The sequence below is a fragment of the Pseudorca crassidens genome, chromosome 1, assembly GCF_039906515.1.
Source record: "Pseudorca crassidens isolate mPseCra1 chromosome 1, mPseCra1.hap1, whole genome shotgun sequence".
Classification (NCBI taxonomy): domain Eukaryota; kingdom Metazoa; phylum Chordata; class Mammalia; order Artiodactyla; family Delphinidae; genus Pseudorca; species Pseudorca crassidens.
Window position 1 is genome coordinate 80,699,702 of NC_090296.1, and position 72,089 is coordinate 80,771,790.

Below are 72,089 nucleotides of genomic sequence, written 5' to 3' on the forward strand. Positions count from 1 at the left end.
AACAGATGCCAATGACAAACCTTAGTAGTTTTTCTAGCTTTGTAAAATTATCCTAGAGTTTCAAAGTTTGAAATTTCAGTTTGTTTCCAATGACAGTCAAAAACCTATCTTTTTTTTTTTTTTGGAGTATGTTGTTGTGGCTATTGTTATAATTTGCTTGGTTTAGTTTGATTTTTACTCTTGACTCTCCACTGAGAATTAAAAGCAAAATTCACCAACACCATTTCTCTTCTACTATTGTATTCTGCTTTATTAACCTGACTGGGTTATTTGGTTATGCCATAAGGATATTTTCTGTGTAAATCAAGTGCCAAAATACCTGTAAATGTGGTGAGGGACACATTACCAAACCAAAGCAGGTTGGGATCTACCAGTAGGGTCCAAGCCTGCTCAACGTATGTTTCATTTGCAAAGCACTGCTAACAAATCTCATTCTCTGAAGTTCTCCAAGTTTCCAAAAGTAAGAGAAGTAAGAGAATAAGCACTCCCACTATAACTGAGACTCATAAAAATGTCTTCCTCACTTCACGTCCTCCAAATTCGGGGACTTAACTGCCAACACTACATCCAACCACTTCAGTGATAATAGAAAGATGACCACTGAAAAATTAAAACTAGCTTCATCTTACAAAATTGTTGATAAATCTTCACCAAGAAAATCATTCTTGTTCTGTATTTACCTACAACAGGTAATGGTTTTCAATTAACAGATTTATCAGAGAAAGGAGACTTGATTCTGATACGTAAGATACTGGCTTACGGGAACCACTAAAATACTGAATTAGCCAAAATAATTTATTTCTTTTGACTCATAAATTAAGCATATCATTTAACTTATTTCTGCCTCCATTCCCCATATTATAAAGCGGTTAGAAAAACTAGTGGTCTTCACCATGCTACAGAAGACTAAAAAAACATTAGATAACAAGCAAGGTATCTTTATAAAATGTGACAGTAAATCAGTCAAGCTAATAACTTTCTATATCAATTAATTTCTAAAGATAGGTTTTGAGGAATTTTAATTGAAGATATCTATTTCTCTAGTCTTTTCCTATACTTAATGTGCATTTTGTTATTATGATCTTGCTAAGAGTTCTGAGTACATTCATCTCTTTAGACTCTCAATTACAAACCAGATTTATTGCATATTTTTATTTTGTTATATTCTACATCTTGACCACAGTTGGGCACTGGGTTGGGAATAAAAGGAAATTGAGAGAAGCAAAGGAATGGGGATGGGTTTTATAGGACATTAAAGGGATATCCAGGATGAATTGATTTCCTTACAGGGAATGTGTGTAAATAAACTGAAATGACACCATTTCACAGAATTAAAAGTAAAACTTGATTTACTGAAAAAGAGTAAGAATATAAACAATATGGGGTATTATATAACATAAGCCTGTTACATGAGTAACTTATTACCCATATATTGTATTCATAAGATTGCACATTTCATAGGATAATCAGAAGCAGCTCTTGAATAAGGAAGTGTCCTCTTTCTCTCATTTAAAATGAGGGTATAATCTTCAGGCACCCTGCAACATTATCAGAATATTCTGTCTGACCATTTCCTAGGCTCTCCCTCTCTAACTGATTAGAGCCCATGTCTTTAATGCAGTAAAGCTATCTACCAAGTTCTTAATTGGAAACGACACAAAAACCCTTTCTGATGGGAAACCCTGGTTCCAGTTTGTACATAGCCTGCCTTATGTAGCTTGTCTGTTTGAATGGTGGTGTCTTCCCTTAACTGCAAGGAAACAAATAAGGTTCATGCACAGGTTTCATCTGGCATAGAGCTCCCACTTAGTCCCTTGTGCTTGTTTATTGCACATCTGCAGCTGTTACTCTTTTTCCTCCCCTGTCTGCTGCTTTCCTCCACAACCTGTGGGCTGTTACTCCTCTTGGTTTTCCCCTTCAGTGTGTGTGCCCCATTTTCACTGATGACCTTATCCTTGCTCTGCAGAGTAACTGAAAAATATTTTCTTCATAATATATTTTTGAATAACATGTTCAAAGAGAGTATCTGAGATTTCTTTTTAATGAATGAAAGAAAAACCAAATCAAATGCCAGTATGTCTCGTGTTGCAAAGTTAATGAGATTTTTTTACTTAACTTTTTCTCCTTTAGTTCTTCTTTTTGCTATGGCCCAAGACTCCCAACAAAATACTAAATGTTGACTAATTCTCATAATGGTCTCTCTGGAAAAACAGCAATGAGCTTCTAAATTCTGGGGTGTCAGATTGCTCAAACTGTACAAACTAAGAAGATTAGGAACAAAATCTTTAAAACACTTCATCAGGTCTCAGCAGAGTCTCTTGGGATAGCAGGCAAATCAAGTGGTACCATTCTTTCTTAATTCTGGAATTCTCAAATGATCATCTGTGATTTTTCCACTCCAACAATGATTCTTCCCATCTTCCTTCAAACTCCAATTTGATTGTTCTTGATTTTATTCCTGAAATCTCACTCCCTTATGTATTCATCAATTCATTTATTCATTCCACAGTTATTTGATAGATATTTAGTGGGACCCTGGGGCCAGACTCAGAACTTCAAAGGAAAAAGAGTGGGGACTGGGGAGAAAAGAGCACTGGATCTAGACTTAGAAGATCAGAGTTCACTGAGAAGCAGGTACCAGGTTACCTGACCATCCTCACGCCACTCTGTAGATCATCCTGGCATGCATAATAAGAACAAATATACGTTCATTACCTTGGGCTATCTGACCATGTAAAGAAACAGATTCCATAAATGGCACAACAGGTAAGCATGTGCCCAGAGTACCTGGGTTCAAGTCTCAATTTTGCAGCTTTTAGCCATATGACCTCAAAAACACTCCATGACTCTTTGCCCATAAAATGAGATAATAATAGTAACTACCTCATAAGTTCTCATTAAATGAATCAATTGTTGTAAAGTACTTAGAACAGTGCCTGGTACAGAGTAACTGCTATATATAATACTTATAAATGTTTACATAAATTTATATTTATATAAAGTTTCTTATATTTGGTTTTATTTATATAAATAAATAAAAACAAATTATGTAAGTTATGAACATTGAACAAGTTAGTACATATGTAAAATGCTCAGATCTGTGCCGCATGTTCTAACTAGACGTTAGCTATAAATACAACAGTCCCCTTCTGGGAAGCCCAGGCCCCTTCTGCGGGAATTCCTACATACATTTCACCATGATACCTGCCATCCAGTCATGACTGGCTTGACTACAGAGAAAGCACCTGGCCAAAGGCTGATGATCCACTATGAGTAACTGGACCAATCTGATTGACCCTCTCTGGAATTTCCATTGAGGATATAGGAGAGAGTCAGTGAGTTGGTAATAAGAGCTAGAGTGAAAAGTCACACAGAGAAATAGCAGGGATTGGGAAAGTAGCTGAGTCGTATTCACAGCACAAAATGAGAAGGGATCCCTGGACCCCTGCTGATCACTCGGCTACACAGCTTAACCCTGAATCACCTTCCTATCTGTGAACTTCAATCCAGTCACCCGAGCAACCAAGCATGCTCTCTGGCCCATACTGCCTACTACTGCCCAGCTGTCGTTGGTTTCCCTGAGCCACAACCAAGTGTCATGATTCCTCTCTTTCTTATTTCCACTTATGTCTTAACAGTAAACCACCATAATGTATGGAAATTTCTTGCAACTTAAATAGCCTCCTCACTAAATCATAAGGAGCTATTGGGTAAAGAGCAAGTTCAAAAGGAAGTTTTCAATCCTGTCTGGACATCAGAATCACCAGGAATGATTTTTTGAACGCATGGCCTGAGCCTTACCAACCAGATGCTAACTTTATAGTCTGGAGAAAAACTTAGACATTAATATATTTCTAAAGTTTCATAGAAGATTATCAATGTACACCTCAGACTGAGAATTACATAAAGAATGACATAGGCCAGGACCAGGAAAAGGGAGAAAACAAAATTAAGATCGTGATCTCATCACTGATCATGTACCAATGGACACTTTTCCAACCCACTGTAATAGGGTGTAGGATAATCTTTCTAGAATACGTAAAACTCTTTCAAAACCTTCACTGACTCCCTACTGGGTGTAAAATAAAGCCCAAATCTGTAGCCCAGCATTCAGGCCCTCCTTGAAGGACTCCAAGTACTTCTTTCCACACCTTTTATTCCAGTCACACCAGTGTTCTGGTCATTTCCCGAACACTCTGTGTCATTATACTTCCATGCCTTTAATTCATGCTTGTCTCTCAGCCTAAATGGCCCTCCCATCCTTTCTGTCCACCTCAAAGTAGTAATTGTAAGAGAAATAACAATTTTCAGATCACATTATGCTTTCCTCAAACACTGTTACATTTCTTCCTCACAGCAGCAACCAGGAAAAATAGGCTTTTCATCTCAACTTTCTGATCCAGAGACTGAGGCTCACACAGGGTAAATGACATACCCAGTGTTTCACATATAGGAGAAAGTCAATAAAAATTGACCAGAAATAGGAGACTGAACCAAGTATCTTAACAAAGTCCAACTTTTTTATATTTTTCACTTTATTTTAATTAACTATACCGCACTACTTCCCAAGGTTGAAATCTTAATTTTTCAAAAATCAGATCCAATGACACACCATTAAATCTTACATAATATCCCTAATCATAGTACTTATAATGATTAATAATGATAGCCACCATTTTGAATACTCTATATATGCCCGGCATTATGATAAGGGCTGCAGATATATTACAGCATAGCAGCTTAGGGGCTGCTTTACCAAGGTGGAGATAGGTGTAGAGAGCTGAAAAAACTTGCAGCTAATAAGTGGAAGAGCCAGGCCATTGATTACAGAGCTCATGTGCTCAACCCTTATGCAATCCTCCCTCTCTACCTGGCTGTTACTTTGTTTTGCTTGCTTTAAGGTTAATTATTAACATACCTTTCTTCTCCCCACTCTCAAACTCTTTGGGTTTAGGAAACTTCTCTCATCACATCCCACCACCATGGTGCTTCAAACATTTAATAACTATCTAGAAAACTTGTTAATGTGAGTCTGCCAAAGATGAGACGAGAATTTTTGAGAACCAAACACTCAGAAGAGATTCAATTTAATTTCATTCGATCTCTAGTTACCTTTATTTTCATGGTGGCTCAAAAATTCACCTTGGACGAAACACTTCATGAAAACATTTTGCTGGTAAACCTTCTTTCACCATGCCTGCCAAATGAGGGTAAAATGAGGTAAGGTTTGGGAATTCCTAGGCAAGTATGAAACAGCTGACAAATCTGTGCACCCCGAACCCCTGCAACATGTCATGCTCCAACAAGAGTCAAGTATCTGTTCCAAGATGCTCTTCACCTCAAAAGTTGGGTACTCTCTTTCTCAATACCGTACAGATTTTCTGAAGCTGTGGAGTCTCCTGACCACTTAATGCCCAGCTTAATTAGTGTAATATGAACAGTGAATGAATCCAGGAATCCCAATCTTCCAGACTGCTATGCAGTGACTCATAATCTCATCCCTTGGAAACACACTCCTGCCATGCTTCTGACGAAGTCACACCTGTTTCTGCATTCTTTGTTCTTATGTTTTCATCACCATGTGACTCATTGTTATTTTACCCATCTTATTTACATTATTTTGACCTGGATCCCTGATGATTTTCACCACTCCCAAACCTGTCTGGCTTACAGGTGGTTCTCATTGCAACCCGTTTAAGTGCATCAACTGTGGTTTAGCAACAGGGACGCTGTTCTCCCGAACAGCTTGTGACAGTTCCACGTGCAGATTTTTATCTCTTTACATAAAACTCCAGCAATGTTGCAGGCTCAGACACAGAACTTTAAAACCATATGTTTCTGATATTTGAGGTTTTCCCCCCTTAGGCTTTGTGAGTGGAAGAGAGATATGACATCCTTCTTGTTCTTTCACTGACAAAGGGTTCATTCACACAACCTAAAGGCGTTTGAGAATGAGTCTTCATGACGCCTTATTTTCAAGTATTGTTATCAATTCTGTCAAATTTATAAAGATTGCAATCCATGCTCACGTAAGAGGAACACTCAGTGAATCACTCTTGTCCCAGAATAGTCAGTATTTTATATTTGTCCACTTTTAATAATAACGTTTCAGCTTCCACTCTTCGAAAGCATTTAAAATGTCTCCCCGCTGCAATGTTTTCACAGGTGATGAAAATAAGAATGAATCCAAGTTATTTTTTTTAACCCAATGTGCTACCACTAGGGTGTTTCAGTTATATGAAGCCAACTCTGATTTTCTGGACTGCATGTTTACCATGATCATATCAGCTTCCATGTATTAGCTTCTCTTGTGACTAATTATCGAAACTGTATCGTGCACGTGCTAAGTGCCAGGACCTCTCTGCTAAGCAGATTCCCCCACAGAATCTCATTTGTAGGAGAGGTTTACCATTATTGAATTCATTTTACAGGAGAAGAAATTGAACATAAAGAGATTTAGTAAATTTTTCAGGCACCCAGCTAGTAACTGTGGAGCTAGGATTTGAACCTAGGTGTGTCTGCCTCCAAAGCTCAAGCTTTTAACCACATGAACTAATTACAAAGATGCTGACTCAATATATAAGATGAGCATTCTGTCCCAGTCAGGGTTCAGTGGGCACTACTGACTGGTTTTTCCTCGTGCACAATCCATGTAATAGTCACACCAACTACACTGGCCATTTAGCAACAGCTGTGTCTGACCTTCTTGCTCCTCAGGCCTTCCATTGTAATTGGAAAGAAACGGAGATCAGTGATGTTCTCCTCCAAATTGTATTGAAAGGGATATTCCAGAACCTATTCTCTGTTGCCATCAGTTCAGTCTCTCTACTGCCTTTCTTCAAATTATTTTAGCCAGTATGTGGGTTATGCAGTAAAAACTGCCCAGGTTTTAGTATGCTTAAAAATAAATTTCCTGGACTTCCCTGGTGGTGCAGTGGTTAAGAATCCCCCTGCCAATGCAGGGGATACAGGTTCAATCCCTGATCCGGGAAGGTCCCACTTGCCACAGAGACACTAAGTCTGTGCACCACAACTACTGAGCCTGCGCCCTAGAACCCACGTGCCACAACTACTGAGCCCACGTGTCACAACTACTGAAGCCCGTGGACCTAGAGCCCGTGCACTGCAACGGAGACCCAACGAAGCCAAAAATAAAAAATAAAGTAAATAAATTTAAAAAAAAATAAATTTCCATGTCAATTTTTACCCCCTCTTTCCTCTACCCAACATAAAAAACCTCCCAAATTCCTAATTTCCCTGGCCAGAGGAATAGGGAATTGCATAACAATTTGCAATATATCTTCCCAAGTACCCTTTCAGGGGTCTCTGACATTATGTGGAGTGACTATGTAAGAGCAAAATCAAGTCTCTGGAACCATTCTCTGCTACAGAGTGACAGGTTATTTAAGATTTTAAAAAACTTTTACCCTAGATAATACTTGAAAATCCAGCCACATATAAAGAGTTGCTTTCTCTTCTTTAAATCTGTTCCAGGGCCTCAATTCCTTGTTTCCCAGCCTACATATGCCATCATATATAATGTCTGTGGAAACATATTGATTTAAAGATCAAGTCAGCAGTGGAACTGGGCTCTTTGCAAGTTACCTTGGTTTAACTACTGAAAACCTCTGTAACTGCCTCTGAGACTTGAGTCACTGGAACTTTAATTCACTTGTGCTCTCACATGGAAGAACATAACCGCTCACTCTGGGCTTCTGCTCCTCCTAAGTACCTCTGGAAGGGAATGACAAACCAAGCAAACTGCCTATTTGTGGGCATGAGGGGCAACTCCAGTAAAACCTTAGCCACAAATAGCATTCTGGATATTACCCATCTGTAAGACTGGTTATTTGCCACAGCTGTCTTGGGAATCATACATCCTATGACAGTCATGAATTTTAAAAAGTACCCATTGACTTCTGACCTGTTGATTTTGAGAAGGTGAGTAAGCAAACAGTAGAGACTGTGACTCAAAGTTAAACATATTTCAAGGGAAACCTGAAGGAGAGGTCAGAGCAGTGAAACTAGAAAGCAGAGCAATGGCTTCTCCAGAAGGAACTTTCAGTTTCCCAGTGGGGCACACACTTTCCATGTCTCCTATGAAACCATGTAAATTACATACTTAATATTTGTGTGAACATTTCCTTGAATTTAAAGGGTACTTTTCCATAAAAGTCCAAAGCATTTTCTTGTTTCAAGATATACTGAGGCACTAAAAAATTATGTGTAGGATACCTCTAGAATTAATTTATTGGATTCTCCCCTTTCTCAATCGACTGTATTTTGTATATACATGCATAAATGTGTGTATAAGATGTTAACATTGTTTAAGGCCACGTGGTAATGAGCTTTTTAACGTTTTCATGTGTATGTACGTATGTTTCTTGTCGAGACAGGTGAGTTATCTCTGTCAGTTCATCAGTAAGAAACAATATTGAAAATAATTTCCTTTTCCTATTATTTGCATTGAAAACTAAAAGTCATTGTGTAGAAAGATAAAAGAAATACCAGTCACTCCTGATTTTTTCATACTAATGTACTTTTTTTTTCTCAATTTAAACCTCATGAATTAATCAGCATTCTTCAGAGAAACAGAACCAACAGGATGTACATATATAGAAAGAGATTTATTATAAGGAATTGGCTCATGTGATTATGGAAGCTGAGAAGTTCCAGGATCTGCATTTGAAAGCTGAAGAGCCAGGGTGGCCAATGGTATAGTTCCAGTCTGAGTTCAAAGGCCTGAGAACCAGGAGAGGTGATAGTATAAGAGTCAACGTTTCAGTTTGAGTCTGAAGTCAGAAAAAGACCAAAATCCCATATCAAGCAGTCAGGCAGGAGGAGTTCTCTCTTACTTAGGGGAGGGTCAGACTTCTTGTTCCATTCAGGCCTTCGACGGATTAGATGAGGCCCACCCATATTAGGAAGAGAAATCTGCTTTACTCAGTCTACTGATTCAAATGTTAATCTCATCCAAAAACAACCTTACAAACACACCCAGAATAATGTTTGAAAAATCTGGGCACCCTGTGGCCCCATCAAGTTGACATCTAAAATTAACTGTCACACCCCATACTATAACCTTTCTAGTTCACTACTTGGATCAGACCTAATTTTACTCTACTTGACATCTTACTGAGGTTTAGTAAGTTAGTCAAAGATATTCACTAAGTTTAATAGCAATATTTTTTAAATATTTAAGAGGTAAAAGTGCTTTGAGAGTTAATATACTATGAAGTAGGCAAAACACTTTATTTCCCAAGCCATTTATTTATCTTTCTCTATAGTAATGCATATAAAACAAAATAGGAATGATCCTCTTGCTGAATGGATCTTAATGTTAACAAAGGAAGGTTTCAATAAAATATGATGTGTTATTCTGTATAGCGTGGTCAGGTCAATACGTCTGAGATTTTCTGTATCAGGAAGGTGGCTCCTTCCAATGTACCCACAAACACTTCAGCCTCAGAAGCTTCGTGGTGGAAAACAAAGCTAGAAAGTTTCTAAAACTACCGTGGACCTTCTTAAATGAAATTCCAAAATGGCAGAGCCAATATTCACAAGTTCCCTAGCTTAGCAAGCAGACAAGCAAATGTTTCAGAGTTCCTGTTTTCCATAAATACAGAAATCTTGTAATTATCTCAAGAACCATACATTATTTATCTAGTTTCATGCCTTAATGAAGGAAGACTCAGGGTTTATCACATTAAAATGAGAGGGTGGGGTGATAAATGTGGCTGGGGAGGAGAAAAGCATGGTTCTTTTCTTAATGAATCTCGCCTTATGTTTCTTCAATTTTTTTATCAGCAATTTTATGCTCTGCAGGTAGTAAACAAAAATGGTGACAGCCAAACATGCATTTTGCATCATAACAAACCTGTTGGATCTGCAAACAGTTGTTTAAGGTGCACCTTTTCCATCAGGAAAAACAATAGCATTTATTAGCAGTATTTCACTCCACTCCCATGATTTGTGTGTTCTTCACTCTCAAAGTGTCAGCTGTCAAACGAAATGATGGGGACTGACAGTTCAGAATTTTAAAAGTTCAGCTCCTTTCAAATGCACTAAATGAATAAGAGCTGCCTAATTTGGACTGAAGAAAAAGCAACAAAAATCCCCTGTAAGTATGCAAGGTTTTATTCTACTTTTGCATGCTTAGTATGCACAGAGAATGTTAAACACTTTTCAGCTGGAGCTGGATACACTGTTAATTCTATGAGTGAGAAAGATTTCATTAGGTGAGCTTCAGGCAAGAGTGAGCTACAAATGGAATTCTCTTTTATTTTCTGAAATTCACAGTATATGACCCATATCCAATGATAAATGGTCTATAAACTCTCTTGCTGTATTTAATTGCATAAACTTCCATTATATTCTACTATTAACAGGGGAACACTTTGACACAAGATGTCAGAAGGGAGAGAAAAACGAGCAAAGAAAAAAAATAAAACTTTCACTCTTAACAAAACCAACATAACCTTAGTATCCCTCAGAATCACATTCAACATGTAAGTTCCAAGCACACTATTTTAAATATTTTTTTCAACCAATTAGTTACTTTTAATTTTGGTAGCACAAAAATCTATTAATCACTATTTAATTATCTGGAGTTCTTGCTTGCCTAATTAGTGCTTTCCGTATTGCATCTTCAACTAAACTGGGGACCCTATCGACTCATTTATCTGATACCTATTTGGTGCACTGGTGACTTAATTAATGAAAAAAGAAAAAAAACTCATTTAAATGGTCATTCAAAAAAAAACCTTATTAAATACTTTGAACATTAAATAAGCTGACCGATTTTATTGGGTTTTCATTGCCCTAAAAAGCATTATAGAGATGCAAAATCCCATGTGACATTTCTGGGTAAATATACATTATAGAAGGAATCAGAAGCTGCAGTCATCAGCTGAGTAACAATCCCTCCTAAGTACACTGCCTGAGGTAGCGGGCTTTTGAAATCTTTTATACAAAAATGGGGACAGTGATTAGACATAGGATTTTATTTGGAATTTTCTGGTGTTAGGAACACTAAGCATGATGGTAAATGAAATTATGTTGTTATATTCCAGGGAATATACTGTAAAATGGTCTATAACTATGCTTATACTACTGAAGAAAACAAAGAGTAATTTCCAGAATGCAACTCATCCCTTCACCACATCTCCATTTGACTCTGCCTTGCCAAGGTCTGTGAGCTTGTCCGCCAGCATTCTAGCTCACACAACACCCTGAGACAGCTTTCCTCTGGCACCCCAGTCTAGGTTAGAGGCCTCCCTGGATGCTCTCACAGCACTTGGGCATAAACCTTTGTCTTCTCACTTACTGTGAGGAAGCAGCACGGTACAGAACATGGCTTTGGCCTGAGAAGGTCTAGATTCAGCCACCAACTAGGTTGTTAGGATCAAATAAAATGGTCTAAGTAAAGCATCTGGTGCAGTGCCTGACACATCGTAAATGTATCATAACCATTAGATATTTTTTTAAATCATACTGTACTATACTTGTCTCTTCAGAAGTTTCTCCTACTAGATCCTGAGCTCCTTGTATAAAGAGACACATGATCCATCTTTGTAGCTCCAAAGCCCGGCACAGTGTCTGACAGACAGTAAGCATTATATATGCTTGTGTAATAGATGGACAGAGCAACAAATCTTCAGTAAAAGAATCTAAGGGATTTAAGAGTAAAATAAGCAAACAGAAGTCAAATTACCCCTCCTTCTTACAGAGGGCAGTAAGAATTCTGAGGCACAAATCCATACATGCTAAGTGCTTATATCACAGTTCACATTTTTAAAAAATATTAGTTACCTAGCTGTTATTAACACCTACATTGTTTTCTCTGGATCTCCAATAACTTGTGAAATAGACACAGGTATCTAATTCCTAATCTGACTATTCATTTTGTGAGTCTCAACAGTTAAAATATTATCCACTGGAAATCAAAAGTTGTCATTACATGAAAATTATCAGCAGTGAACTGACGACTTTTAAGATTAAGTCAAACTCCCTCTACATTTAACATCCCACCTATTCTAATCCATAGAATCAACATCTTGATCCTGCTGAAAATATGATGTCTACAATTTCCTATGCAAATAGAATAAAAATTTTAAAGTTAAACTGAATATCTTTTCAAAATGCAGGATTTCATAAAGTTTATTAAAGTGATATTGGAGATGTGCTCAAGTCACAGGCAAAGACTGTGGACATATCAAGGTCAAACTGAAAAAAGGAAAATAAAGCAGATGAGATTCAAAAAAGACCAATTTGAAAACCAAATGATTTCGGAAAACCCATTTGAAACTTAATAAAGCCATAGCATATTTTTGCAAAATTGATCCTTTTTTGTGGGAAAAGATTATTCAAAGATCTAAGACTTGGTTAATTCTTCATTTGTTCTAAAGATTACAGAATAGTTTTTATATAACCTAAATTTTGTTTTTAAAATGTTTTCATTATTTTTAATTTTATATATCTAGATAAAGTCCTAACCAAACATTTCCCACCACTGTCTATAAAATATTGGTTTCAATTTTAAGTAAATTCACAAGTTGTCTTTTCTGGTACCATCTAGACACTGGTTTGAGAGAGAGAATTGTTCTTTGATGTTGCAACCAGCAGTACTCTTGTTTCCGCATCCCACCATCTTCTAATAACTTCCAGGGGAGCCTAGGATGCTAATGTGGGGCATTCTTCAATTCAAGTTCACAGACAATGCACTTTTTAAAGGGAAAACAAATGGAGTTCTGCAGAGATCGTATGAGGCAACTCTCACCTCAAGAAAAGTCCCTTTTCACGGAGTAGTGCCCATTTTGCAGAAACTCTTTGTTCCAGAGAAATAAGGTGATGGAAAGATCCTAGCTCTACTGCACTAGGAAATGGGTACTTAATCCACAGGGGCCTCATAACCAAATCACATTCACTGCCAGACACTGCAGTGCTCCAAACAGTCAATAATGACCATGTGTTGCTGAATACATTATGTACAATATTCCAGAATGTTTTTAATCCTCTCCCACCTTGTTTTGCTTTGCTTTTTCTTTCCTGGTATAACCATTGGTTGAGTAAGAAAAAGAGAGAATCTATAAAATAATATTTTATCTAATTTCTGATGTTGAAATTACTGAAAGGAAAAATACATAATACTAAACTATTTGTACTTTTTATATAATACTTCTAAAAACATATTATAGTTCAACATTCTTTAAAACTATTCTATGGTCTGTGAATACCATTTGCCCAAGGATATTTACTTTATATTATTGGTGATTATGTATTATACATCCTGTGTTTTTCAAATATGACAAGGTATTTTTGTTTCCATTTGAGTGATATCTTTAAAGAAAAATTGAAACATATTCATCAGAATTCGAAAGATAATTTTTTTTCCTCGATCTCTCTGTCAAGTCAATTCAGCTCTAATTCAGTTAAATTCTGGACAGATATCAGAGTTCTATTTACTGATTATTCTTCTTCCCTTTGGGATCATAAGACTTTAAGTGAAAAAAAAACTAAAAGATTTATTGCTAATGGGATTCTACAAATGTTATCTTTGTTCAGAGAAAAAGTAATATATGATCCTGGCTTTGCACAGAATCTTTACTGTTCTTTTTTTGAATATGTATAACTCATTTAAAGACCAAGGATAACTCATCATTTTTGCTACCTGCCTTAGAATATCTGCATTTTATGTTTGAAAATAATATAAACTTGTGATTTAATTTATGTCATAACTTCGATTCATCACCACATTCATTGTAAACAAAGAGGCTCTGAATAATGAACAAAATGCTTATTGTTTACAAGAAAGGTCATAACATGTTATATTTACATTTATGTCATGTCTTATTATTAAATCTGTATAAACCATCTTCCTTCATTATTTCTGAATGGGAGACTGATGATAAGTGCTATTTTGAAGATTTTTTTAATCATTTTTATTTGTCTAGCTAATTTGTGTGCTGACGTATTTCAAGGCTGACTCTATGTTTTGCTTGTTAAGTTATTAGGGATTTGTATCTCCTGAAAATCAAGAACAAGTTCCTAAATTTAACACCTGATGGGTCGACAGCTTCATGGGAGAGAGGTCAGCTGCCCGGTGAAAGAAGAAAAAATCTGTCTGTGAGATCCTAATTTGCTTTATATAACTGACATCAGGCTTGGAATTGGGAATGATTTGTTGTTATGTTAAGCAGCAGGGAAGCTTATGGCTTATTATTTTTACTCCTGATACAACTGAAACAATGGGTGAGTAATGAGGGGACCATAGATAATCATAACGATACTAGGCAATGAACTGTGTGCGCCCGGGTGATAGGGCAGGTTTTCTCAGACTGTGATGGCCAGTAAGCTAATACAAACTATAAATACGCAGATTAGTCAAATCTTTATTACATCTGTAAACAGCCACTGGCGTGTTTTTCCTCTCCCACTTTATAATTTTGATGATTCTGACTCCAAGCCCTATCTTACATTCAAGGAAATTTAAATTAAAAGAAAATGTATCACACTGTGACAGGGAAATAAAAATGTACCCAGTAACACCGAACAGTCACACAATTAAAGGACCGACATGAACACTGGTTTTCTATCCCTAGAACACCTAGAAATTGATTCCTTACCCAGTACAAGTCTATCCAATTTCCACCCCTTCTCCATCCCTCCCCACCCATTTCAGTGAACTTAACTAGCGCAAGATTTCTCATTTTCTATGCTCTGTCCCTTGTTTAAACTAAAGAAAATACAGGATCAGTCCTCTTTTTTTCTTACTGTAAAGTCTCTTCAGAATCTAATTCAATGAGATTGTATTTGTTACAATGAATGCAGATTGTTCAATGGGGCAGATTTAAGAAATGCTGAAAAAGAGTTCAGGGGTTTGCAGGGTGGGGGCTTGCTGTATGGTGGGGGTGGAGTTTTATACATCACCCCATGTTCGTTAAGGTCTAAAAGTACTGAAAAGGATTTGTTCTGTTTGTGTGAAGGGCCTCCGTGCTCTGGGTCTCTAAAATGTTATACCAAGCTTTTTAGCACATGCACTCTCTCTTGATCTTGGGCCTGACATGACCAAAACCCAGGGCTCAGGCTCTCCAGGACTGACCCACCTTGTCACTCCAATCCGGCATCCAGGAGTCTGCTACCCAAACAGTTGGCTTCCTGCAATTAACATGTTGTTTATTTTAAAATATGGATTTGGAATATTGTTTCTGAATATCCTATTATTTCAAGGAAGCGTTTTGTATGCTAAATGTTTTCACTTACTAGATTAACTGTTACTAAAAGATCTCTCAGGAAAATGCAGATCTTTAATCACGTAATATGAACTAAACAATCAATTTTTAGAGTCATTGACAATATTGACAGCCCTAGAAAGAGTTCCAAGCCATAGGGTTGCATTCTCCAGTTATAAGTTGCCAGTCATAGACCTGGATGCTATTCTTTGACTCCATCACTGCCCTGTGCTCTATGATTGGGAATTCCATACAACTCCATTTCCCTATTTACCATGATGTATAGACCAAAGGGCTTAGACATATTTCATCAACCTAGAAAGAATGCATCACTGAGAAAATATGTAGATACATATATGTGTGTGCATGTGTGTATATATTAAACAGGCTAGACTTGATGGGGTACAATCAAAAATTAGTTTTCTTCTTCTCTGCTACTATTTTAAGAAATTCTCTGTTAGATCTCCTTTCTGCTCTCTTGGAAAATATCTTGGGCAGTCCCCTGTGGTTTTGTGGTCACTTTGGGTTATCAGAACAGTATTATTTTCAGGTGTGAAAATATCCAATCCAATCTAAATCAAAACTTGAATCATTTCAAAGCTTTCTCCCCTCCCCAGCCCATGCAGGACTTGCAACTTGAGTACAACAAATGGGAAAACGAGGGTAGGGAGCAGTCTGAGGAGGGGGACAGATGGGAGGGACAAAGATTTTCTTGATCAGTGTGTATGTAATGTGGTCCTTTCTCTTCAGACTCTATACATGGACTGCTTTGGGGACTCTGGAGATCCCCAGACAGGGACGTAAGTAATACCCCATCACTGCACAGGCAATTCATGTTCGGGCTAACTGCTTCTGATTCTGCCTCAGCTCTTAATCTGGTTCTACATCCTATGACTCCTGCCCCTGTATCTTAGTCATTCAGGCTGCTGAAACAAAGTATCTTAGGATCCATGGCTTATAAACAACAGAAATTTATTTCTCACAGTTCTGGAAGCTAAGAAGTCTAAGATCAGGGTAACAACATGGTTGGGCGAGAGCCCTCTTCTGGGTTGCAGACTTCTCATTTTATCCTTACACAATGGAAGGGGCAAGGGAACTCTCCTGACCTCTTTTATAGGGGCACTAATCTCATTGATGAAGGCTCTACCCTCATGACCTTATCAGCTCCCAAAGGCCCTCCTAATACTCTTACACTGGGCATTAGGATTTCAACATATGAATTTTGGGTGGATACAAATCTTCAGACCATAACACCCTGGAAGGCAACACTCAAGTGCAGGGTCCTTTCTAAGTGGCTCTAGCCATCAACAGTTCAGGTATCCAGGTGGCCCGTAGGAAAACTCAGCCACAATGCCCCTCAAACTCTGAAAGTAAAAGTTACTCTTAACATAGCTCTCGCTCCAGGCTCTTTTCCAACTCAATGTTGGTTCTGGACCTGGAAGTTTCAGAAGTGGGGGAATGATATGTCAGTCTTTTCTTCTGGCAGACACCTTCAATCTCTGTGTATCATTCTTTTGAAACTTTCACATGGCTGGGGGAAACTAAGAACAATGCAAACTTTCTTTTACTACAAATGAAAACTGATTTTAAAAATGGGCAAGAAATCTGAATAGACAGCTCTCCAAAGAAGATATATAAATGACTCCTAAGCACATGGAAAGATACTCAACATCGTTAGCCATCTTGGAAATGTATATCAAAACTAAAATGAGATACCACTTCACACCTACTAGGATGGCTATCATAGGGTAGCTAATAACAAGTGTTGGCTGGGGTATGGAAGAATTGGAACCCTCATACATTGCTAGTGAAAGTGAAAAATGGTTCAGACACTGTTGAAAACAGTCTGGCAGTTCCTCAAAAGATTAAATACAGAGTTACTATACTAAGCAGCAATTGCACTCCTAGGTATACACGTCAGAGAAATAAAAACATATGTGCACACAAAAATTTGTATGCAAATATTTATAGCACCACTAGTCATAATAGCAAAAAGTAAAACTAACCCAAAGATCCATCAACTAATGAATGGCTAAATAAAATACAGTATATCTATATATTGGAGTATTATTAGGCAATAAAAAGAGGTACTGATACATGCTACAATGTGGATGAAACTTGAAAACATTATGCTAAGTGAAAGAAGGTAGTCACAAACGACAAACAAATTGTATGATTCCATTTGTATGCAACATCCAAAACAGGCAAATCTATAGAGACAAAAACTAGATTAGTGGTTGCCTAGGACTGGGAGGTGAGAAGGAGGTGATGGCTAAGGGGTGAAGAGTTTCTTTTGTAGGTAATGACAATGTTTTAACATTGATTCTTGTAATGGTTTCTCAACTCTGTGAATATATTAAAAGACACTGGATTGTACACTTTACTCTGATGAATTGTATATTATGTGAATTATATCTCAATCATAGAGCTATGTTAATAAACATATCCTCACTCTCTTTCTTCAAAAGTCTAGAATTCTGTTCTACACACTAGAAGAGAAAGGTTAGTCCTGTACAGACGAGCTTCACACCTTTCCTTAGAATGTGCAGTATTTATCATTGATTTCTTCAGCTTTCATGTCACAACCAAGACTTTGCAGAATGGTACATATATTTCATAGGCCGCATTACTCTCTTAACTGATTCAGTTTCCCATAACTCTGCTGGTTATGTATTTCAATTAAAGGATTAAGTGCTAGTCTTACAATAAACTCAATAAACATTTGAGGACTGCCCAACTATTCTAATATGAATATAGTATTTTGTTTAATGAATTCCAATATTCTAATCTTTAAACAACCCTATAAGGTAAGTGCTATTAAATAATCATTTCACAGGTAAGGAAACTGAAGCTCAGAATGGTTAAAAATATATGCAAAATAAAGCAGTCAATGCGTGACAGAGCCAGGACTCAAATCAGCGTGTCTGTCCCTCACTCAAAGCCTCTGAGATTCTTTTTTTTTTGGCTGTCCAATGATAAGAGAAATATTCACATAATTTGTAAATAAAATGCCTAATTGCTGCTTCTAAGGGTAAGACCTGAAAACATACAAGAGTATGCAAAGTAAGTTCGAAAACACTTGGCCTTTTGCCATAAGCAACTTATTTTTAAGTTTTAGAAATTGGGACATAGATTGTCATCAGTCAGGCTCTGTCCATCTCTGAGTGTGTTCTCTCTTAAACACTGATGTCGCTTAAATTTTATTTTGGAAATGAATTCTTACAAAAACAGTGGAAAATGTGGCAGAGACGATCATGAGCATAAAAACTGAGACCGTAGATTCTGAGAAAGGCAATGAAACAATGTGAGAATGTCAATGGCCAGTTGAGAGAGTCACTTCAACAGGCAGAGTACTTTGCCATCTCAGTATTACCTTCCATAAAGACTAATCCAGGAGACCTTCAAGATGCGGAGGAATAAGACGTGGAGATCACCTTCCTCCCCACAAATACATCAGAAATACATCTACATGTGGAACAACTCCTACGGAACACATACTGAATGCTGGCAGAAGACCTCAGACTTCCCAAAAGGAAAGAAAATCCCCACATACCTGGGTAGGGCAAAAGAAAAAACAGAGACAAAAGAATAGGGAGAGGACCTGCACCTCTGGGAGGGAGCTGTATAGGAGGAAAAGTTTCCACACACTAGGAAGCCCCTTCACTGGCAGAGATGGGATGGGGGGAACTTCAGAGCCACAGAGGAGAGCATAGCAATAGGGGTGCAGAGGGCAAAGCAGAGAGATTTCCGCAAAGAGGATCAGTACCGACCAGCACTCACCAGCCTGAGAGGCTTGTCTGCTCACCCACCGGGGCAGATGGGGGATGTGAGCTGAGGCTTGGGCTTCAGAGATCAGATCCCAGGGAGAGGACTGGGGTTAGCTGCGTAAAGACAGCCTGAAGGGGGCTACTGCACCACAGGTAGCTGGGAGGGAGTCTGGGAAAAAGTCTGGACCTGCCGGAGAGGCAAGAGACCATTGTTTTGGGCTGCGCAGAGAGGGGATTCCTGCTCCGTGTGCCCACAGAAGGCAGAGCACTGCCTAAGCGAGCTCCAGAGACAGGCACAAGCCATGGCTATCAGCTCAGACCCCAGAGACGGGCATGAACTGCTAATGCTGCCACCACTGCCAACAAGAATCCTGTGTGCAAGTGCAGGTCACTACCCACACCCACCCAGGAGCCTGTGCAGCATGCTACTGCCAGGGTCCCATGATCCATGGACAACTTCCCTGGGAGAACACACAGTGTACCTCAGGCTGTTGCTATGTCACGCTGAACTCTGCCACTGCAGGCTCGCCCTGCATTCCAATTATGATTACCGTACCCTTCCTTCTTTGCAGCCTGAGTGAGCAAGAGAGCCCTAATCAGCTGCTGCTTTAACCCCTTCCTGTCTGGGCAGGGAACAGATACCTGAGGGTGACCTACTCGCAGAGGCCAGGCCAAAACCACAGCTGAACCCCAGGAGCTGTGCAAACAAAGAAGAGAAAGGGAACTTCTCTGGGCAGCTCAGGAGCAGCAGATTAAATCCCCACAACCAATCTGATAAACCCTGCATCTGTGGAATACCTGAACAGAAAACAAATGTTCACAAACTTCAGGCAGTGGACTGTGGAAGCAATGGGAGACTTGGGGGTTGCTTTCTGTGTCTGCTTTGTTTTTGGTTTTAGGTTTATCTTAGTTTTTAGTGCTTCTTATCATTGGTGGATTTGTCTATTGGCTTGGTTGCTCTTTGTTTTTTTATTTTATTTTATTTTTCCTTTTTTCTCTTTTTGTGAGTGTGTATGTGTCTGTGTGATTCAGTCTGTCTAGGTTTGCTTTTACCATTTGTCCTAGGGTTCTGTCTGTTCATTTATTTTGTTTGTTTGTTTTAGTTTTTTGTTATTGTTGCTGTTTGTTTTCCTTTTTACAAGTGTGTGTATGTATCTTTCTTTGTATGATGTTGTCTGTTTAGTTTTGCTTTTACCATTTGGTATGGGGTTCTATCTGTTCGGCGTTATTTGTTGTTTTTCTTTTTTTGTTTTTTCTTCTTTTTCATACAAGCCGTGTGGCTGGCAGGGTCTTGGTGCTTTGGCCAGGTCTCGGGCCTAAGCCTCAGAGATGGGAGAGCCATGTCCAGGACATTGGACCACGAGAGACCTCCCAGACCCACGTAATATCAATTGGTGACAGCTCTCCCAGAGATCTCTGTCTAAATGCTAAGATCCAGCTCCACCCAATGGCCATCAAGCTCCAGTGTTGGACACCCCAGGTCAAACAACTACCAAGACAGGAACACAGCCGCACCCATGAGCAGAGAGGCTGCCTAAAATCATACAAGTTCACAGACACCTCAAACACACCACTGCACGTGGCCCAGCCCACCAGAAGGACAAGATCCAGCCCCACCTACCAAGAACACAGGCACCAGTCCCCTCCATCAGGAAGCCTACACAAGCCACTGAACCAACCTCAACCTCTGGGGGAAAACACCAAAGACAGTGGGAACTACGAACCTGCAGTCTGCAAAAAGGAGACACCAAACAGAGTAAGTTAAACAAAATGAGAAGACAGAGAAGTATGCAGCAGATGAAGGAGCAAGGTAAAAAACCCACCAGACCAAACAAATGAAGAGGAAATAGGCAGTCTACCTGAAAAAGAATTCAGAGTAATGACAGGAAAGATGATCCAAAAATCTCAGAAATAGAATGGAGAAAATACAAGAAATGTTTAACAAAGACCTAGAACTAAAGGGCAAACAAACATGATGAACAACAAAATAAATGAAATTAAACATGCTCTGGAAGGAATCAATAGCAGAATAACTGGGGCAGAAGAGTGGATAAGTGACCTGGAAGATAAAATAGTGGAAATAACTGCCACAGAGCAGAAAAAAGAAAAAAAAATGAAAAGAATTGAGGACAGTCTCAGAGACCTCTGGGACAACATTAAATGAACCAACATTTGGATTTCAAAGGTCCCAGAAGTAGAAGAGAAAAAGAAAGGGTCTGAGAAAATATTTGAAGAGATTATAGTCGAAAACTTCCTTAACATGGGAAAGAAAATAGTCAAACAAATCCAGGAAGCACAGTGTCCCATACAGGACAAATACAAGGAGAAACACGCCAAGACACATATTAATCAAACTATGGAAAATTAAATACAAAGAAAAAATATTAAAAGCAACAAGGGAAAAGCAACAAATAATATACAAGGGAATCCCCATAAGGTTAACAGCTGATCTTTCAGCAGAAACTCTGCAAGTCTGAAGGGAGTGGCAGGATATATATAAAGTGATGAAAGGGAAGAACCTACAACCAAGATTACTCTACCCAGCAAGGATCTCATTCAGATTTGACAGAGAAATTAAAACCTTTACAGACAAGCAAAAGTTAAGAGAATACAGCTCCACCAAAACAGCTTTACAACAAATGCTAAAGGAACTTGTCTAGGCAGGAAACACAAGAGAAGGAAAAGACCCAAAAAAACAAACCCAATCAACAAAACCAAGTAAGAATATGGTAATAGGAACATACATATCAATAAACCTTACGTGTAAATGGATGAAATGCTCCAGCCAAAAGACACAGACTGGCTGAATGGATATAGAAACAAGACCTGTATATATGCTTTCTACAAGAGACCCACTTCAGACCTAGGGAAACATACAGACTGAAAGTGAAGGGATGGAAAAAGATACTCCATGCAAATGGAAACCAAAAGAAAGCTGGAGTGGCAATTCTCATATCAGACAAAACAGACTTTAAAAGAAAGACGGATTACAAGAGACAAAGAAGGACACTACATAATGATAAAGAGATCAATCCAAGAAGAAGATATAACAATTATAAATGTATATGCACCCAACATAGGAGCACCTCAATACATAAGGCAAATGTTAACAGCCATGAAAGGGGAAATCGACAGTAACACAATCATAGTAGGGGACTTTAACACCCCACTTTCACCAATGGACAGATCATCCAAAATGAAAATAAATAAGGAAACACAAGCTTTAAACGACACATTAAACCAGATGGACTTAACTGATATTTAGAGGACATTCCATCCAAAAACAACAGAAAACACTTTCTTCTCAAGTGCTCATGGAATATTCTCCAGGTTAGACCACATCTTGGGTCACAAATCAAGCCTTGGTAAATATAAGAAAACTGAAGTCATATCAAGTATCTTTTCCAACCACAATGCTATGAGACTAGATATGAATTACAGGAAAAATACTGTAAAAATTACACACACAGAGGCTAAACGATACACTACTAAATAACCAAGAGATCACTGAAGAAATCAAAGTGGAAATGAAAACATACCTAGAAAAAATGACAGTGAAAACACGATGACCTGGGCTTCCCTGGTGGAGCAGTGGTTGAGAGTCTGCCTGCCAACGCAGGGGACACGGGTTCGTGCCCTGGTCTGGGAAGATCCCACATGCCGCGGAGCAGCTGGGCCCATGAGCCATGGCCGTTGAGCCTGCGCGTCCGGAGCCTGTGCTCCGCAACGGGAGAGGCCACAACAGTGAGAGGCCCGCATATCACACACACACAAAAAAAACCCACGATGACCCAAAACCTATGGGCCGCAGCAAAAGCAGTTCCAAGAGGGAAGTTTATAGCAATACAATCCTACCTAAAGAAACTAAAAAGTCTCAAATAAACAACCTAACCTTACACCTAAAGCAACAAGAGAAAGAAGAACAAAAAAAATTCCAAGTTAGCAGAATGAAAGAAATCATAAAGATCAGATCAGAAATAAATGAAAAGAAATGAAGGAAACAATAGCAAAGATCAATAAAACTAAAAGCTGGTTCTTTGAGAAGGTGAACAAAATTGATAAACCCTTAGGCAGACAAATCAAGAAAAAAAGGGAGAAGACTCAAATCAACAGAATTAGTAACGAAAAAAGGAGAAGTAACAACTGACACTGCCGAAATACAAAAGATCATGAGAGAGTACTACAAGCAACTATATGCCAATAAAATGGACAACCTGGAAGAAATTGACAAATTCTTAGAAAAGTACAACATTCCATGACTAAACCAGAAAGAAATAGAAAATATGAACAGATGAATCACAAGCACTGAAATTGAAACTGTGATCAAAACTCTTCCAACAGGGCTTCCCTGGTGGCGCAGTGGTTGGGAGTCCACCTGCCGATGCGGGGGACACGAGTTCGTGCCCCGGTCTGTGAGGATCCCACATGCTGCGAAGCGGCTGGGCCCGTAAGCCATGGCCGTTGGGCCTGTGCATCCGGAGCCTGTGCTCCATGGCAGGAGGGGCCACAGCAGTGAGAGGCCCACGTACCGCAAAAAAAAAAAAACTCTTCCAACAAACAAAAGCCCAGGACCAGATGGCTTCACAGGTGAATTCTATGAAATATTTACAGAAGAGCTAACACGTATCCTTCTCAAACTCTTCCAAAATATGGCAGAGGAAGGACACTAGCAAACTCATTCTATGAGGCCAACATCACCCTGATACCAAAATCAGACAAAGGTGTCACAAAAAAAGAAAACTACAGCCCAGTATCACTGATGAACATAGTGCAAAATTCTCAACAAAATACTAGCAAACAGAATCCAACAGCACATTAGAAGGATCATACACCATGTTAAAGTGGGGATTACCCCAGGAATGCTAGGATTCTTCAATATACGCAAATCAATCAATGTGATACACCATATTAACAAACTGAAGGAGAAAAACCATATGATCATCTCAATAGATGCAGAGAAAGCTTTTGACAATATTCAACACCCATTTATGATAAAAACCCTCCAGAAGGTAGGCATAGAGGGAACATACCTCAACATAATAAAGGCCATATAGGACAAAACCACAGCCAACATCGTCCTCAATGGTGGAAAAACTGAAACCATTTCCCCTAAGATCAGGAACAAGAGAAGGTAGCCCACTCCCACCACTCATATTCAAAATAGTTTTGGAAGTTTTAGCCACAGCAATCAGAGAAGAAAAATAAGTAAAAGTAATCCAAATCGGAAAAGAAGTAAAACTGTCACTGTTTGCAGATGACAAGATAGTATACATAGAGAATCCTAAAGATGCTACCAGAAAACTACTAGAGCTAAACAATGGATTTGGTAAAGTAGCAGGATACAAAATTAATGCACAGAAATCTCTTGCATTCCTATAAACTAATGACAAAAAATCTGAAAGAGAAATTAAGGAAACACTCCCATTTACCATGGCAGCAAAAAGAATAAAATACCTAGGAATAAACCTACGTAAGGAGACAAAAGACCTGTATGCAGAAAACTGTAAGACACTGATGAAAGAAATTAAAGATGATATAAACAGATGAAGAGATATACCATGTTCCTGGATTGGAAGAATCAACATTGTGAAAATGACTATACTACCCAAAGCAATCTACAGATTCAGTGCAATCCCTATCAAACTACCAGTGGCATTTTTCACAGAACTAGAACAAAAAATTTCACAATTTGTATGGAAACACAAAAGACCCTGAATAGCCAAAGCAATCTTGAGAATGAAAAATGAATGGAGCAGGAGGAATAAGGCTCTGGACTTCAGACTATACTACAAAGCTACAGTAATCAAGACAGTATGGTACTGGCACAAAAACAGAAATATACATCAATTGAACAGGATAGAAAGCCCAGAGATAAATCCACGCACCTATGGTCACCTTATCTTCAATAAAGGAGGCAAGAATATACAACGGAGAAAAGACAGCCTCTTCAATAAGTGGTGCTGGGAAATCTGGACTGCTACATGTAAAAGAATGAAATTAGAATACTTCCTAACACCATACACAAAAATAAACTCCAAATGGATTGAAGACCTACATGTAAGGCCAGACACTATAAAACTCTTAGAGGAAAACATAGGCAGAACACTCTAAGACATAAATCAAAGCAAGATCCTTTTTGACCCACCTCCTAGAAAAATGGAAATAAAAACAAAAATAAACAAATTGGACCTAATGAGAGTTAAAAGCTTTTGCACAGCAAAGGAAACCATAAACAAGATGAAAAGACAACCCTCCGAATGGGAGAAAATATTTGCAAACAAAGCAACTGACAAAGGATTAATCTCCAAAATATACAAGCAGCTCATGCAGCTCAATATCAAAAAAACAAACAACCCAATCCAAAAATGGACAGAAGACATAAATAGACATTTCTCCAAAGAAGATATACAGATTGCCAACAAACGCATGAAAGGATGCCAACATCACCAACATTAGAGAAAGGCAAATCAACACCACAATGAGGTATAACCTCACACCGGTCAGAAAGGCCATCATCAAAAAATCTACAAACGATAAATGCTGGAGAGGGTGTGGAGAAAGGGAACCCTCTTTCACTGTTGGTGGGAATGTAAATTGATACAGCCACTATGGAGAACGGTATGGAGGTTCCTTCAAAAACTAAAAATAGAACTACCATACGACCCAGCAAACCCACTACTGGGCATATACCCTGAGAAAACCATAATTCAAAAAGAGACATGCACCACAATGTTCATTGCAGCACTGTTTACAATATCTAGGACATGAGAGCCACCTAAGTGTCCGTCGAGAGATGAATGGATAAAGAAGATATGACACATATATACAATGGAATATTACAGAGCCATCAAAAGAAATGAAATTGAGTTATTTGTAGTGAGGTGGATGGACCTAGAGTCTGTCATACAGAATGAAGTAAGTCAGAAAGAGAAAAACAAATACTGTATGCTAACACACATATATGGAATCTAAAAATTAATGGTTCTGGTGAACCTAGGGGCAGGACAGGAATATAGATACAGACGTAGAGAATGAACTTGAGGACAGTGGGAGAGGCAAGGGTAAGCTGGGACAAAGTGAGAGAGTAACACTGACATATATACACTACCAAATGTAAAACAGATCCTAGTGGGAAGCAGCTGGATAGCAAAGGGTGATCAGCTCGGTGCTTTGTGACCACCTAGTGGGATGGGATTGGGATGGTAGGAGGGAGGTGCAAGAGGGAGGGGATATGGGGATATATGTATACATACAGCTGATTCACTTTGTTATACAGCAGAAAGTAACACAGCATTGTAAAGCAATTATACACTAATAAAGAGGTTAAAAAAATAATAAAAACAATAAATAAATAAATAAAATCCTCAAAAAAAAAGACTAATCAGTATGCAAGGCAAAGTCAGTGTAGCTTCAAAGAAATTTAAAATGTTCTTCCTTTAGAAATATAATTATGATTTCAGGGCTTCCTTGGGGGCACAGTGGTTGAGAGTCCGCCTGCCGATGCAGGGGACACAGGTTCGAGCCCTGGACCGGGAAGATCCCACATGCCGCGGAGCGGCTAGGCCCATGAGCCATGGCCGCTGAGCCTGCGCATCCAGAGCCTATGCTCCGCAACAGGAGAGGCCACAACAGTGAGAGGCTCGTGTACCGCAAAACAAACAAACAAAAAATTATGGTTTCAAAAGAAAATTCATAATTGCTGTTTTTGACAAATCACTTACCCTTCTGCCTATTCCTCATTTGTAAAATGCAGTGTTCTGGCTATGGCTCCATGTCTGCTCCAGTTCTAGGAATGTGTCAACTCCAAAGCTTGTTCCTGTCTTCTCTTTGTATCCTCCTAGACTTTATTAAAGAAAATACAACCAAATCATAATATTAAGGTGTGTTTACAGTTTACAGCTGCAGAGTAAGTGGAATTAATTTACATCAATTAAATTGTTCCATCATTCACAAATATGAACTGACAATCCAGGAGTCTTGGCCATTTGGGGTAAGACAATGGCATGAAAGAGAAGGATGAAAACTAACAACAACAAAAAAAATGTGACCTTTGCAGAAACAGGGATATACTTTTTAAAAATTCTGATTACTTTCCTCAGAGAGACTAAATACGTGAATATATCCATAAAACTAGAATAGGCCGCAATAAGAGCAATATAAGACATTAAATTGTTACAGACATTAAAGAGATATTAGAAATATGAATGACAAAATTAAATCTGGTGTATAAACTAAATAAGAGAAAAAAATGTTGCAATAACCAAACTGGTGATCAGGAATACGGAGTTGATAGAATTTTCTAGAACTAAGAGAAAAACAAAAAAGAGTAAGGAAAATATTAAAAGATGTGGCTTTCTAACATCCATCTAGCAAGAAATTGAGAGGTGGAGAAGAGCAAAGGGGTAAAGGAAATAACGTTTTAGAAAGAGAAAATTCTATGAACTGAAGCAGATTAAAAAAAAAAGATTAGCACGAAAGAATGATAGTTTGAATTGTCTTTGAATGCTGTAAAACAGTGGAGCAATTCCTCTAACGGTCTGAGAAGAAGTCACTTTAACCCATAATTTTATTCTCAAGTATAAAAGCAAAATAAAAAAAATTTTTCAGTCTGGCAAGGACTAGGAAAACTTACTGCCCAAGCCACTCCCACAAAAGCCATTTATTGAGAAGGATACCCCAGGAAAATAAAAAAGAATACAAACTAGAGGATGACCTAAGATAACAAGAAACAGGAGCAACTGAGTATGAATGAGAGGAAGTGAAGAAAACTCAAAAACGTTAAAAAAGATTTTGCTATCCATTCATGAATTATGCTAAGAATATTTTCCTTCACAGGTGTTTAGTGACTTAACACTCAGTGTATTTCTTCTTCTGTGCATCCATGTACAATATTTGATTTTACAATGAGTAATATTCATATAATATTATAAAGACTGTTTTATTAATTTTAAAGTTTGGGTCTCAACTTTTACAAATAAAGCATGAAGTCTGAGTAATAGTTAATTATAATTATATAATAGAATGTAAATGTTATAAACCTTGAAAAGGTAAAAGTAATAATATAGCCTAAAAATCCACAAAATCACATCTTCTTTGACACTGCCTAAAGTTAGTAAATCACAAAATAAAGTCATAAATATAATATTACAATACAAATTAGCAGAAAGCAAGCATAGAGGTCAAATGTACTGATGAGTCATCAGGCATTTTTTAAAGTTGATAAAGCTAAAAAGAATTTGACAAAATATATGACTTAATATTTATAATGGTAACTAACAAAATAACTGAAAAATGGAAACTGTTCAAAGTTTCTTTTAACTTGGAGGATGAAGAGAGATCTGTCCTATTCATTCTAAACCTTTCTAATGGGTTGGATTTTTACTCAACAGTTTAGATATTACTTTAAATTTTTTATAAAGTTTAACATATTTCAGTACATAAAAAGCATAACAGAAATACACCAAAATATTAATAGTCATTTTTTTTCTGGATGGGAGAAATTCTGGATGATTTTTCATATCACTTTTTCATATTTTGTTAGTTTCCAAATGTCCTATGCATAATACTTTCTTCTTCAGAAAGCATAAGCTAAATTTAATTTTTAAGTCCTTGATAAAGTCATCTAACATGATTTTGAAAATGCAAAATCATTAGTATTTTAAATTTCTTTGACCTGCACTTTGAAGGTCATGACAGCATGCAATCAGGATAAATGGTACAAAGTTTCTCTAGGAACGTACCTGTTTACCCATTCCCAAACTCTACAGCAAAAGAAAGTGTCTCTGTCCGCCATAAAGGTAATAGTACTAATAGCCAAGGATAGCCCTGTCCACTCAGGTGTTTCACTAAATGTTTGCCCTTAGTAGTCCCCACCAGCCCAAGTTCTTGTCCTCCACTTTATATATTCAGGAATCCAATTTCCCAGCTCACTCAAGATTGACAGGATTCTGAGTTAGCCAATTCCTATTAGTCTAGCAAGAGTGGGCTAGATTATCCAAAACAACAGCACTTTCAAAAATAGAACTGCCAACGTTTCCATCAGCAGAACCAAATACCCTTTCCCTGGAATTGGTCTGTAAATACGCTGAGAAGGATGATAATAAAGGTTAGTATTTGTTGAGCACCCCATGTGCCTAAATTGGATGCGTTAGACTTTTCTTCTCCTTTTTTTTAACTCCATTCTTCATATCCCCTTTCCACCTATTACCTCCCCGCATCTTGTCAGTAATACTTCCTTTTTTTTTTTAATTTATTTTTTTATGGCTGCGTTGGGTCTTCGTTGCTGCACGCGGGCTGTCTCTAGCTGCGGCGAGCAGGGGCTACTCTTCGTTGCAGTGCGCGGGCTTCTCGCTGCGGTGGTTTCTCTTGTTGCGGAGTACAGGCTCTAGGCACACGGGCTTCAGTAGCTGTGGCACGCGGGCTTCAGTAGTTGTGGCTTGCAGGCTCAGTAGTTGTGCCGCACGGGCTTAGTTGCTCCACAGCATGTGGGATCTTCCAGGACCAGGGCTCGAACCTGTGTCCCCTGCATTGGCAGGTGGATTCTTCGTGACTGCGCCACCAGGGAAGTCCCAGTAATACTTCCTTGATGTAAAATTTAATCATCTCATTTATTTTACTTTAGTCCTCATTACAATCAGTGTCTCCTTGCTGGGCTCCAGGGAAGGTGTGGGGTTGGGGGCAGGTGGGTGAAACACACAAACAATTAAGACTTAAGAAGATCCTTCAGCACCACAGCAGACACATGGTGTGTGCTCCTCACGCAAATTTCTAACTCCAACCATTTCATCTTCTTATTCACTTCCATCACAGAGAGAAGTAATTTCAAATCTTGCCCTAGGTTTCTAGGTGTTTCTTCAGCCTAGAGCTCAAAGTGGCCTACACAGGGGCTGTGAAAAACAATCAGTGGATTTCCTGCCCTTGATATCAGAATAGATGCTTTGAAAGTGTAAGTGCTGTCCCTCTGCAAAGATATTCTTGTTATTGTTGTTGTCATGTCCAATAGACTATGATGGGAGAAGCTCGTTCATTATTAAAAGCAGAAAAGAATCACATGTGTAACTACAGATAGATCTGACAGCTAAAAGCAATGCATAGTAGCCATTTCTTTAGGGAGACTGACAGTAACTTCAGAAAACTTATATTGAATTATCTAATCAGGTTTTTCTGCTCTTAAATTCTGTGAAAAGACATTAAATATCATTAATTCATTAAAGAAATGCCTTGTGGGTTTTATGAATGCTCATGAATATTTCTTAAAGTGATTAAAATTGTTAATCCTGCTCCCAATTAATTTTAAGTAATTCTTAGACCACGTATGTAAATAACAGGTAATTATAATGTTTTATTATGTGTCATTTACATAACTTAGGCCATTAAAATTGCATTTCTGACGTGATACATTTCTTAGGGCTCTATGTCATTTTTTTAAAGCAACAATTCATTTTTACTTTATTTGAGCCTGCATTAATTTTGAGGTTTTGTTTTTTGTTTTTTGCAGTACGCGGGCCTCTCACTCTTGTGGCCTCTCCCGTTGCAGAGCACAGGTTCCGGACACGCAGGCTCAGCGGCCATGGCTCATGGGCCCAGCCGCTCCACGGCATGTGGGATCTTCCCGGACTGGGGCACGAACCCGTGTCCCCTGCATCGGCAGGCGGACTCTCAATCGCTGCACCACCAGGGAAGCCCTGAGGTGATTTTGAGGCAGCAATTTTGAGGGACTTTAAGAGAAGAAAAATAGGTTCTAAGAGTATAAACACTAGCCCATCTATGAAGTATTGTTACCAAAGTTCTAGGCTTTTCTCCTCCACCAATCTGTTCAAGTGGAATTCAGCGTATCAATTCTAATTAAGAAACTATCATCTGAGGAATCAGACACAAAGCTAATTCTATTCTTTTCTTTCTTTATTTCATCTCTTTCTTTTTTTCTTTATTTCAGCTTTCCATTATGTTTGGTTACTACATGGGAAGAAAAAGGAACTTAAATCTGGAGGCAATTTAGAATGATGGAAAAGTTCACAGAGTCAAAAAGAGCTAGCTCTAAGGAATGATGACTTCCTAGCTATGCGGTCTTGGGCAAATTATTTTACCTCTCAGAATTTCAGTTCCTTTACCTGTAACATTTTGAAGATAATACCTTTCCTACTTACCTGGTAAGATTTCTTTGAGAATTAGTTAAAACACATATTAAAGGCATTTTTTAAAATGCTCTGCAATTGACCCTGACCAACCAAATAAATAGGTAATTTGAGCAAGTTACTTCACCATTTTCATTCTTCTAGGCCTCAGTCTCCTGATGCCAAATGAGGGAATTGAAAACTCCTTGTTTAAAACAAATTCAGGGACTTTCTGGCAGTCCAGTGGTTAAGACTCCACGCTTCCACTGCAGGGGCATGGGTTTGATTCCTGGTTGGGAACTAAGATCCCACATGCGTGCGGTGCAGCCAATAAGTAAATAAAACAAGTTCATTTTTCCACTGGTCTGTTTCCATGTTGCTGACTTCTTCTTTAACTTCCAACTTATGGATGGTTTTTTGCAAGTTCAGATGGAGTAGGACTTGGAGAGATAAAAAGAATGAGATACTGCAAATGTGGTCCAAGTATCCTGGTGAATTCTGTGGTCCTTAGGTCTCATGACATCTGGTAGAAATTTGCATGCTTGGACATCTCCCCAAACACATTCTGAGCTCATGCTCTTGATCCACAGGGCTTACATCCTGAATACCCATCACTTCCAAAGCAATGCTTTTGTCAGTGTCTTGACTTACTCTGGGGCGGATTGTTTCCACCATAAGTAGCCAAGTGAAGTTCTGTTTTGCCTTTGCCTGTTGTGTTCTGTGAGAACTAATTCCAGTCTTTGACACAGGGAGGCATATTTATGACATTTGGCTTCTTCGTTCCAACAGATTTTTCCTTTCTGTGTTTATGAGAGGTAGCATTAAATATTAGTGCTCCATCCTACTGGGTTCCCTTTGTTTAAAAGCATCTGTGTCCTTTGCACTTACTTTGGCCGTTATTATGAGGAGTTAGAAGTGTAGAGGCACAGCTCCAGAGTTGCTTGACTGCTTTTATGTCCTTTTATAAAAGGTTTCCAAATCAAGAGGATCATGTATTTGTTATTTCTGGGTCCATTAAATACCCGAGTAATTAACATTAGCCATTTTGACACTAACAAAGCATGGAAACCACAACATTTTTGTGATGTACAGTCATTTCAATGTCAGCTTACAGTTGCACAAGTCCATCTAATCACCTGAATGACAATACAATGAGACAGGCGCCAAGATTATATGGCCTGGCAACCAAATGACTCTTAACATTGTTTGGAAATGTACAGGTTCCATCCAACCAATAATGTGTTATTTTAAAGTTTTTGAAGTTGTGCAGAGAAGCTCTTAAAATACAGATTATAGTGGTAAGGGTCTGAAAAAGGGTCTAACCTGTACCCAGCATTAACATAAACACAGAAGAAAGTGACGTTTCAGACAGATTCATAACATAATCAGAAATCAGGATCTGACAGTGCATATTTTCCATTTGCAAATGCATTCCTTTCTAAAAAGCTGCAATTAATTACAAACTAGTTTTGATGCCGTTTTTGCTTTCCTTAAATATGGAGTGAATTCACCCCATAAAATAATGAACCAAAGTAGAGCCAAATAGAGACCAGCTGGCTGGATGGCTCAGTAATTTTATCCACATGATTGACTTTATGATCCTTTCACTGAAGGAACTAGTCTCCATTCTTGCAATCAGCACCAATGACAATTTGGGAAGGGTGGAGAATTATTAAAATCTGGAGAAAGAAGAGGTACAGTTTGTTTGATGTGGAAAAACACATTCTTCCACACAGTTCCCTAGTATTATAGGTGCCGAATTCTGAGCTTCTCTGGCTTCCAAAGAAACACACTGATTAGTTGCCACAGAGACGTAATAAGCAACCAATGCCTAAATAATCATTACAGATACTCCATTAACGGCATCTAACTGTGTGGCTTTTAACCATACAAATTGTTTTTCGACGGCTTGTAACCTTTTCAAATAGATTCCTTTGGGCATTATACCACACTCAGATCTAATTTTAACTTTTGCTTAGTTTATAATTTATGAGTTTCTTTGGAGATGCATAATGCGTTTGAGGAGAAAGGATACATTCAAATAAAAGCTAAAAACAAAATCAATTGCTGTCTTAATCCATGAAACCTTTGCTCACCAGGAGGTAACTATAATAGGATGAAACAAAAAGAGGGGAGGGAAGACCTCAATGATCTAGAATTCCCATAGAACCTGTTTTAAAACAAGTAAGTTTAATGCATTTAAACAAGATCGTAGCTATAAAGAAATGAAGCATATCACTGGTGCATACAAAAGTTTATCTTAAGATACATGAAATTCCACAACACAAAAATTAAAAATTATAAAATGGCTTAATGGGGCTGTCAGTGAAGAGCTAAAATATACAACACTCCTTTAGCACAGAAAATCCCCAGGTTTACAATTCCCAGACATTGGAATGCATCCACTCAAGGAGAAGGAAGAGTATCGTTCCAAACTCTGGTCAAAAATGGATTCCTTAAAAATCATAGATCACAAGTCGTTGGAGCTAAAAAGTACTTTAGAAATCATCTGGTCAGGCTCAAAATGAAGCCTGGTGCCTTCATTCTTAAGACTTTTCCCTTCCCTCTCCCTGAACGGCCAGACTATCAACAGGTCCAGCCATCTCTACCATGGGAACTATATTCCTCCCACAGCTGCCCTTTCAGCTTCCAAGCACCAAGCCCTCTCACCTGGGTTCTGCCAAAAAGCCCTGACCTGGGGGTCAGCAAACTCCAGCTCACCATTCCACTTGCTGCCTCCTTCTGTACGTCCTACAAGCTAAGAATAGTTTTTACATTTTTAAATGATTATAAAAATAAAAAGAGTGATAATATTTCAGGACATGAAATTATATGAAATTCATATTCCGGTGTTCATCAATAAAGTTTTATTGGAACACCGTCATGCTCATTCTTTCATGTACTGCCTATGGCTGCTTTGACTTTACAATGGCAGAGTTACAAAATCTCTCACAGAGACCATGTGACCCACAAATCCTAAAATATTTACTATCTGGCCACATTTTACTATCGAGCCCTTTACAGAAGAAGTTTGCTGACCTCTCTGTAATTAGTTCCCTTTACCCGTGCTTCCTCTGCCACAGTCAGTTCTTCACACAGCAACTGGTGATCTTTTTTAAAGCAAATCAAATCCTGTCACTCCCTGCTTAAAACCCTCAAATGCTGAGCTGTACAATATGGCAGCCACTAGCCATATGCGTCTATTAATCACTCGTGTCTAGTGCAACTGAAGAACTGAATTTTTAATTTTATGTAAGTTCAATTATTCTAAATTTAAAAATTGGTACTTGATTCAATTATTGGAAAGCATTTAAGTATGTCTGGAGCAACGTGGATATGTGAATCCACTATTTCAACTGTAAGTTTTGTAAAATCTCAATACAGATCAATTATCTCCAATGAAAATTTGGCATCCAAACTGAGATGTGCTATAAATGTAAAATACACACTGGATTTCAAAGACTTAATCCAAAAAAAGAGTGTAAAATATCTCATTAATAATTTTTAATAGTGAATACACGTTTAAATGATAGTCTTTTTAATGTATTCTGCTACATAATACCTTACTGAATCTAATTTATCTATTTCTTTTTACTTTTTTCATGTGGCTACTAGATAATTTTAAATTACATGTGTGTCTTGCATTATATTTTTATTGGACAGCGCCGCTTCAGTGGGCTTATAAAATAAGAATAAATTAAAACACTTTACAGTGTCAACAAGGCCTTCCGTGGCCCCTGCCCATCTCTTTAATCCCATCTCGTCACTCTCCCTTCATTCCCTTCACTGGGAGAGAATGAAGGTATTTTGCCAGTCCCTCACTAACCTAACTTTTGCCTTCAAATCTTTCTTTGCACCAACTGTGCCTTCTCTCTGAAAACTGCTTCCCTATATCATGACTCTTCCTCATCATTCAAGTACACCTTACATGCCAGTCTCCATGGAGAGATGATCCTTAATCCACCCCCAGTCACTTTCTATCACTCCACCCAGTTTTATTCTCTCTACACCTACTATCAGTAGCTGGAATTTTCTTCCACATCAATTTATGCGTCTTTTGACTGCCTCCAATCCCTGCATACTTCCCACCCCAGCACCCCAAGAGAAGGAAGCTTGTCAGTTTGTTTCTCTGCCATATCTCCGGCACTTAAAACCATGTCTCGCACTCAGTATTTCAGTGAATGACCTTTCATTTTACAGATGAAAACCTAAGATGCAGGGCAGCATAAAGGCTTAATGACAGAGCTCAGAGTGGAAAACAGGTCTCCTCCTTCCAGCTCAGTGTTTCTCAAGGAGTGGCATAGCTTAGCATCTCCCCTGGTCGAACATAAAGACCTTATGCTTAGCTCTGTGACGTTTTGTTGCGATGCCAACTTCAGAAGCAAAAGGTCAGCTAAGCCAACCATTTCATTTACCCATGGGCACCTAAAACCTTCTCCATAGCTGCATCTGCTCTCTTGAGTGCCTCGCCAGATTGTTAGCAGCATTTAGGATTGCTTCTCAGATGATCTTTTTCCTCTGGGCGTGGAAATAATCACCAAAATTAAAGAAGGAAACCAGTGGCATTTAGCTACTCTCTCACACCAAAGTGACAGTCACAAAGCAGAAAGAACTAGGTCATAAGGATGGAAAAGAGACCAATTAAATAGTCTGAAGTAGCAGCGCGACCACCACCAGTGAAGATGAGCAGAAAAATAAACACTAGGGGTCAGGCTGCCCTTCCCCTTTTATCTTTTTCATTTTCCTCCTTCGTTAATTAACATTCAAACTATGTTCATGTTCCTGCAAATTAAGCAACAGCCCAAAGGGTGATATTTGAAGGCAACTTGGAAAAAAATTATGCACTCCACACCTCAGTTACAGCCTAAAATGTCACTCTTTGAAACATACTATACTTTAGGCTTTAATCCTCACTTAAAATCATGTATCTCTGGGAAAGGCATTGGTACCTTCATTTAGGTGAAAAGGGTTTGGAGAAAGGAACTGGAGGAGGTATCTAAGTTTCACTTACAAGTAGACATACTATGGTGAGCATATTGTATTCAAAGGTGATAAATGTCCCAACAAAAGTCTTTTATTTAAATTCTCATTTACCACCAGCTACAGAACTCTTGGATTTCCCTTTTCTTCCTTCATTTTTTCACTCACCACTGAGGAAGGTAATTTTTTTCTTTGACTTTCACATGCACATATCAAGTGTCGTTTGAGAATGAATCTTGTGCATTTTACTATGAGGTGTGTTCGGCAACATGAGAGGAGGCTTAGAGCTGTGAGTGAACAGAGGAAGATGGGGCTGTCTGTGAGCAAACCACTGTGGCTAAAGTGGAGGCTTTATCGTATGTCAAAGAGGGTATATAATTGAATGGATGTGGCGAGCAGACTTTAAATGTCAGGTTGAGGTGTAGGAACTTTACTCTGTCAGTAACATGAAACTCCTAGAAATTTTATTATATGAATAAAATATTGTCATTTATTGCATAAAATGACATATTTAGGAGAATATTAGTGACAAGCATTTATTGAGTGCTATGTGCTAGACAATGTTTCTAAGCAATTTACATGATTCTGTGTCATTTAGTCCTTCCAGTGACCCTATAAGATAAGTAGAACCTTTATTATTCCTATTTTACAGATGAGGAAAATGAGATACAGATAGATTAAATAACTTGCCCACCATCACACAGCTAGTGTGAGGCAGAGACAAGATTCAAACCCAGGCAGTCTGTCTTCAGAACTCTTCCGAAGAATGGCTGAGCAATTTGGCAGAGTGACGAACAGAGCTGCTGCTAGCCTATGTGAAGCCCTGTATAAAGTCCGGAAGTATGTTACTTCTGGGTAAGCACAGTGTAAGTGTTGGTAAGTAGATGGTGTGGTGTCTTTGTGTGAGTTTTAAAAGGTGACCTTTCCTGTGGGCAGGCACAGGCCAATGCCCTAGTGTATGGCTTGGTTTACGGAGCAAAGAGGCTAGATTCAGCCCTTATTTGTCTCCATCACACGTACCTTTGAATTTTACTTTCAATTGAATTGCTAAAATATATTAAACTTTCATATCCCAAAACCATCAGTAAAGTTAGCTCTAGAGCACAAAGCCTTGTTTCAAAGATGAATTTTTGTGACTATTTGACTGTGCATTGTGTGTGCATCCGTGTGAAGTAAAGAAACAGGTGAAGTTCTATGTTTGGGTTGGTGCCAGAACAAGATCAAAGAAGAGCCACAAAGTCTTGGGGTTGAGAACACAAATCCCTGAAGAAATCTCTGAGGAATTCACAATAAAATCTTCTTCAAAGATTCATCAAAATTCTACTGGGGGTTCAAACTAATCTTTCTCCATTGTATTACTAAAAATTTTGATTAGGAAGAGAGGAGTGATCTAGAAGACTTACATAGAGCAAGTGACTTTAGATCATGCTAGAATCTGCCTACTAATATAGAAGAATTTATTTAGATACATATAGACTACACAGAGAAATCCATGTGCTTTTCGAAAAGAATTCACCCTGCTTTGGGGTCCATATTAGCACTGCTATTCTACCCTTACCAGACTGCAGGCTTTTTCCTACTTGTGAACTCAATCCAGCCTGCCTTTTGTCCCAATACTAGTGAAAATTGCCTACATCCAAAGATCGAGGTTCAAGATCAAGTCAGCCACAGTGCCTATTGCTTAGTCATTCCCCACCCCCTCTTCTTGACCAATCATTCTCTAGATCCACTGCCCAGTACTTCAGTACCCAGGTTCCAAGACCTCCTCCTGTACCTCTGGAACCTCCTGTCACATCCTCTGTACATGTTAACCCCGCCAGCCTTGATGACACAGCAATAAATATCACTGGGTGCTCCTCTTGCTCTTTCTTACCTACTTCAAATTTCACTCACAAATCTGGTTGGGGAAATGATGGTTTCATATAAATATACACTGTGAAATGATCAACATATTCAAAATAATTAGCATTCATTACCTCACATAGTTACTTTTTTTTTTTCTTTTCAACCCCCCCTCCACTCCTGGAGTATCTTGAGAAACTGAAGTTCAAGTTGATTGTATTAGTGTAGTCCAGACAAGAAAGCCACAATGGTTTTTCTTTGTCTTTGTTTTTTTGTTCTTTTAAGGAAAACATGCTATTTATTTCTGCATAATGTCTTGGGTAAAACTGAAAATCTCACTCATTTTTTTCAATGATTCAAAATTGAATTATTTCTGTATTACCAAAATGGCCATGTCTTATTTATAACTTATTTAATTATACTAATGTTTAATAAAATCAATTGTTATTTAACAAATATCAATTTTTAATGCTTCCGCTTAACAAAAAGGAAAACGTGTGTATATATATATATATATATATATATATATATATATATATATTTTCGTACAACAGCAGAAATTTATTCTCTTACAGCTCTGAAGGCTAGAAGTCCAAAGTCAAGGTGTCAGTAGGGCCATGCTCTTTGAAGGCTCTAAGGAAGAATCCTTCCTTGCTTTTTCATAGCTTCTTATGATTGCAATCCTTGATGCTCTTTTTTTACATCTTTATTGGAGTATAATTGCTTTACAATGTTGTGTTAGATTCTGCTGTATAACAAAGTGAAACAGCTATATGTACACATATATCCCCTATCCCCTCCCTCTTGAGCCTCCCTCCCACCCTCCCTATCCCACACCTCTAGGTGTTCACAAAGCACAGAGCTGACCTCCCTGTACTATGCAGCTGCTTCCCGCTAGCTATCTATTTTACATTTGGTAGTGTATATATGTCAATGCTACTCTCTCACGTCGTCCCAGGGAACACTCCCATTTACCATTGCAACAAAAAGAATAAAATACCTAGGAATAAACCTACGTAAGAGACAAAAGACACTGATGAAAGAAATCAAAGATGATACAAACAGATGGAAAGATATACCATATTCTTGGATTGGAAAAAGCAACATTGTGAAAATGACTATGATACCCAAAGCAAACTACAGATTCAATACAATCCCTATCAAACTACCAATGGCATTTTTCACAGAACTAGAACAAAAAGTCTCACAATTTGTATGTTAACACAAAAGATCCCGAATAGCCAAAACAATCTTGAGAAAGAAAAAAGGAGCTGGAGGAATCAGGCTCCCTGACTTCAGACTATATTACAAAGCTACAGTAATCAAGACAGGATGCTACTGACAAAAAACAGAAATATAGATCAATGGAACAGGATAGAAAGCCCAGAGATAGACCCACGCACATTTGGTCAACTTATCCTTGACAAAGGAGGCAAGAACATACAATGGAGAAAAGACAGCCTCTTCAATAAGTGATGCAGGGAAAACTGGACAGCTACATGTAAAAGAATGAAATTAGAATACTTCCTAACACCATACACAAAAATAAACTCAAAATGGATTGAAGACTAAAGGTAAGGCCAGACACTATAAAACTCTTAGAGGAAAACATAGGCAGAACACTCTATGACATAAATCACATCAAGATCCTTTTTGACTCACCTCCTAGAGAAATGAAAATAAAACCAAAAATAAACTAATGGGACCTAATGAAAGTTAAAAGCTTTTACACAGCAAAGGAAACCATAAACAAGATGAAAAGACAACCCTAAGAATGGGAGAAAATATTTGCAAATGAAGCAACTGACAAAGGATTAGTCTCCAAAAGATACAAGCAGCTCATGCAGCTCAATATCACAAAAACAAAAAACCCAATCCAAAAATGGGCAGAAGATCTAAATAGACATTTCTCCAAAGAAGATATACAGATTGCCAACAAACACATGAAAGGATGCTCAATATCACCAATCATTAGAGAAATGCAAATCAAAACTACAATGAGGTATCACCTCACACTGGTCAGAATGGCCATCATCAAAAAGTCTACAAACAATAAATGCTGGAGAGGGTGTGGAGAAAAGGGAACCCTCTTTCACTGTTGGTGGGAATGTAAATTGATACAGCCACTATGGAGAACAGTATGGAGGTTCCTTCAAAAACTAAAAATAGGGCTTCCCTGGTGGCGCAGTGGTTGAGAGTCCGCCTGCCAATGCAGGGGACACGGGTTCGTGCCCTGGTCCGGGAAGATCCCACATGCCGCAGAGTGGCTAGACCCGTGAGCCATGGCCGCTGAGCTTGCGCATCCGGAGCCTGTGCTCCGCAACGGGAGAGACCACAACAGTTAGAGGCCCGCATACCACAAAAGAAAAACAAAACTAAACTAAAAATAGAATTACCATATGACCCAGCAATCCCACTACTGGGCATATACCCTGAGAAAACCATAATTCAAAAAGAGACATGTACCACAATGTTCATTGCATCACTACTTACAGTAGCCAGGACATGGAACCAATCTAAATGTCCATCAACAGATGAATGGATAAAGAAGATGTGGCACATATATACAATGGAATATTACTCAGACATAAAAAGAAATGAAATTGAGTTATTTGTAGTGAAGTGGATGGACCTAGAGTCCGTCTTACAGAGTGAAGTAAGTCAGAAAGAGAAAAACAAATACCATATGCTAACACATTTATATGGAATATATATAACATATATATATGGAATCTAAAAAAAAAAAATGGTTCTGAAGAACCTAGGGGCAGGACAGGAATAAAGACGCAGGTGTAGAGAATGGACTTGAGGACACAGGGAGTGGGAAGGGTAAGCTGGGATGAAGTGAGAGAGTGGCATGGACATATATACACTACCAAATGTAAAATAGCTAGCTAGTGGAAAGCAGTCGCATGGCACAGGGAGATCAACTTGGGGCTTTGTGTCCACCCAGAGGTGTGGGATAGGGAGGGTGGGAGGGAGACGCAAGAGGGTGGAGATATAGGGATATATGTATATGTATAGCTGATTCACTTTGTTATAAAGCAGAAACTAACACATAATTGTAAAGCAATTATACTCAAAGATGTTAAAAATAAATAAATAAAATTTATAGAACAGCTTTCAAAAAAAAAGAAAAAAAAACTTTTTCTAATCATTAAGTCTAAGAGCCTCTTCCTAGACTCATTCACCTCCTAATAACTCTATAGTTAGTACAGGATGAATCCCTTTTTTTTTTTAATAGATCTTTATTGGAGTATAATTCGCCCTCCCACCCCATGTCATCAGGTCCACTCTCTATGTCTACCTCTTTATTCCTGCCCTGCAACTAGGTTCATCAGAACCTTTTTTTTTTTTTTAGATTCTATATATATGTGTCAGCATATGGTAGTTGTTTTTCTCTTTCTGACTTACTTCACTCTGCATGACAGACTCTGGGTTCATCCATCTCACTACAAATAACTCAATTTCATTTCTTTTTTATGGCTGAGTAATATTCCATTGTATATATGTGCCACATCTTCTTTATCCATTCATCTGTCAATGGAGATTTAGGTTGGTTCCATGTCCTGGCTATTTTAAATAGTGCTGCAATGAACATTGTGGTGCATGTCTCTTTTTGAATTACGGTTTTCTCAGGGTATATGCCCAGTAGTGGGATTGCTGGGTCATATTTCAGTTTTCTAAGGAACCTCCATACTGTTCTCCATAGTGACTGTGTCAATTTACATTCCCACCAACAGTGTAGGAGGGTTCCCTTTTCACCACACCTTTTCCAGCATTTATTGTTTCTAGCTTTTTTGATAATGGCCATTCTGACTGGTGTGAGATGATATCTCACTGTAGTTTTGATTTACATGTCTCTAATAATTAGTGATGTTGAGCATCTTCGATGACTCCCTTCTTAATACAACTAATTAAACACACGTACTCAGGGATGCATGGACACACAGACACACACAAACACACATACACGCATATATATATGCACACAATAATTCCCTTTAGCTCTTTCCTTGCAGAAAAAAAAACAAAACCAAAAAACACATGACTTAGAATTAACCAATACTGGAATTATAAAGTAAAGAGACAGATTTATGGCGGTGATCATTTTGTAATGCATAGAAATCTCGAATCACTATGTTGTACACCAGGAACTAAGTGTTGTAAGTCAAGTATACTTCAAAAACAAATAAACCAGCCCATAGAAAAAGATTGGATTTGAGGTTACCAGAGCTGGGGATAAGGGGAGGGTGAATTGGATGCAGGTAGTCAAAAGGTATAAACTTCCAGTTATAAGATAAATAAGTACTAGGGATGTAATGTACAATATGATAAATATAATTAAGACTGCTATATGTGAAAGTTGTTAAGAGAATAAATCCTAAGAGTTATCACAGGGAAAAAATGTTTTTCTTTTTTTTTGAATCTATGAGCTGATAGATGTTCACTAAACTTGTGATAATCATTTCATAGTATATGTAAGTCAAAATCATTGTGGTGTACACCTTAAACTTATACGGTGCTGTATGTCAATTGTATCTCAATGAAACTGACGGGAAAATAAATAAAGTAAGGAAACAGAGAATCTTTGACATTCAAAATGTTCTACTGAGTTACTGCCTGAACTCCTTCCTAGAGTTCTAAGTGAGAGACAACATTGAGGTTCTTTTTTCTTCTTTTTTCCAATAAATACTCAACTCTCTAGAGAGTTACGTAAACTTCTATCAATATATACTTCTGGTGATATAATGGCTTGAACTTATACATGTGTGATATTTTCAGAAAAAGTGAAATTTTATTTATTTTGTTGTGAATATTAATTCTTAGAAAACCTGAAAAACCCCTACTGTAACTGCAGCCCAGAATATTCTTCATGGGCATAACAACTCAATAAAAAAAAAGCTCAACTCAAGGTCAAATGGATTGCACCCTTGTTGATTTTGTCATTCCCAGAAATCTATAGGCTTGTTTATTTCACTGAGATATTAGTGAAATAACTTCCTCAATGGGGACTTTGAACATATCCAAAGGGCGTGAGTTAAGAAAGTGCTGATTGCTCACTTGTGGCTGAAATTTGTACATAGATTAGAAGGTGCCTGGTCATCCAGACAACACAAAGTAAAGATTGTCCCTAAATAGTTCAAGTAACCCTAAATTCACCTCATTCAGTGTTCTTCCTTATAGTAAATAATTCATGATAAGTTTGATCAGAATTCACTAGGTAGTATTGTTTCTTTTTCCAGGTTGTCCTCCAAGTATGAAAATATTATTTGCAGTAATAGAGCATAAATTAATAAGTTATTTTACTGGTAGCTAAGATGAATTTTCTCTTAGACTAACACACTGTCTAGAATAATTCTCTTTACAAACCCTTGGTAAATATTTTCAAAAATGCTACTCATGGGGCTTCCCTGGTGGCGCAGTGGTTGAGAGTCCGCCTGCCGATGCAGGGGACACGGGTTTGTGCCCTGGTCCGGGAGGATCCCACATGCCGCAGAGCGGCTGGGCCCGTGAGCCATGGCCGCTGAGCCTGCGCGTCCGGAGCCTGTGCTCCGCAACGGGAGAGGCCACAGCAGTGAGAGGCCCGCATACCGCAAAAAAAAAAAAAGCTAATCATAGTATATGTAGATGTGACCCTAGAACAAAATGAGGCCAATTGGTCTGCATGGGAACTCATATCAAAAATTACTTTGATTAAGTTTAGAGAAAGAAAACTTTTTAACGTAAAGGAACATAGTTCAGCCAAGCCAAAGGAGAACATTATCTTTGGGTCACTTTGCTCAGGAATAGAGGAGAGAATCACTCCAGCAGAGTAAAAACTCCTTTCCTGATTCAGAGCCCTGCAGTGATGCCATTTGTGAATGAACTGGAAAGCCAGAAGCAGACTTGTGACAACATTTCTCACCCACACATAGAACACCCAAGGTGGTGCTGTGATCGCCACACAAGCCAAGTGTGAGCAGATATAGGCCTTGGAAACAAAGTACAATCCATTCAAAGAAATGCTCTGATTCAAATGGCCTCAACGGAAAGTATAAAATACAGTTGAATCTTAAATCAACATTACATTATTCACAACTTTTAGCTCAATGTCTACTGTTCCCCCTTACCCAAGAACTTGATTTTAAATGACAGTTTCAGTTTGGACTTTAATATTCCTTCCAGTAGACTTTTCCCTGATGGAATTTAAATGATTAAAAGCAAACAGACCCGCAGTCATTAGCCTACATCCTTCTGGAGGCATTTTGTGTGGCAGGTATGTTTATTTTTCTGAAATCAATGGAATAGACTCATAACATCCTGATTTTCTCTTTGCCTTAAAAAACAAAAAAACTAATTTATGTTTCTCACACATAAATTAGATACTGATCTTGGAATATGTAGCTATTAGAAAACTACACACACATGAACTAAATCAAATTCTTCACAACAAGAAAACTGGTGGAAGAAAATTTGTCTTAGAGCTGCCTTTAGTACTTCCTTGACTGACTAATTTAATTGATAAGAAATAACCCTAACATAACTAGCTAGAGAGAAAAAAAAAAGCTTTATTGTAAATGAAGTGTACTATTATTTTAAAAATATACAGAACTTACAATCTTTGATTTAAGGTTTTTCCCAGAAACTGATTTTACCATGAACATCTGCACTATTGGTTTCTCCTTTCATTTTGTTAAAATCTAGTCATTCATTTGTAATCCACAGGAAATTCCTATTCCTTCTTTATACACACTGACCCAAGTATAATTCTTGCCCTTCCCATCATTTCAAAAACAAAAAACAAAACCTCACATGCAAACTATTTAATTGCAACTAAGAGAAGAATATGGGAGAAAAAACCCAACTCATATACATAATGGAAAAAGACATTATAAATCTAAAACAAATTAATAATACCAAAATGTTTATCTTTTAGAACTAATGCATTTTTGTTAAATTGAGAGCGTGTCAAAATATATGGTGTGAGTTTAAAGGAAGTAAAATATCCTGATATACGGTGCACACATTTCTAAAACATATTTCTCAAGAGAGTGCATGAAAACTAATGTTTAATTTTTCTTACAGTGCATCCTGACCCAAGTTTCTTCATAAAAGGAGTCCTTCAAACTTTCAGAATGAAATGCAAGACATTTTCTTTGTTTCAGTTCTCCTCCAACCACAGAAAATATAAAGCAGTGACTAAATTGTTATAGTGTCTATTCCCTCAAAAGAAAAAAAAAAATGGGAGAATTATGCTTTTGAGCAAGGCAAAAAAAATCACAAGTAACTTTCAGAGATTTTCTGTGACTCAGGCCTCAATCTTACCAAGTGGCATCTAAGAGTTTCCTGGTGAATTTTCTCCTTATGCCTTCGTAGGACACCAAAGTTCTAGAAACACAACTGGAAACAGCATCACTACTCCTTTTTCAGAGACTTCTCATCACTCAAAAGAGTGATGAGAGGCCAGATTCTAATCTAGCTCAGTGGTTCTGCAAACCTGGCTGCACATCAGTACTATATGGGGAGATTTTGAAAAATACAGATGCCCTGGGCATACCTGCTAGTGATTCTTATTCAATATAACTGGAGGGAAGCTCAGAAATCTGAATTTTTTTTTAACACTTCCCAAATGATTCTGATCAACCAGGTTTGGAAACCATCAACAACACTAGTTAAGTGCTACTGCACTTACTGACAAACTAGCCTTGTTGAGGTTGATACTAACGGATTATATCCTTATCTTCAACCTCTCTGATAATGATCATTGATAAGATCCTAATATGCACTACCCACTTGTATTCATGCCTTTATAGAAAGTGTTGTTAAAAAAAGAAGAGAAATCAGATGTTTTATGATATTCTCCAGATTTCAAGATAGTGTCTACTTATCTTCTCCAAAGTGAACTTTTGAACTCTTAAACTATCTGACTTTTAAAAGGCTACTTTATAAAAATTAACAGCATGGGTCTGATCTTAGTGACTCTCCCCCATCAATCCTACAGGTCCTCCAAGGATTTGTTTGGGGTTTGGAGCTTAACCTACTTGTTCTATTGCCTTGTCCAAAGATTATGAAAATAAATAATATTTTCCATGTCATCACCTAACATTTGCCCTAATGAATTTGAATGTGCCAATCTAAAGTCAAATCCAAATTTTTAAACAAAATGCTACCTACTTATGCAACATAGTCGGGTATGCCCAGGCATCCAACTGGTGTGGTAAAAAGGACTTGGTTGCTAGAATAAGACTGATTAAGGAATGAATCTTGGCTTTCCTGCTCAGCATCTCCCCTGTCACTCTTAGTAGGGTTCTGAATTTTTTTTTTTTTTTTGACGGTACGCGGGCCTCTCACTGCCGCGGCCCCTCCCATTGCGGAGCACAGGCTCTGGACGCGCAGGCTCAGCGGCCATGGCTCACGGGCCCAGCCGCTCCGCAGCGCATGGGATCCTCCCGGACCAGGGCACGAACCTGCGTCCCCTGCATCGGCAGGCGGACCCCCAACCACTGCGCCACCAAGGAAGCCCCAGGTTCTGAATTTTTTAAGCTACAATTCTTCTATCTGCATAGTGGGAATGATGAGAACAGCTTTACAGTGTTATTTTGAAGATTAAATGGGATAATGTACAGAAACTGCTGTGTACATAAAAAGAGCTCAAAAATTATGAAGACTCAGGCTTTGGTATCAGAGAGACCTGAGCTTTCATTCCAGCTCTATCTCTTGTGGCATTTGGAAATTCCATAAACATTCCAAGTCAATTTCATCACCTATAATATGGACATAATAGTAGTACCTACTTCCTTTAATGATTGTAATCAGCAATACATGTAGAGCATTTCATGTATTCTTCCATGTTGCTGGCACTTAGTAGGTATCATTAAATGTCAGCTTTTTATTTCTACTTTCCTCCTCGGCTTGCATTCTGAATATTCAGGAAGAAGTCTAGGTTTGCAGAGATAAAGAGGATCTCAATTCTCCTCTTATAGATGAGGACACTGAGGTCGAAGGGGCTAGGTGACTTGCATCAAGTCACACAGCTAATTAGTGCCAGATCTGGGTCTCTAACCCTTAGTCCAGCATTGTCCTTGGTAGATGGCATTGTACTTACTATATTGACCTTCTTAACAGAGACGTATACTATTTGTGATGAACCCAGATCACTCAGAAAACCGCTATTTAATTACCCTCACGGCTAGAGAGTAAGTCTTGATTGTCAGTTAAAATAAAAGCAACCAGATGGCAGTTTGTTGTAAAATACTATTATTTGAATATAACAACATAACTCTATGGATCTTCATTACTGAATAAAAGCCAAAGAATGACTAAATTTGATTAAGAATCAAAAAGAGGCATTTTTGTATTTTTTTCCTAAGTGTACATGAACATGGACTCTCTGGAGCGCCCTGTTCATTCCTGGGATATTGGCTATATATAAACAGAAACTCTCCTTGTCTACCAACAACTGGAAAACAAATCCCCAAGGAGCATAGTGAGCACTCTCAGGGTGATCGATGACAGATGTACAGTCAGAAGCCACTTTCTATGCTCAGAGCAGAGGAAAGGTCCACAGAGATGTGAACCCAAAAAAGCTGTGCATAAAACTTGAAAAGAGGGCAATGCATATTCTGGAGTCCCTTTGGATTTTTTCTTTTACTAACAGAGGATTGTAACCTAAGTGGTTTCTGGCCATAGCAGAAAGCAACAAAAGGCTGCATGGCTGATTTTTCTTAAATGAAAAAAAAAAAAGGGTTTATGCTATTTAAATTGCACGGTCCAGATGGTGTTTTCCACCCTTCATGCTCCTTTGGTTGTGGCCGTGTCTTGCCTATGGCTTTTGTGGCAGGACACACTCACCAGTCAGCAATTTCACCACTGCTTGGGTCCAAATGAGCTATGGAGAAAGAAATTAGGGTGAGCGGAGAGGCCACAGCTGGGAGAGATCAGCCACACTCAACAGGCCTCTCCCACATACATAAACAGAGCAGACCAGGGAAAGAAGGGCAGAAAAACAAAATACTGAGATTTAGAGGGTAGTGCTTGAGGCCTTCAAAGTCCCGTAACGACATGATATGTGCCTACAGGTTCTAACCCAATTGCTGAAAATCCCTGAGTGTCTCTGAAAAGGTGACTATTAAATGTCTCAGCGAAACATTCAAGTGCTTTTTGATACCACAAAATATTTTTTCATTCACTTAAACTGTTTCTTAATACGTAACTGAAAGGAGAGAATCATTTAGTAAGTTTATTCTCATGTACGAAAATGTCTCCTTTAATAATGGACTGTGTTCTCTGGGTTTTGAGTTCCTGCTGTGGTTTTAAATCTCTATCTTCACTGCAGGTCCCCGTTGAAAATTTCTAGGATTCAAAATTCATGTGAACCAAAATCCTACCCTGTTTATTAGAAGAAATATTGAAGAATGTAGCATGTCTTTCACAGCATATTGTATTTGCACCTGAACTGTAAAAGGAAACTAATGCCTCTAGCAATGGATTATGGCTTTTTAAGTACCACTTTCCTTGCATAATACTGCAATAAAAAAAAGAAAGCAACCAAATGAGATATCAGTATTTTTTCTACAGAGTGAAGGAAATATTTTTAACTCCACAGTTGTGGTTTATGTTCAGCCACCTGCTATTGAAACACTAAGGTTTCTTTTTTGTTTATTCTTTTGCCCAAAAGCAAAGGGTCACCCTTCCATTCCTCTTTCTCTTTCCTCCATGTCAAGGAGAATGCATCCCAACTCAGCCTCTTCCTGAAATAAACAAAATCCTATGAATAAGAAACACTTCACCAGAATTCTACTGGCCCAGGATGCTCTTATGATGTGCAGCATAATTGGGTCCTCCCCAGGAAAGAACACTAAATTTAAACTGTGGACTCCATCAACAGCAAAGGCAACAAAAAGTAAGCTCTGAGCAGCACACCCAGTGACTGTTTTAGAATAAATAGTTCTTGAAAATACTGGGCATAGCTTCTAAAAATTAATTATGGGGTTCATTTTTTAATCTTTGTCTTCAAGGCTAGATTTTTTTTTTAAGAAGAAAAGGAAACCCACTCTTACATGCTTCTAGTTGGAATATGCTGATTTTCTGGAAGACAAAATGTATTGAGGAACAAAGTTGTTCCTACCCTTGGAAACAGCAATTCTATGTCTAGGGATTTATTCTAAATCAGAGATTCAAGCAACTTTTGAATATAATGGTAACACATAAGAAACAATGTCAGTGTTCAAAAGTAGACAAAGGATCAAATCAATTACGGGACAGAATGGTTTGAAGAATATTTATTAATATTGGAAAATATTGTGAGACAATTTTAAGTTTTCCAAATGATACAAACTACTGATTAACTTGATCTTCATCTTTTAAGTATATATTTATATATGTGTGTGTTTATATGTACATGCTGATTTATATCTATATATACAAGTAGAATCTAAGAATGAAAGGAAAAAATATTATTTTTGTTTTCTACTTCAACATTGCCTATTATTCTCAAATTTTCTACAATGAACACAGATTGATGTTAAAATTAGAAAAAATAAATGTAAAAAAGTATGTTAAAAATTTCAAAATTGGATATCCTGAAGAATTTAAAAATCATACATCTTGGAAGGAAAAAAATCCCATCTGGCCTAATTTTTTATTAAAAAGTTAATGTGTTTTTCAGATAAAGCCCAGAGATCTTAATTCATTTATCTAAGCAAATACTTTGAAGATTCCACCTATTTTTTAACTGAAAAAAAAAATACAATTTACTTATCATAAGAAAGCCTGAGCATGCTATTTCAAAGGCCTCTATTCGCCCACCATCAGCTTTCAGGTTTCTTCTGGTTACCAAGGACAAGTTCTAAGAATTGAGATAAATACTAAAAACCCACAAAGTGATAGAATTAGAGTTGGGTGGGTCCCAGAGATTTCCATGCCATGTACAATGGAATGACCAGTTCAGCAGTGGTTCAGAGGAGCCTCCTCAGGGGAACAAGGACACAGAGCATGTATGGCTGCTTCTACTAAAGCAGTGACATTTTCATTTGTTTTATATAGTGGGTCTCAGTTTAGATCCCTCCAGTAGAAAACTAGGATTTGGGTACAAGTATTTTATTTGAGAGATGAACCCAGGAAGTACTGTGAGGGAAATGGAGAAGAAAAATTGGGAGGAGAAGGAACACTAACACACTCGAAGGTGTGTTAGTGTGAGGGTTACCACTGTAGACAAATGGGGATCCTTTTGGCTGGGGACCCTCTGAGAGATTGTGGAACATGCCTTAATAATGTTTCACTGCAGTGAGACTCTGAGAAATCTGGACTATTTATCCACCAACTCTTGGTCCCACACTGACTGAGGGTCCATCCTGGAAGGTTAACTTACCGGCACTTGATGCCTAACCAACTACCTAACCAACTGAGTACTCTTCTGCAAACTGCCCTGGGTAGAGAGAAGCAGGAAGCCTTCAATGAGCATATAAGTGTTCACTTGAAGTCATGGAGAGAACATAGGCTTAGAGGCAGGTTGGACCTGAGGTTGAATCATGGCTCTGCCACCTACAAAACTTTGGGCAGCCTATTAAGTCAACCTGGCACTCTAGTTTTTCATCAAAGAAGGTAACTAAACTGTAAATGTTTAGCAGGAACACTTTCATTAAGTATTCATTCCCTTCCACCTTAGAATATCAAGCAATTTTCCATTGTGCCAGTTCACTAGTCAGGGCTGCTAAAAGCAACAGTCTACTTATCATTTGAATAAAGCACAAAATGTGAACTTTAAGCTCTGCTCTATCACTTGCCATTTTGGTATTCCCACCCTGAGCACTCATTTATCGTTTATGATAATTATTCTATATGATAATTTGGTGGGTTCCTGTATCATTCAGGAATATTTTTCTATTTTATTTTTTTATTGGGGTATCGTTGTTTTACAATGTTGTATTAGTTTCTATTGTACAGAGAAGTGGAGTTCCCTGTGCTATACATACAGCAGGTTCTCATTAGTTATGTATTTTATACATATTAGTGTATATATGTCAATCCCAATCTCCCAGTTCATCCCACCACCCCCTTTCCTCACTTGGTGTCCATACATTTGTTCTCTACATCTGTGTCTCTGTTTCTGCCTTGCAAATATTTTAGATCAACAATTTCTGTGTTATAATAAAGTAATAACTATTCTAACTTTTAATTTTATAATAATAATAAGCAGCACACTATTGAGTGCATAATATATACAAAACAATCTTTACAGCAGACTTCACATGCATCACCTCAATAAAGTTCAATAATTATACTTGTTAGGTACTATTACTAAGCCTATTTTACTGATGATAAAAATTGAAACTTGGAGAAGGTAAGTAAATTGCTCATGATTGGTAACTAAAGTACAATATAACCTGAGCCCCAGCCTAGATCTGAATGACTCCAGAACTAACACTCAACAATTGCACTCTACTCCCTTCCACTTTACTGGCAACTGGGCAGACCACATGCATACAAGTGAACATGATCTGCCAACCCTCGAATCACCAATAAGCTAGGGCAGCACTCTAATAGTCAATAGTGGTTTAGTAGAAATGATCAACATCCTGCCTTAACAGGTCACTACTACACACCATTTCAAACTTGTCATTTCCAGTCTCCTTTATTGGACCTTTGGAGCCAAAGAGATCTGGGTTTAAAATCTGGTCGAGCATTTCATACCTGTATGCTGTTGGACAAATGGCTTTACTTCCATGTGACTTAGTTCCCAACAATGCCCAACATGAAGAGCTGGCAGAATATAAAAATGAATGAATATGTATTACAAGTGTCTGAGATACAGTACGTCTCACAAAAGCATTGCTGGAAACTACTACTCCCCAATCATCAGCAAAGCATTCATTCCATGTCCATTAACTGATTATAACGCTTTGGATTCCAGACTGGTATCGTAGATGTCCTAGTGCTCAAAGTATATGAAAATGGAACTATTACGTTAATTAAACTTCTCCATGGTTGTGAGTAGTTATCATGGCTAAAATGTGCCAGATTTTTCACCATCAGTAAAATTGGTCCTATATCCTTGAGTAAGTATCCATTTATAGATTTATGTAGAATATAGATATAGACAGAGAGAGAACAGTTGTTCATATATAATGATATGTATATATTTATGTATTTATATGTATAAATAAAATAAATTCACTTCTGCTTTATATAGGTTGTTGAAGAAAACATGCAATTTTACTACTCCTACAACATAATAAATTTATTAACTCATCTTGGTGAATGGATGATGTGATGATAGCAGTAAAGAGTTAAGAGTGAGAAAAGAGGTAGAGGAAATAAAATTAAGAAATGAAATCTATCCTGAAAATCCTGTGATTGCCAATTGGTGAAGTCATTCTGGAAAAATAGCCTGTGGGTAAAATTGTAAACACCATATGTTTTTGAGTATTGAAGTGTTGTCTGAGAAAATTACTGAAAATAAAAAAACTTTAATCCCAAGATTATTTTGAATTGGCAGAAATAGTCATAATATTAATAACCCTTTTCCTTTAACACTTTGCTGGTTCTGCAAATAGTTATTTATACTAACTAAAATGAAGGCTACAAAGAATATATGTCTTTATTGAACTTTATAAATTCCATATTTATTGGGAGAGAAGGAGCTTCTAAGGGATAAAAAGCTGTATTTTTTGGTATTACTGTCATTAACTCACTCTGACCTTTCTCTGTCTGAGATTTCTCACACAAACCCAGGCAAAACAGTGTTATTTGTCCTCTAAGTTCAATTTTTTTAAAAAAAGTTATAAATAGGATTAGATACTGTAAAATAAAAACTATCACACATCCAAAATTAGATATTTTTCATTTTTAGTTTCCTCCATGATTCTTAAAAAGAAATGTAAACAGTATCATAGATAAATGCAAGCTTCAGGATCATCTTGTAGCACTAGTATTGAGTCACAGTAGAACCCTTAACAACTGGTGTAAAAGCAGTAGAGAGGAGATGGCTGTCATGATCCATATCAGTGTTTGATTAGATAGATATAATATTTGTAATAAAGCATGTCCTAACACAACATCTGAGGAAGAAACAGAGGAAATAACATGGAATCCAAAATTCATTTTCACACAGTGTTAGCACGTACATCAGTCAACCATCACATGGTTTGGGAGTTGTATAAATTTTCATGCAGCACTTTGAGTAAGTTTATCAGTTGTGATGCTTTCAGCTGTTGAACAACAACAGATTTATCAAACTGATTCATGTGCAATTTAATGAGGATATAAAAATGCTTAACAAAAAGTGGTTTACCACTAGTTAATAGAGATTTACATGAACACTCATTTCCTGCTAATGCCTGTTAATCAGACAAACAGAACTCCCACAAATAGAACTGCTGTGTGATTTGGGCAAGTCCTTCAACCATTCTGATCTTTAGTAACTTCATGCAGAGGGCATGGATTTGTTGATTGCTTTCATAAGTTAAATTCATTTTAAGAGTACAATTATACTGAACTAGGAAGTTAAAAGATGATGCAATGTCTTTTGGAAGGTTTTGGAAATTTTTTTCCTGAACTATTCGCATTCTTCCTCTTGTATTTGCCCACTTGCATATTTACATAACCACGCAATAAATTAAGTCCTTTTTCCCCTACTACTTAATTTAGGAATGACATACATTTTTGCACTTTTTATTGTATTTCTTTCATAGATTTCCACTCCATTAGAAACTAAGCTCTTTGAGACATGATCTATGCCTATTTCTTTTTCGTATTTTTCACTGTACTTAGTAAAATGCTCTGCTCATAAGATACATTCATTAAATATTTTTTAATAACTTAATGTTGCCTGAGGGTATCAATTTAGTGTGAGCACTGGTGTCTGCCTCTCCCAGCCACTACCACAGTTACTGAGGCTGTGGATATGACATAATCTGAAATCCAGATTGGAGAGTTTCTCCACTCTTGTCTTTATTCCATTGTTCTAAGTTTCAGAAATCTGCTCTTGCTTTCTACCCTTTTGGCTTTGAGAACTGGTTCACCCTCCTTGTTTTGTTCCATTTGGCTTTGGCAACTATTCCCAGACTGTTTACCTTGTGTACTGACCTTGGAAACCCTTAAAATTTGCCTCTGCTAATTGTCTCCGCCTGCTTTGGCTCCAAATTCAAAATCATTGCCCAGAGTAGTCACCTGAGACACCACCTGCCCCATCACATGGAAAGAAGATCATATTTGATTTCTTTGGACAACATCCATCTTATCAGATTCATCCAAAACTCAGATTTGTTTGTAATGGACACTTGAAACACAAACTGCTATGTTTAAAAGTTTCTAGCTGTGAAGATGAAGAGAACATTCATTTGGTTCCAATAACAAATGCCTACATTGAAATAAAGCAGTAGAGGAGTAGATGCACTTTTTGATAGAATACATGAAGAATGTGGAAAAATAATTAAGAATTAAGAAAGATAAAATATAACTGAATTATAGGATCCTGGGGTTAAAAAGAACTCCAGAGGTTTAAATAAATAGGAATTCTTATAAAAATCTTCACACAAAAGAAATCTCCTCTATATAGTATTTCTGATACATGATCATTTAGACTGTGTTTTAATATTTCCAAGAATAAAGAGCTAAGTAAGCCAATATCTTAGGAATTCTATATTGAATGGAAATTTACATTTAGTAATTTCCACGATTTGTCCTAGTTCAATCCTTTGAAACCACCAAAAAAAGACTTCTTTCTTTTCCATACAGCTCTTTAAAATACTGTAAGGTGACCATGACAGCCCCCACTACCATCATCACCTGTGTGTGTGTGTGTGTGTGTGTGTGTGTGTGTGTGTGTGTGTGTGTGTGTCCCCGCCCAAACTAATCATAAGAGCTTTCTACTTATTAGTACTGAGGCAAGTACTTTACATATATTACTTCCTTATCATAATTTATGAAGTTGTTATTAATTTCACTGCAGGCTCATGTTTAACTTTTCAGAGCATGATTTCTACCATGTACTAATAATGTGGTCTTTAAGCTTGAATTTTAAAATGCGGATGATGATACATACCTCATACAGTTGTTGTGAGGCTTAAGTGAATTAAAGTTTGTTGTAAGGATTAAGTTTGGTAAAGCATGAAAAGCACAGGATTTTCAACAAACTGTGATTGTCATTAGCCATCAGGATTAACTGCTTTCAAGCCAGATATCCTCAATCTACTACTTCTGTGACTGACTTTAAAATATTCATATAATTATAAAAAATAATATATATTCAGTAGAAAAACTGAGACAAAAAGCAGAACTAAGATAGTGCATAGTAGAAAAACAAAGATAGTATTTGGAATATACTTGTTCAATTTTTATTTGCATAGCATTTTAATTATTTATTTAGATTAAGGCATCTGATTTGTATTAAGGTTTTTAGCATTAATACACAAGCATCTTACCATGTTGTTGGAAACTCTTGTCTCTTCATAAGTTTCATTTTGATGAATGCATGATATTCCATCAAGTGAATATATCATGATTATAGTAACTAATTTCCTCATTTGGACATTTACTTATTTTAAATAGTTCACTATTATAACACTGTATAACAAGCATGTTTATTGATAACTATTGCTCTGTTTTCAGTTCTTATTAGGATAGAGCTCAGATTTTTTTAAAAAAAGAGATAATCCTGATATATATACTTCCACTTGATATTGTTAACCAAAATGGAAGACTGCATATTTACATATCTTACATTGTGTGTGTGAGTGTGTGACTATTAAACTTCATTGTGTTGATTTTGTCACATATTGATTTGATGGGTTCAGTGTTTTCATATATATCTCTCAATTCTGCTTCTTCTACAAACACAATGTATCTAAGTCTTCATTCAAATTATTTATATGAACTTTAAGGAAGAAGTATATAGGATAGACACTCTTGATATGCCACTGGAGATATCACCTCCAGGTTAGTACTGGTCCATTAATCAACACTCTGGAAACACTGTTTAAATAGCTAAAAATTTACTAACTATACCATCTTTTAGTCCACATGTCTCTATATCAACAACAAGATGGTAAAATTCCTCCTAAAATATGCTATCCCAAGGCAAATTCATTTTTATATGGATTCAAACAATTATATGAAATTTGAAACTACATAGGGAAATTCTGGATGCATACCATCTTAAAATAGCTGTTAGTAGATAATATGAATTAATCAACCTGTCTCACTTCTACTGCCTAGACAATTATCTATGCAATATTTAGAGAACACTTGTTAAAGACCTTGCCCTGTGTCTCATGTACATTTCTCAATAGAAAGAAATAATAATTTTGCCTAAAAAGGCAGGTTTATTGTTTTAAAAATAAAAGCATAGAAAATTATTGTCTGATAATTTTTTTTTAAATATAAAAGCATGAGTGGTTGCATGGATGGATGGATAGGTGAATGGATAGGTGGATGAATGAAAGATAATGTCTGAAATGTTTACAGCATCTTTAAGCTTTTTTGATCAACAGTACATTGTCCTGCATTCATTGAGTTTTACTTGTGGCTTGACAGGCAAGTCTTATCAAAGTACATATTTGCTAAAAGAATCGGCTCTCATCAGTTAGTTCTGAATACATCTAATGGCAGCATTGTCTTGGTCCAATGCTTAATAAATGTTTCAATGCACAGACTGTACTCTCTGCAAATATGACTCTTGACATAATAAAAATAATTTCAAGTGAAATTAGATTTTAGATATCAGCTTATCACTAAAATACTGTTTATTCCTTTTCAAAGCACTACCCAAAAAATGAATTTCAAAAGACTTACTCATCTTTCCCTTTGACAGATAAAATAAGCCTAACAAAATTAAAGGGGCCTTTCCACCCTACCCAGAAAGGCGTTGTTCTGGGTTCCCATCATGATTAAAGCGAAAATTTACCATGTCCAGGGTCCCTGATGTCCTGAAAATGAAGAAACAAGATGTCCTCAAATTCCTTGCAGCAGGAGCCCACTCAGGTGGCACCAACCTTGATTTCCAAATGCAACAGTCATTTATAAAAGGAAAAATGATGGCATTACCTCATTAATCTGAAGCGAACCTCGAAAAGCTCCTGCTGGTGGCTCGTGCCATTGTTGCCACTGAAAACCCTGCTGAGGTCAATGTCACATCCTCTAGGAATGCCGGTCCCCCGAACTGTGCTGAAGTTTGCCACTGCCACTGGAGCCCCTCCTGTGGCAGGCGCTCCACACCTAGAAGCTTCCCTAACCGGATCCACGCAGCCTTCTGGGAGCCGCGACTTCCAGTGGGTACTGACTCCAGGACAACCACCAGCCTCTCACAGACGCGTCTTATGTTAACCTGCTTAACTGTATCACACAGACTCTCCTCTGCACTGTGCGGATGTTGCCGTCCACGCCAGCGTCCGGCAGGTCTGACGCGTTGGTTGCTGGGCCAGGAAGTTCTGCGCAGGTGCGGCACCGTCTCTGGGCGGCCACGCCTGATCTCTACAGCTACGGAGGTCCTGTAGGTTCAAAAGGAAGAGCAGGCACTGCTGAAAAGGCTGTGACCGGGGAGGGATTTCAGGGTGAATGGACTGTACTTACCGGAGGTCGCTGGCTGGTCTGAAGGCACAGGTGCCCTCTGTGCCCATCCAGCAGTTCCCTGATGAAGACTGGACCTCAGCCTGCCACTGGGGACTGGTCTGCAGCCCCACCGTTCAGTTCACTGAATGGGTAGGAACCACCACTGTGTGGCCTTCTTAAACAGAAAATGGAAACAAGGTGAATGAAAACTAAAGTTTCTATTTTAAAAAGTTTTTAAAAGTTTCTGTTTAAAAATAAACAGTTTCTATTTAAAAAAACTAAAAAGTTTCTATTTAAAGTGCATCTTCCTTACTTTTCCAGTGTTTGGAAACATAGCCTCCTTATCCAGCATTTACAGGAACTATGCAATTTTTATGATCCGTGTATCTAATTTTTATTTGACTTCATTTTAATGTTGCTTTGGTTTGTTATCTAAAAGTTAAGGTTTCTTATAAATTGCCTCCAATGCAGTGTATCATGAAAAGTATACTAAAGGGGAAAAAACTGTAATTTGGTTTGGGTAATTATAGTTAGAGGTACCACGTAATTTTTTTTTTTTTTTTTCCGGTACGTGGGGCTCTCACAGCTGTGGCCTCTCCCACCGCGGAGCACAGGCTCCGGACGCGCAGGCGCAGCGGCCATGGCTCACGGGCCCAGCCGCTCCGCGGCATGTGGGATCCTCCCGAAGCAGGGCACGAACCCGTGTCCCCTGCATCGGCAGGCGGACTCTCAACCACTGCGCCAGCAGGGAAACCCCACGTAATTTTTTAAAGTATATTGAAAGGAGAAAGTAGTTGAAACCCACTAGACAACCATTTGAGGCTTTATTTACGGGCTCCATTTGGATGACTAGGAGATTGTAAAGTTATACAAAACAAAGGCAGATTCCTTTTTTTTTTAGCATAAAAATTCATTTTATTTATGTGGATTAAAATTACTTTATAATCTCAATGTCAATACTTCTGATTTGAACAAATATTAACTTATGTTTAATGCAATTTAAGTAACTTATAATAACTAGGATCAGAAAAGTGAAATAAAGTTTTTTTTAATCTATGTAACAATTGAAATAAAAGTTACTTGGAAATTCAATTAATTTCCTAGTGAATAAAAAGGCAGATCCTTTAGCTATCATTTTCTTCAACAGTAACGATGTCCTTGTTATCCATAACAGATTAAATGAGCATTTACATATGGAGCAGAAATTGTATATGAAAAACAGACGAAAAGTTAAGGTAATAAACTGTATTAAGCACCTATCATGTGCCAGCATTTACACAGTGTGATTCAATGAAAGGTATATTTAAAATTCTAGTCAAAAAAATCCCTCTTAAATCAGAACTATCACAGCATCTAGAGTGAAAAATGCAGATTATTTTTGACCCGCCTTTTCTTCATTGTAATCCTTCTCTACTCCTTGCTTTTCTTTGCCTCTTCTTTTTATTTAACAAATATTTGTTTTGCATTTATTTTGTCCCTGGTATTTTGCTAATATTTGTGACCATTTGCTAATTTCCGGTAAGGGCAACTAGTGAAAATGAAATATTATTTAGTAATATTAGAAAAGAATGTATTATTCAATAGATTGATAAAATTCATTAGTCATGCTGAAGGAAACCTCATTGGGGATGAAGAATAGGAAAATAAGTTTCTTAACAAAATTTAAAAAAACAATGATAAATATAGATATCAATAGATCTTATACCTAAAAGGGAAACTAAGTTTAGAGGCATGTCAATTAAACTTGGGAAGAACAGTAACAAAATGACATCTGATGCTTTCATTTAACATCATTCTTAAAAAATTTGGCTAATTTCAAGAAGATATAAGGCAGTAAAAGGAGATTTACTATTAGAAAATAGAAAACAAAATTTTGATAACTTACAATTGATATGGTTGTTTACCTAGAATCTCACCACACAGGAGACTCAACACGAAAGTGTTAGAATTAATAAGAGAGTTCAATGAAATGACCAAATATAAGATTTTTTTTCAGCTGTTTATTTTGGAAACTTTTATACCTGCAAAAAAGTTGCCAGGATAATATAATGAACATCTGCATTTTTTAAACCAAGATTCATCAATTGTTACAATTTTGCCACATTTGCTTTCTCTCTCATTTTATCCATACATCTATATGTTTGTATAATTTTACTCTCTGTCTCTCTCTTTATATTTTTTATTTTTTGCTAAGGCATTTAAAAGAAAGTTACAGACATTGCAATACTTGATCCCTAAAACTACAGCATGTATACAAAAATATTTTTAAAAGTCAATATCTTCTCATATGTAAGCAATAACTAGTTAGAAAATATAATGAAAAGATATTACTTGCAATAGCAATAAAAATATAATGACCTTATTGAGAAATATGTTGGACCTAAATGAGGAAAATTATTTTAAAATTTACTGAGCTATATAAAAGACAAACTATATTCTTGGACAGAAGATAACATATAATAGAATTACCCTTTTCCTAAAATTAATTCATAAGTACGTATTACACAAAATCCAATCAGAATCGTATTGTGATATTTTTTTAAAACTTAAAATGTTGCTAATGTCGGTAAGAAAGATCAAGCAAGAATCAAAAATATAGTTTTGAAAAGAAATAAGGGGGCTTCCCTGGTGGCGCAGTGGTTGAGAGTCCGCCTGCCGATGCAGGGCACACAGGTTCGTGCCCCAGTCTGGGAAGATCCCACAATGCCGCGGAGCGGCTGGCCCGTGAGCCATGGCCGCTGAGCCTGCGCGTCCGGAGCCTGGTTCTCCACAACGGGAGAGGCCACTACAGTGAGAGGCCCGCGTACCGCAAAAAAAAAAAAGGAAAGAAGGCTAATCTTACATTTAGGCTTCCTAGTGAACCAGAAACTATAACTACTGGCATTAGAATGAAATGTGAACCCTGTTTTATCACCACAACTTGTTTGACCTTGGACAAGTTGTTAACTTCTCAGAGTTTTGGGTTCTTCATCTATAAAGTAAGCTTGAAAACAACTGTCTTGCAGGGGTTTGTGAGGATTCTAAGCAACCCACTTGAAAAATATAGTACAATGTCCAGACAATGAAGACAAAGTCATATATGTTTTAGCAGAATTGTTTGGCTCTTTGAATATTATAATCTATAATCAATATGGATCTAAAATAAATTTCAGCTCTATATAAAGACTGAATATTATGAAATATATATATTACAAAATTTTAAAATTAAAAAATAATAAAAGAAGTGAACCTTAAAAAAAGAAAATACAAACTAAAATGTATCAAATCTCTGAGGTAGAGACTTCTTTATTTTAAAAATGGTACAATAAATTATAAAATTTACGCATAGAAAAAAATCTGGAAGAAAAATGCTATAAGAAGCATATATTAACTTTATGATGAAAAATATTTTCTGAAAAGTCAATCAAAATAAAATAACTACATGACACTTAGGACAAGAGTGGACTTTAAAAGAAGCATTAAAAAATAAAATAAAATAAATAAAAAGTTTTTAAAACACCTTCAGGAGCAAGAAGCACCAAACATTTCCAAGATGAACAAGGAGTCAGAAAAGGCTTCACAGAGGAAAGTACTAAGTATTGTAAGCTAATTCAAGGAATGAATAAGAAATGATAGGTGGAAGGAGGAAGGCACTACACAGCATAGAAGGGATTAAAAATGAAAGCCACAGGGACTTCCCTGGCAGTCCAGTGGTTAATACTTCACCTTTCAATGCAGGGGGTGCTGGTTCAGTCCCTGGTCAGGGAGCTAAGATCCCACATGCCTTGTGGCCAGAAAACCAAAACATAAAACAGAAGCAGTATTGTAACAAATTCAATAAAGACTTTAACAATGGTACACACCAAAAAAATCTTTAAAAAGGAAAAAAAAAGAGGGAAAGCCAGGATGGACCAGAGTGTGATAGATATATTTGCTACATTAAGGGTTTTTTACTTCTCCCTACAGGCAGAAAAGAGCAGTATTTTCATCATTGGGGATATGAATGAATGAATGAATGAATGCGTGAGTGATTTGCTTGAAATTAAGGATTTTAAACTAGTGAGAAATACAATGAGAATGTGAACAGCTGTGGGCAGCACGGACTGGTAGGGACTATGAAGAGACCATTAGGAGACTATTTTGCAGGTAATTAATGGTGAAGCCTGCTTTGTAAAAGAGTGAATCCAGCTAGGAAATTAAGTCAGTTAATCTGCCACGTGCTTGAAGCCAAATTATAATGTCAGTCCCCCTAGTTCTTTTATAGTGCCTCTACCTTAACATTGTTGTATATTTTCTTGTTATACTTCACTGAGGAAGTCTAGGACAGAAACCAGCATATCATTTGTTTCCTCTGTTCAGTACTTGGGCAATGCTTGACATAAAGGGGAGGAAAAAAGAGAAGAGGGATGTGCAGGGAGGGATCCAGAAAGGAAAGGAAGGAAGAAAAGTTAGGATAAGAAAGAGAAAATGTGGTAGAAAAAGAGAGAAGAGAAAAATGAGAGGGGGAAGGGTAAGCTGGGATGAAGTGAGAGAGTGGCGCTGACATATATACACTACCAAATGTAAAATAGATAGCTAGTGGGAAGCAGCTGCATAGCACAGGGAGAGAAAGAAATGGGTGGGAAGAATACACAGGGGAACAAATATTTTTATGAGTAATGAGAAAAGATGAAGGATCTTTCAGATAGTCATTACTGAAATAGCACCTACTTATTCATGGTAAATCATCATAAATTGTTCATTTATGGTTATTTCTATTATTTGTGCTTAATTTGTATTAAGATTATTCCTGCTGTTTCAGTTTCTTTTGCTTTTATGAATGGATCAGTCAGCAGATAGATTTCCCTCAATGCACTATTGCTTATTAGTAGGCTCATTTAGGCTCAAGGCTATGTCTAGCCCATGGCTGCATTGCTCAAGTTTCCAAGTTGTCCTCAGTCCTGGTATAGCAGCAATCCATTTCCCACTCCAGCCAAAATGTTTACTATGCTATGTGAATTCTTACTTTAAATAGCTCAAATTAATAAATGTATTGAACAACCTGGTCAGTACCAAAGGGCTAACGTTGCTATTATTTGCTCAAGGCAACATAATTTGATCTGGTACATTTCCATTTACTTAACTATAGATCCTCATTCACAGTGCCAAGGGAACAGTTTTGAAGAGATGATATTTTTATCTATCAATAACCAAGGAAGAGAATACAGATCATCTCTCAAATTTAAAAAAAAAATGCTTTACTTTCATGAACTGGGTTAACCACATCATTTACTAGTGTTGACAAAGGTGCAGAGCCTAATAAGTAAAAATAAAATTGGCGTTGCCCCTCAAGAGGTTATTTTTTAATATGCAGCACATTGGAGGAGTGTTGTTTATTACAGCTTGGTAAATATTTTTAAAGACTTGTTTTGACGGAAGCTGTGTTTCTTCAAAGAGAGGTTTATGGGGCTATTGTAGCAGCCTAGAAGATGCAAATCAGTAGATTTATGAGCTGGGAAAAGATAGGCATGAAGTTGTACCTGACATACAATGAAAATGTACAAATTTGGTCATTAAAATTGCACGTGGAGGGGCTTCCCTGGTGGCTCAGTGGTTGGGAATCCGCCTGCCGACGCAGGGGACACGGGTTCGTGCCCCGGTCCGGGAGGATCCCAAGTGCTGCGGAGCGGCTGGGCCTGTGAGCCGTGGCCGCTGGGCCTGCGCGTCCGGAGCCTGTGCTCCGCAGCGGGAAAGGCCGCAGCGGTGAGAGGCCCGCGTACCGAAAAAAAAAAAAAAAAATTGCACGTGGATATCTAAGGGAAGTCACTATTTCTCTTACCACATGCCTTCCTAGTGCATCTATAAGATTGTTGTGTATCTCATGGGCATGTTTGCTCTCATTCAAGAAGACATTATACACAAAATCCTAAATTTACAGAAGATATAAATTGGAGGATAATTATGCACAATTCAGAAGGACTTTTTAACATAAGTTTTCTTTAAGAGGTAGCTTGCTCAGTGCATTTAAAATATTATTTGCTATAAAGAACTGTGTACTACATGCAATCCATCAGAATCATATCTATTAGATAAAGGGAGGTATATGAATTTAAAGAATATACTCAGAATATGTCCCACAGAAGCATGAAAATAAATGACACTACCTAAAAACTTCATTTTTTAATTTCAGGAAATACCCTTGACGAATACACAAGAAAGCAAGTATTAATTTAATTTACACATAGAGTTCAAAGAAAGGACCAATATTTTTTTTCTTGCATAATTGAAAGATTATTGGATTGTTAGCCAGATTATTGATTGGAGGTCAGCTTTCAAACCCATCCTGAAAGGTGCTTTATTCTATGAGACTAATACAAGGTTAGTATTCAACTGGATATTTTTTAAATCTGCAAGCTATTATACAGCAATCAAAATGAATTAATATATACTATAGCTGTTCACAAGGCAACAATATGGATAATCTTAATTTTATCTTAAGTTTTTTTTTGTGTTTTTTTTTTTTGCGTTACGCGGGCCTCTCACTGTTGTGGCCTCTCCCGTTGCGGAGCACAGGCTCCGGACGCACAGGCTCAGCGGCCATGGCTCACGGGCCCAGCCGCCGCGCGGCATGTGGGATCTTCCCGGACCGGGGCACGAACCCACATCCGCCGCATCAGCAGGCGGACTCTCAACCACTGCGCCACCAGGGAAGCCCTATCTTAAGTTTTAAAAGTCATAGATGACTACATAAAGCATGATCCCTTTTAAAAGTTAAAAATAATTAAAATATAGATATATGCTTTTTAGAAATACAATTAGATGGGATAAAATTCTGTAAAAAGCAAAGCAAGGAAACAATAAACACAAGACTTGGGATAGTGGTTATGTCAGGTAGGAAGAGACAGGGTAAGGATGCTGTGGAGGACCACATAGCCAGATAGAAGTTGCTGTCAAGGTCTCAACGTTTGTGCTGACTGTCTAACTCATTGCATAAATGAGGGAGGGAGGAAGGAAGGGAAGGGAAGGAAAGAAGAAGGAAGGAAGAGAGGGAAGGAGGGAGGAAGGAAGGGAGGAAGTCATGAATGGACTAATGGTGACTAAGTATGATGGATAATCCAATTTGATTCACCTGGTGTCTACTAAAACATTAAAAGGATTCTAGTCATGAAACCATAGAATACTCACTTGAAAACTATCAGAATCAATACAAAAAAAATGAGTTCTTCACTATAATTAGGTTATTAAGGCAAGAGGACCTTTCCTTACACAGCCTTTCCTTAAACAGGCTTTATCTATATGTTGTTTATATTTAACTAAAAAAAGGAAAAATGTAACAAATCTCAGCTCTAGGCAAGATTGATAAAAATAATGTGTCTTCAAGACATGCTATGCCACTTCTTTAGTACCACCTTATCCTTTATTATCCTATTACTAGATTTCCAGGGCCCTGAGCTATGGAGAACAGGAGTAACTGGGTCACTACTCTCCGTAACCCTAAATATCAATATAATTCCTTGGTTCTAACCACTGCCATCAAACCTGACAGTCTGTGTCAAATTGCCCAAGGCCCTTCTTCTACTGCATAACAATGAGTAGCAATTATTCCTATAGACAAACTAATCCCTGCTAACAAGCTAGCTACTGGTTAACTCCTCTTAGAGTGATAGCTTAACCTAGTTGAAATGTACAGCTTCTTGAAAGATCCTTAATTTTACATGAATATTTGGAGTTTGGGACTCTGGCATGCCATGGAGGAAGATATATCTGATCACAGAGACTTTTCTTCAAAGCACACCACCTAAATAGCACTCTACCTTACTTACAGGAAAGACTGGTTATGTATGTAATTTTCATTTATAAAGGTAATTTCTAAAGTATGCATATAAGTCCTTGGTGGTAATGGAAGCTGAAATGATTGATTCTGGGAAGCTGAACCATGTTACTACTAAGTCACTGACATTCTGTTAAATAATCACATGCCAGTGGAAAGAAGAACATTTTCTCATATTTACCTTTTGTCCCATTGGACCTTAGTTGTCCCACTGGACCTTAATTTTGTTCCACTGGACCTTAACTGAAGGATTTACAAAGATGCTGTTTGTCAAGCGACATGGAAAAGGAAAGGTCATACTAAATAAATATCTTATCCAAATGTCCAAATTTAGATAAAAACATTACTTTAAAATATAGACTGATTCAATCTGCATTTTCTTTTCACCCAGTGCAATGAAATAAGAACTGGATATTATTAAATTATATATATTACGTTATTATATATATATGAGAGAGAGAGAGACATATACCCATATATACATAACTTGATAATACATAAAAAGATCTAACTATATTTACTTTCAAAGGAATGCCATCTATAATACAACACAATATAATACCCTTAGCTATCTCAACTCAAATGTCTTTAGTCGCTTAAACTATGAATATTCCTTTCTCCATTACCTATGAGTAAGAATTCCTTCCGGGCAGGTAATTTTTTTTCCCACTAACATAAAGCAAAAACACTAAGTGGACTAAAGTTCAAGACTTTGCAAAAGGGATTTACCTTTGTACTAAGATCAGATAGTCAAACTCTTGAGAAAATTATGCATAACCTAAGGATATATTTATAATGGAAATCGTTTAGTAAATGGAATTAAGATTTGAAGTGAGTTGCATTGCCTCCATTAGGGAGAAAAGAAAGTGTGATCATTTATTCACAGGCACAGATTCGAGCCAGATATCTATAAAAAGTTAATGGAAAGATTCAGAACCTCATAAAAAGCTATAGAAGAGCATCCTGCCCTACATCAAACCACCACACACATCCGTTGTGTGAGGCGTACATTATATGGTCTGAGAAGGGTGGAAATTATGTATATAAAAGGCTACCAATATGTTAAATCACAAATATTCACTAGCTTGAATATCCACAATACTTAAGGCACCTTAATATCAGCATTTTTTGTGAGAACACTGTCAAATGTACTTTGTTACATTTGAAAGAGCTTATTGTTAATGCTTTCTTGTTAGATGTAATTTGTAGGAGATAACAGATGAAATGGATGTTCAAGCATCTAGGCTTTCTCTAACATACTTCTCAAAATCCTTCCAACCTCAACCCACTTCCAGCAAAATCTGTATTATTTATCTATGGCTGTATAATAATTTATCCCCAAACTCAAAACTTAGTAACTTAAAACAACAAACATTTATTATCTCAGTGATTCTGTAGTTAAGAAACCCAGGCTTGGCTTAGCTGGGTCCCGTGACTCAAGGATTCTCACAGTGTTACAACTAAGGTAACACTGGGCTGTTAGTCAGCTGGTGCTGCATCTCAAGGCTGAACTGGGGGAAGGTCTCTCAAGCCCATTCACGTGGCTGGCGGTAAGCCTCAGGACTTTGCTAGCTGTTGGCCACAAACATCAGGTCCTTGTCTTTTGTGCACGCTCTCCTATCCATAGGGCCACTCGCAGAATGGGATCTGGCTTCCCTCAAGGCAAGGGCTCAGAGAGAGAGACAGAAAGGGAGAGACCATGAGAGATCAAGATGGAAGTCACAATCTTTCTGTAACCTAATTTCAGAAGAGACATCTCATCACTTTTGCTGAATTCTATTCTTTAGAAGTGAGTCACGATGTCCAGCCCACGCTCAAGGCAAGCGGGGGCATGAATTCCACAAGGCAGGGATCTTGGGGAGACAATTTACCGGCTGCCTACCACAGCAATCTTCTGTACTGAAGGAACTTGTCACATATTTCTGATTGCCTGGGAATTGTACAAAATTTCTGGAAGAATGGCATTTGAGCCCACTGTTTTATCTACATCTAGATTATTAATTAAATCTGAGACAGTCTATCTATAGGGTACAATATGATCATATAAAATTCAAAGTCTAGAAGGTAAGGGAAAATGTCCCTGAAGAGATGATTTTTAAAATACTCCTTGAAGAATAGGCAGTTAGCTATGCCTGGGTGAAGGTTCAGATGCAGGAAGGAACAGTTTAATGTAGAAAACAGTAGAGAAAAGGAAGAATGATATTCAGAATCCCATCTGTTTCTCAGCTACCACTTTTCTTCCTTGTATTCATCTTTTGTTCCTTGATCTGTTAACTTACACTACTAATTTTAGAATATATTTATTCACTTTGATATAAAGAACCTAAAATTTAATGGGTTTGGAACCCCGGTGATTTGAAGAAGAATGAGAAGGAAGAAGGAAGGGGTGTAGGGGAGGGAAAATGGAAAAGGGGAAAGGAGGAAGACCAGGCTGGGGAGGAGTGGTGACAGAGAGAAACAAGTTAAGAAAAGGATGTTTCAGTGAGATCCTCCATCTTTTCTCCTGAGAGATACTCTGCAGGTGGGTGAGGAAATCTTTTCAGGGAAAAACATTAAAGGCTTTCATGGTAAAAAGTCATTAATCGAATTTGAGTTCAATTCATGGTCAATAATATAAAACCAAACTATCTAATAAGGGAGCTATTAGAAATCAAAATTGGAACTCCTGGTTGGAATTAAAAACAAGAAAAACCAAAATGAACATGAAGACTGGCCAGGACCCAGAATGAGGAAACAAAAAAAGGATAAGTGACAAAGGTAAAGGAAAAGTTACATAGGACAAGGAGTGCCCAGGGATTCCAGCTCCACCAAGAGGCAGGGTATGTCTGAGGGTCTTATACATCTTTGTCTGCAGCAGCTCTTTATATTTTAGGTGTTGTTGGTATCTCTGTCTCCATATGAGTGTGGTTCACAAGTAAATTCCTTCCATCCCAGGTCACCTACTTATTCATAGAGTTCTCAGATATGGAAAGAGATTTCTGTGTGGACAATACTACATAGTTAAAAAGGGAATGTATACACTTGAAAGTCTTTTCATCCCTGCTTACACAAAGGTCATCTTGATGCATGAAGGCTATGGATATATTTGCTTTATTGCTGCATTCCATTTTCAAAGATGGAACTAACCAATTTATGTACATATAGAAAAGATCAACAGGTTAAAAAATGCTCTTTATCACATTGTGAACTCATTATGGTTGCTCTTCAATTTGTTGTTATAGTCACTACTTATAGGATCTTATATAGGATCTATATATTTATAGGATCTCAGCAACAAGGTTAGTTGTCAAAGGACTATACAATTTTTGACAAGTGTACATCAAGCTATCAAGCTGAACTGTTTAGTTATCACAATTTTGTTATAAGGCTTAAAACACATCTCAGGATATTTCTCAACACACTTATTTTGCCTTTCCTGCTTATAATTGTATTACTTCCTATCACCTTACAGATTTAATATTCATCCACATAAACATTTATTGAGCTCTTGCCTGTTATGTGCTAGGAATGTTGGATTCTGAGACTCAAAGATAAATTGAACCCAGATCATATCCTGAAGTCCAGACCATTTCCTGATAGTGAAAATAATCAATAATTTATTGTTTGGGAGCCATTCTTCATCTACCAACATCAATGAAGTTGTTCCCTTGGTTAAAGCAATTGAAAATCTCCAATAACTCTGGTGTGTATGATTCAGAACATTGTTCCCACTGTATAGAAGTTCATGGATAGCCATTTAGATTATTTTCATTGCTGTTGCTTGATCTATTGAAAGTTTTCTGGTTGGCATGCTTTGCAAAAGTCCTCCATGCCCATTACTATCTCCTAGTATAACTCTGTAAACCAGTTGACTAACATCAGTCTTATTCTTTGGAAATTACAACAGAAGCACCACCAATTTTGATTCCCAATCATGCCATCAAAGGGTGGTGAAGAACTTCTTAAGGTCATCTAACTTGCACAACAGCTACCATAGCTCCCGTCTACTGAAAATGTGAAATACTGGAGATGTTGACATGGATGTACAGACCATAACACTATTTCCTATGTTTTTCTTCAATCTTTGTGCAGTGAGGGTCTATCAGCTAAGCCCTAAAGGTTTTCTCCACCCCATTTCTAAACTCTGTAATAGACATCACATCAAAAAGGACTTCTAGCACTCTTGTAGTTTGTGAAAAATTGGCCAACTCCTGTTTCCCACATTTAATCCTTTTTTTTTCCCACACTTAATTCTATGTCCTCTTCAATACTCCTAACTTTTCCCACATTATTGACTGTCCCATTGTGACCTTCATCTAGCCCTGCAGACCCAACACTCTGCACCAATGTACCAGCTATAGCCCTGGGTTCTCTCTGGTTCTTCTATATCAAGCTGGCTTGACTGCACACACGTCCTAATGATTCCCATCTCCTGCTGGGCTGATCATGAACCACTGTGATTATTTTGCTCCACAGGAAACAGAGTATGTTCGATGGAGCAGAAATTCTGAGCGATGTTAATATTTTACTTGGAATAAATGATTTTCAAAGTTAAAAAGTTTTATTTACAACAGGAGCAAAAAGTCAATGAAACTGTGAATCTCAAGGAGGAAAATATAGACGTTATTTTCCAAAGGTATTGAACGTGAGGACACCCTCCTTTTTTGGACTGATGTTGAGAGAATACTTTGTTTGGAAATGTTCATCATGTGGGACTTTATACTCCATAAGGTCATTATGGGTTTGATGATGCTTGATTGACAATATAGGTCCCTAATGATCCAGAAGGTTACCAGGATATTTTGACCAGCAGTGGGAAAGATAGAAATGTTGTGATAATTACTTAATCAGCTTTCTTTGACCTGAAAAAGGAAACTTCTCAATCTTGAGAAGTTTTTTTCATAATTAGTTGAAGAAGGATTTTTATGGTCACCTGAGGAACATTTTCTAGTCCTTACTTGGATATCTTAGCAATCCTATTATCAGGTTCTCTGATCTCTATAGTACACTCATATAAAATATATGACTATGAACACATACACATTTCTAATGTCTTAAATAATTTCAGCGGATCTTATCCACAGTCCCACATATCATAATTCACAATAAAAACAAAAAGAACAATGACTAGTCCTTTACATATTACATCTAATCCCTTGATAAACTTGTTGGGTCCAGAGTGTTTTGATAAAGATTTTTCTTCACACTATGTGAATAAACAAAGCACACTAGCCGTTTAATTTGAGAATGTAAACTCTATACATGGATAGATTTTAGAATGAGGATTTTGTTACTACAAGGACCATGATAATAAAGTAAAAATTTTCAAATCCATAAAATGTCACAGACCAGAGGAAAAGCAGATCTTTTCTTTAGGTTCTTCTTCAATGCACTTAACATTGTTAAAAATCATTCAGTGTTTATTCTATCAAGTATACTGCTTTCTGGAAAACAACCAACTCAGAAAGTAGTTCAAAGGTTAGTTATAAGATAAACTAATAGCTATGCTAAGCTATTACTTTGTAGAGCTAATAAAAAAAGAAAAAAATAAACTATATTGTTTCCACAATCTATATGGTCAGCTCCAGCAACAACCAAATCAATAATAAAACATTTTTATTGGGCTTCCCTGGTGGCACAGTGGTTGAGAGTCCGCCTGCCAATGCAGGAGACACGGGTTCGTGCCCTGGTCCAGGAAGATCCCACATGCCACGGAGCAGCTGGGCCCGTGAGCTATGGCCGCTGAGCCTGCGCGTCTGGAGCCTGTGCTCCGCAACGGGAGAGATCACAGCAGCGAGAGGCCCGTGTACCACCAAAAAAAAAAAAAAAAATTTATTTAAACTTCGCCCTGCTTTCCCCTCCCTGCTTATGAAATTTTATCCTAACAGGGAAATCTCTTTGGAATATACCATAAATATAAAAAAGCAAGAGTGGACAATGTAATAAATGTTTTATTTTCATTTGTTAATAGATGGTGAAGTTCAGCTCACTTGTGGTTTGACCTTATCCTAGTACATGAACAATTTTTCTTAAATACAGCTTTCATATAACACCAGCCATCTCAAACTTCTGCACTCACCCCAAAGAAATAGACCTATACATGCACAGACATGTATGCATGCAAGCAGTCATTGCAATATAATATTATTTCATAAATTTGTACATACCACAATTCAAATCATACACTGCCAAACATTACAGTTACACGTATAAGTGGCTGATAAAATGCATTATCCCACAAATGTAGCCTTTAGACCAAGTCGTCAGATATAATTTTTTTGTTGTTTCATTGCATATATTAATTTTAATAACAATTGGTAATAATCAATGATAAATATTGAATCTTTATTGCAATGATTTTCATCTGGGCTATACATCAAGAATATACTCAGATATTCAGATCTGATACGTTTGGAGGATGGCCCAGGCCGCTGTCTTTTTTTTAAGTTCCAGATGTTACTGACACAAATTTCAGGTTAAAAACTCCTGACTTATTAAACGCTTTCTGTGTGCTGAGTCCTGTGTTCAGTGACTGACATTCATTAACTCATTTAATCTTCATAACTACATCAGGTAAGTTTTCTTATTTCCATTTCACAGATGAAGGTACTGACACATGGAGCAGTTAAATAACGTGTTCAAGGTCTCCCAGAGCTGGGATTTAAACCTAGATTGCATACATGTGTATGAAAGCAAATACATGATTCTGTATTTTTTATCACCTAATTCTTCAAATAAAGAAAAATAAGGCTAAGGCAAAACTAAAATGGGTCAGTGAAAATTCAAATTAAGATAGCACCTGAACTCCCCAAAGAGTCTCCTTCTGCAGGGTCTGCCGTAAACTACTCTGACCCTCCCC